This window comes from Prionailurus viverrinus, chromosome F1 (genome assembly GCF_022837055.1).
Source record: "Prionailurus viverrinus isolate Anna chromosome F1, UM_Priviv_1.0, whole genome shotgun sequence".
Classification (NCBI taxonomy): Eukaryota; Metazoa; Chordata; class Mammalia; order Carnivora; family Felidae; genus Prionailurus; species Prionailurus viverrinus.
Window position 1 is genome coordinate 33140408 of NC_062577.1, and position 70399 is coordinate 33210806.

The 70399-nt window shown below is 49.1% G+C and overlaps 3 protein-coding genes across 3 annotated transcripts in view; all 3 read left to right on the plus strand.

The window, feature by feature from the left end:
• Positions 1-1898: 1898 nt before the first annotated feature.
• On the plus strand, positions 1899-27933 carry FCAMR (Fc alpha and mu receptor). Its single transcript, XM_047839857.1, has 7 exons — positions 1899-1946; positions 16656-16716; positions 18176-18319; positions 21251-21589; positions 22721-23480; positions 24122-24240; positions 24850-27933. The coding sequence occupies exons 1-7, from the start codon at positions 1899-1901 to the stop codon at positions 25029-25031; spliced, it is 1653 nt and encodes a 550-aa protein (XP_047695813.1). The 3' UTR covers positions 25032-27933.
• Positions 27934-36684: 8751 nt separating this feature from the next.
• On the plus strand, positions 36685-55649 carry PIGR (polymeric immunoglobulin receptor). The gene is made up of 11 exons (XM_047840650.1): positions 36685-36793; positions 45337-45433; positions 46146-46490; positions 47860-48513; positions 49794-50126; positions 50692-51015; positions 51947-52121; positions 52469-52590; positions 53232-53363; positions 53487-53545; positions 54587-55649. The coding sequence occupies exons 2-11, from the start codon at positions 45391-45393 to the stop codon at positions 54680-54682; spliced, it is 2283 nt and encodes a 760-aa protein (XP_047696606.1). The 5' UTR covers positions 36685-36793; positions 45337-45390; the 3' UTR covers positions 54683-55649.
• A 5446-nt stretch (positions 55650-61095) lies between these two features.
• Positions 61096-70399, plus strand: part of FCMR (Fc mu receptor) — a 14936-nt gene continuing 5632 nt past the window's right edge. Inside the window, exons 1-4 of the mRNA XM_047840978.1 lie at positions 61096-61260; positions 68195-68530; positions 69280-69411; positions 70364-70399. The exon at positions 70364-70399 is cut by the window's right edge and continues 190 nt beyond it. Coding sequence (XP_047696934.1) covers positions 61224-61260; positions 68195-68530; positions 69280-69411; positions 70364-70399 — 541 coding nt within the window. The 5' untranslated portion in view covers positions 61096-61223. The remainder of the gene's footprint in view (positions 61261-68194; positions 68531-69279; positions 69412-70363) is intronic.

Genomic DNA, 70399 nt, shown 5'->3' on the forward strand with positions numbered 1-70399 from the left:
CCATGGTCCAGATCAAGCCAGTCGTGCCTTCACCATCAGGCAGGATAAGGCTGTCTTAGCAGAAGCTGTTGGGGCCCAGGAGATATCAGAGCAATCTCACTGCACCCAGAACGCATCCCGGGAAGGGATGATTCTTCCAAGCTGTTAGGAGTCTGAGCTTTAACTTGACTGCTTTACCCACAGGTCTGAAAATGAGACAGGTTAAGTTACCATTAGTCATCAGGTTACAGCATGTTGCCAGTGTCACCTCGTCCCTGCTCTCAATACAAGTTGGCATCCAGAACAGAATGCAATTGTAAAACAGAAATTTTACTTTTATATTTCTGAGTAATACAAACGTTTTGAAACTATGGTCACCACACACACACCGACACACACACACACACACAGACAGGAGCCCCTTTCTGGGCTTTTGTTTCTTTACTGATTTAAAATATAACCTTTAAACTTAGGACAGAACTTTAAATGTGTTTGGGGCACGTTGTGTCCATGAGCAACGTAGAAGGAGATCTCTTTTCTTTCTGCTTCTAGAGAGCCCCGCACGTCCCCTTCTTCTTTCACATTCTGTATGTCCCGGTTTGCCTGGGACAGTCCCCATTTACACCGCTGTCCCAACACAATAACTTTCACTTTCAGAAGTGTCCTTGTGTGAGCAATAATTTACCTGGCCACCCTAGACATAGAGTCCTTCGGCCACAAGGTGGCAGCATCGGCCCATGGTTGAAAAAGTACGGTAGCTTGTGGGCAGTTCTCGTATCTGCGGCAGAGAAAGTGGCCTTTGCCTTAACCCAGGACAGGCTAGAGATACACCAGACCATGGAATGGGAGCCCCTTGTAATTCAAGGGTTTGTAAGGTGGTCATCTTGTCCATCCCTTGCCACGAGGCAGGCCGTGCAACTGTGCCTGGCAGCCATGGGAGAAGCTGTCCTCAGGGCTGGGATGCTTCCAGCAGGTGGAATTAGACCTTGGTTCAAGCACTTCCTGTGTGATACCCAGGGGAGGGTCCTCTCCCCCAGCAGTTTCTGAGATCCTCATCTAGAAAGCCGCTAGTCCTTGTGCTAAAGGTGTAGACCCTTTGATATATTCAATAGGCTCATGAAGATGTTTGTTTTCCAGATGATACACTGAGTGTCAACCCTTTTCTTTTTGCTTCCTGTTATTGGGTTGAATTTTGTCTGCAAAAAAGATAGGTTGAAGCCCTAACTCCCAGTAATTCAGAATGGCCTTATTTGAAAATAGGGTACATTAAAGATGCAATTCGTTAAGATGAAGCCATATAAATAGGATGGCCCCTCCGCCCAACAGGGCTGGCGAAAAAAGGAAGGGGTATAGATTGGAGACGGGCTGCCACGGGTCAAGGAATTCCTGGGAATACCAGAAGCTAGGAAAGGTAAGGGAGAATTCTCTCTTAGAGGCTTTGGAGGGATCATGGCCCACCAACACCTTGATCTTGGACTTCTAGCCTCCAGAACTGTGAGAGAATATATTTCTGTTGTTTCTAGCCACCCAGTCTGTGGTGCTTTATTAACAGGAGCCCTAGGAAACTGATGCTCTCCCCTCTCACGCTTTTGCTGATCCCAAAGTAGTATCTACGGCTGCATAGCAATACTGCCATACGCTCAGTAGCCCGAAACGACACAAATTTATTATCTCATGGTTTCTTTGAGCTCAGAGTCCCAGCGTGGCTTGGCTGAGTTCTCTGCAAGGCTGCAGTCAAGGTGTTGGTCTTACTGAGAGCTCAACTGGGGAAGCATCCACTTTCGACTTCACATGATTATTGGCAGGATTCAGGTCCTTGTGGGTTGCTGGACTGAGAGCCTCAGTTTCTTGCTGGCTGTAGGCCAAAGGCTGCCCTCTGTTCCCTGCCACATGGCCTTCTCCACAGAGCAGCTCCCAACATGGCCGCCGAGCTCAGCAGAGCCAGCAAGGGAGAGTCTCCTTGCAAGGTGGGTGGTACAATCTTATGCATCTTCATCACAGAAGTGACCTCTCATCACTTTGCTGTGTTCTATGGGTTAAAATAAGTCACATCTCACCCCGCACTCGAGGGGAAGGCGTGAATACCATAAGGCAGAAGTCCTGGGGGCCATATTCCTTAAGGAGAGTGGACAACACATTCCTGGGTGGGGAGGTTTCCAGACTGAATTTTCAGGGGCTCAAGTTTCTATGGCTCTTCTGGTTCACTGCCCACCCCCCCCCCATACATGCGAAAAATAAAAAATTATTTTTTCCTCCCCTTTCTTAAATGGGGAGCAACTTCTCCCTGGGCTGTGGAGTAACTGCCTTCCCAACTTTCCCCCTCTCTCCCTGCTGCCAGTGGAACCATGACATAGAAGGAAGCCCCTAACTCCTGAGGCAGAAGCAGAGCATGAAAGCTGAGAACAGGCTGGTCCAAGAGAAGGATCAGTCCCACGTCATGGCAGGGACAGTACTCTGCCGATTGTCTACATCTCTACATTTTCCTCAATCTCCTTTGCAGTTAGGCGGAAGCCACATGAGTAGGTCAAGCCAAGTACATGTGGTGTGGCACTCTTGGGATGACAAAATTAAAGGCCAGTATGCTTTGTCCATCCCTCACTTCCCTGACCCAGCAAACGTGGAAGACCAAGTGCTAAGAGGGGAGTGTTGCAAGATGGAGGGAATTAGGTTCCTGAGAGGGGGTTGTCCTGGGGGGAGAGCCCCCTGTCAACCCGCATTGGATGTCACTTGAATGAGAAATAATGTTTGGGCTGCTTTATCAGCCCTCAGGCAAACGTTGCAAAGAGCAGCTTAGCCAAGCACATTTGAAACCTCCAGAACCTCCATTGGGATCGAGAGATCTGCTGGGGCCCCACGGACTGTGGATTCTGTTCTATGCCACTTATAAGCCATGTGACCTTAGTCGGGTTAGCCTCTGTGCTTCATTTCCAGACCTGTGAAATAGGGTCCTACCGGTATCTTCTCATATGGCTTTTGTGAAGAGTAAATGAGTAAAACACACAGAGCAGTGGAACAGTTCTGGCTCATTATCTGTGTTACTGGCTGGCATGCAGGTATGCACTCTGGACACCAAGGGGGTGCTCCCTTTAACCTTTTCTCCAAGCTGTCAGCACAGATCCCTGGAGGCTTCTCCTTGGCCCAGGTAAAGGACTGGGCCACCCACCTCCAAAACAAGTCCCCACTTAACATCCTCCCTTCTTTACCCAACTCTCTTCCTTGCAGGCATTCCTTTCCTTTCCTCAACACCAGAGGGCACTTCATGACGGGCACCACCCGGCACTCCAGCTTGGGTTCTCAGTCCAGTTGGCAGGAGCAGGGACCAGCAGGTGACTGAACTTGAACCTGAAACCTATCACTCTGAACAAGGAGATGGGCTTCTCACCCAGCAGAGCAGCCAACCAACCAGCTGGCACACTATCCAGACCTGTCCTGGACCACTTTCACAGAGCCCTGTTCTTTTCCTTCTGAATAGTTATCAACGTTTATAATCCTGTCCTTGTTTTGATGCTGATCAGGTTAATGTCCTTCTCTCCCACTGGACTGGAAGCTCCCTGAAGAGAGGCACATACCTGTTCGGTTCACTATCCATTTCAACACCTAGCATTGTGTCTGATGTATTTATTATTGATAAATACTTGGGGACTCATTAAAGTAGTCTCTCTGTCTCTTTTCGTGCCTCCCTCTGCCCACCTACCCCTGTACCCCTGGACATCAGCCTGACCTGGGCTACTCATCACCACCATCACAACCTTATCATCTTTGGTAATTGTCACAATTTCCTAAAATGCTTTCATTTTTTTTTATTCTTATGAGTTCACTGCATAACAACAACTGCTTTACAAGATATTCTGACAAACCAATTCACCTAGAAGGGAGAGACTTAGGAGGGGAGGGTTTGCACTTCCTTGAGGCTCCAAGGTTCTTATTTATACAGTGGAAGTAGTAATACTGAGTTGAGGAGCCATTGTAATGCTTAAAGGCGATCTTGTCAGGCAAGGGGGCCCGGCAGACACATTCAATAAAGGGTCAATGTTCGCATCAGTAATACGGTACGATTTTGACCCAAAGGAATGGGGACTATCTAGATGAGCAAACAGAAGACTTTAGTGGGCTAATTCAAAGGCTAATGAGAAAAGGAGTTGATTGAATCCTGTATTTTTCCTTCTAGAATGTACAAACAATACCAGTAGGTAGGTGTTACAAGTAATTAGATTTTTCTCAGCTAGAATTTCCTAACAATTTGAAGTGTTTGAAAATGGAATTGGCTTTGTGTGAGCAACCTGTCACCGGAGGAAATCAAACTGAGGTGCTATGCCTCCCTTTTAAAAATGTCTTTGAAGATATTGTGCATCAGGTAGAGATTTGAGTTAGGTCACTTTCCCTTACACTTCACAGTTCTATGGTAATTTATGATTCTATGAGATCCTTTCCTAACTCCCCCACTTTTTTGAGAGAATTATTTTTGGACTATATGTTTGTATTGATATTTGAGCTTTCACGTTCCGTCCGTAATTAGATAGTACATTCCTTGAGGACAGTATCTTGTGTCTGTGCCTTACCACCTTCTGCCTAATGTACCCAGCATTGTGCCAGATAGTCACTGGGTGCTCAGTAAGCACTCTTTGGGTGCTCCAAAGAGGAAGGGGGGGATCCAGATGGGTCTGGCTCTCAGAGAGAAAAGCTCCCATGCTAAAGTAGGTGGGCTACAGGATGCTATTTCCTTCTCTCCTTCAAGGTAAACCTCAGCTGCATAAGTTGAACAGTTAAGAAGGAGATAACCACAGGAATGTCGTGGATTCTATCGTCCCTTTTGAAATGCGAAATGAGGCTTCATCTCTTTAGGTATCTTTGTGGGGAAGTCATTTTTTAAAAAACCCCACATGAATGAAAGATTAAGGTTAGTGATCTCTGAAGATAATTTGCCTTCTCAAATTAAGTTATTTTTTTTCACTGTAGAGCTTAAAAGGTGATAGTGTGAACAAACGGGCTTTATTCAGAATTTAAATAGGAATGAGATCCCTCATCATTATGGAGCTTACCCCACTGAAATAAGCCTGGAGGCTAAATACATCTGCTTGTTTCAGTATAAGTCGCCCTTGAGAGCCCCTTTGTGATCAAGTCCTTAGGATTTCAGGCAGGTTGGGCAGGTCCCATAACAATCTCTCTGTAAAGGAAAGCTAAACTTGACCTTTCTATTTCATACGCATTAAAGAGGCTTAAATCCAAGGAGAATGGAGACATTTTTGGAGGAGATGGGGCTCCCGGAACTTGGGATGAGACATCTGGGTGGATGATTCCCCCAAATGTATAGCTCCCAGATTCTTCTAAACCCCCAGAGTCTGAAGAGTTAGCCCTTCCCCCCACCTCCTTATTAAGAGCCAGCACTCTTGTCTCTACTCCCACTCCATCTTGGTTGAAGACATTTCAAAGACTCTCTCCACCATCCCCTCTCCCAGTCACTAGCCTTATGGCTAGGGTTAAGTCACAACATAAGCCAGCCGGGATGTTCTGGACCTGGTAATGGAAGAAGGGCATTGAAAAACAAAATGCAACTGAGTAAATTGAAAGATCTAATTGGCTTTTTGAATGATCCATGAACCAGGCTGCATACCATCCTAGCAGAGAGAAAGGCGCTCTGAGGAGCTATGCAAAATGGAAGACTTTACAAGCAAGAGGCAGGGCAATGAAGTTATTCTAGCAAAGAGTGCACTGTGTCAGGCAAGGCCACCTTTCCTTGGGGGAAGGCAGGGGTCTATCAGGCAGGTTACCTCATGAGTGCCGACCGGGTAATTCTAGATTGACTGACTAAAGGTTGAATTCCCGGGAGAACCTGAAACTATGATCGTTAGGTATTAAGTGTTGGATTGTTGAAGTGAGGCTGAGCACATTTCAACAGTGACTCCATGTTAGACCCTTAGAAAGGGAATAGACCGCAAAGAAGCCACAAGTCCTGGTCAGCAGGTACGAGCAAGAGTCAGAGGAGTTCATATGGTACCGGATTTTGAAAATGCTGTATCACAAGGGCTGAAACACAAGATAGGATAGGGAAGATTATATTGATTTGGGAGCAAATCCAGAGATACAAGGTTTAACGCCTGGCAGGGCCTCCGGGAGGTATACGACTATGCTGTTCAAATGGCTGCTAGCAGTATGGAAAAAGTGATGTCCCACGCTAGATAAAGCTGAAATGCCAGAACTGCCCTAGCAGGCGGTGGAAGAAGAAATGAAGAGGCTCAGAAAAGCCAGTATGCTAGAGTGGATATACTGTAAGGCTGATTCTGTAGGCTGTCTACCGTGACAGATGATTCTGTTCCTTGGGAAGCCCAGGGCAATACATCATTCACAAATCTAAAAGCAATGAGCTAGTGAGAAGAACACCAGCATCACCAAAAAGCTCCATCAAGAGCTTTCTAGAAGCCAGGGATGAAGACAGGAGAAGTAGGCAGGAAATTCGGCTTGGTGATATCAACGGTGATGATGGGTCCAGAACCAAAAAGGCCGGATGGATGCAGTTATTATGATGAACAGCAGGGTTGGAGTGACAGCCACAGGGGCCTGACCCGCAGAGAGTGATGGGGATGATTAAAAGAACACAGTGTTCTTTGAGGCAAAATAGACACTCAGCCAACAAAGCTGTTTCTCAGCTTGTATGATTAGAAGAAGTGAAGGATGGATGACAAGGAGACTAAAGGCGGTGGCCCAAAGAGCATGTCATGATCTCTCGCCCATTTTCTGGACCTGAGCCAGTTTTCAGACTCAGACTCAGCCAGATTCTCCGGAGACAAAACCCTGCAACATCATAACAATCATGGTCAGTAATGATTGCATCAGTCCTTTCCAAAGAAACCCGCAGTCATTTATTTGGGGAATGTATACCAGGGAAAAGGGACTCTCAAAGGTGTGGAAGACTATATCGGTAATAAAGTAAGTAAGTAAGTAAGTAAGTTAGGTCCTGGCCAAGTGGTAATTTCTCCAGCCCCTGAATGGATAATTGGGGTTGGCATGCTTGTTACTTGGATCCCTGTGATGACGTTTTGGGGTGGTGGTGGCGTTCGGAGCTGACGACCAAGAAAAAATTCTTGAAGCCGTGTTTGGGGGAGGTAAAGTCAAGAGGAAGTTGCTTAAAGGGATTTTCAAATGCTAAAGGGGACTCACAGATTCCTGGAGGCCTAGCTATTGCCAAGCTAAGATTGTTTTTCCCTCTACTAAAGCATGAACATTAAGACAGTAGGGAGTTCCTAGAGATTAGGCTATTGATAAGATTACCTTTTTCTTATAATTTACTAAGATATTTCTATACTGATGGAGAGTTACTTCCTGCAGGACTGTGACCTCCAATAGTTGACTGTTTTCCGTCCTTTCCTTTGTTCTTGGACAGGCAGTATCCCACCTGGAGGTGGGGGGGGGGCGGTTGTTTTTAGCTTCGTCTTATGTTCCCTCATCAACTGGATCTTCAGCTTATGCAGAAAGAACTGTCATAATGGGGAAGGTCAAGCAGAAGGCTCTGAAATCGTCCCACTCCCTGCCAAGATGATAAATACAAGATGATAGCACATGGGGGCAGGTGTTGATATTAATACCACACTTAAAGATTTAAAGCTTCCGTGGGGCGCCTGGGTGGCTCAGTCGGTTAAACGGCCGACTTCGGCTCAGGTCACGATCTCGCGGTCCGTGAGTTCGAGCCCCGCGCCGGGCTCTGTGCTGACAGCTCAGAGCCTGGAGCCTGTTTCAGATTCTGTGTCTCCCTTTCTCTGACCCTCCCCTGTTCATGCTCTGTCTCTCTCTGTCTCAAAAATAAATACACCTTAAAAAAGAAAGAAAGAAAGAAAGATTTAAAGCTTCCCACGGTGTCTTACTCAGTTCAATAGCTGGCCTCTGCAGAAACCTAGTGGACCCTGAAGGATGACTCTAATCTGCACACCCAATCAAATTTTGGCCCCAATTCCAGCCTCGGTGTCTATTTATCTCTCACAACAGAATTGACATGGCCTCAGGCCCATAGTATGGAGCCTTGAGGTGGTGAATGCGTCCTTTGCTACTCCCTTTGCAGAACAAGAGAGACCATCTGCATTTACATGGGTAAATAGCATGCAAATTTACAATTTTGTCCCCAGGCTGTGTTAACTGCCCTGTCCTCTGTCATAACATAGTCCACAGGGATCTGGACCATCTGGGCATCCTGAAGCATGTCACATCGATCCATTATTTATTGATGATATTGTGCTAATCAGGCCATGTGAGCAGGAAGTGGCTAGCATGTTGGAGGCGTTGGTAAGACACAGATGCCTCAGAGAATGGGACATAAGCTTATGAAGATTTGGGGACTGTCACAACAATAATATTGTGCAACGATCAGGGTCCTGCCAGAAAATCTCATCCCAAGTAAAAGACAAGATATTACAGCTTGCACTTCCTGCCACAATGAAGGAAGCACATACCTGATGGGCATCTTTGGTTCTGGAGACGGCACATAGCACACCCGGAAATACCGCTCTAGCCCACGCACTAAGTGGCATAAAATGTTTTGTCAACCTTAAAAACAAAATGGCAGGTTATTTTACCAGCCCAATGAGTTTATTTAGGAATAGGAGAGAAATTGCAATTCAGGACAAGCAAACTATGGTGAACCACAGGCAAGTTGAAAGAGACAAAGGGAAGGTCAGCTTTTATTAGGTTTCAGGAGGAAACTGGGGAGGGTTATTTTAAACAAAAGTTCATTGGAGAAGAGCCAGTGTTGGAGGTTTTGGCGGGTTCTCATCGCTATACGGGGTGGTCAGCACATTGTTGCTGGGGGCAGGGAGGGATCTTCCTTCTTTTTCTTCAAAATAGGAGATAAATTCCTATGAGAAAAAATGCCCTCCCTTGTCCAAGTAATTTTCCCTTTCTTCTCTCTACTGGTGAAGCAGGCTGCAATATGGTACATGCGTGAAAGTGCCCCCTTCCAGAATTCCTGGCTCCATTTTACATGAGGATTTCACAGCTTCTCCCTTTGAGTGGGGCCTGGAGCAGAGAAGGGCTCCGTAGCACGTCCAGGCTGATGTGGAAGCAACCCTGCTTTTTAATATCAGAGGTACAGGTGTTGGGGAAAGATGCTGTGTGGGGCTTATGGCCAGTCCCAGTGGAGGGATCACAACTTGGTCACATAGTCCCCTGGGGTTCTTTTGCAAAGCCGTGCCGTCTGCAAGGGAGATCAATGTGTCTTTGGAAAAACAATTCTTGGCATGATACCGGGCCCTGGTAAAGATGTAGTACGTGAACCCAGGACCCCAGATGAGTGTGCATCTGGAGCTGCCCATCATGAGCTGAGAGCTATTATATCCACGAAGTCATGAGGTCAGTAGGCCAGCAGCAATTCATCATAACTGGGAGCGGTGACTCACTAAAGGCCTTAGGACACCAGCCAGCTGCCTAAGTGTGAAGCCCGGCCTCACTTCAGCTGCCACTGTTGCACCAGTGTCCCCCCCCCCACCCCCCCACCAATTCATGAAGGGCCATGTAGGAGCAGACCTGATGAACCGCATGGCAGAGGAAGGCAAAAACCCAAGCTTCATTTATGGATGAGCTGGTTCAATACGTGGGTTCAAGGGGAAAGTGAACAGTACGTATGTTACAAGGAGTGGCTTTGAAAACCACTTGGCAAGAAAAAGTCCTTCCGATAGGCAGAACTTTGGGCAGTGTACCTGACGTTTTACTTTGTATGGAAGGAAAAACGGCCTGATGTTAGGCCATAGACAGAGGCCTGGATAGACAAAGATTGAAAGATTGGTTGGAGGCATGTGGATGGGTATGGGAGCGGCATGAAGTGCAAAGCTCTTTGCATCATATGCTAATGCCCACCAGAGAGTGCCCACCACGGAAGAGACCCTGAATTACCAAGCAGACAGAATGACTTGGCCATCTGACATCAGCCAACTCCAGGCACTGGCCACCATGGTGCTGGTACCAGGGACACAGGAGGGACGTAGCCACAGTTAGAGGGATGGGGCTATGCCCTGGCTCCCACAAACTGCAGAGGCTCCTATGAACCGAGGCTGAGTTTAGCCCTGTTACCAATGACCATCCAACCCACCAGCAATAGAGAAACACCCTCCCACCCCCCATATAACACCATTCCTCGAGGAGACCAACTGCCTCCTTGGTGGCAAGGTAATTATTTGAAGCCCCTTCCATCTTGTAAGGGCTCATGATTCATTATCACGGACAATGTCTATTCCAAGTAGCATCGTAATGAAATAATCCCAATCAGTAAGAAATATATTTGTTTTGATCCCCAAACGCATCACTCCAGAAAGATTGTGCTAAAGGCTGTTGCTCATGATTTTCTGCAGCGATCTATGCCAACAGCCTGATGTGAGCTCCTGTTAAGGTCTTCGGCTATACTCCTGTGAACTGTGAAATGATCTCCTGGGATTCTTTCCTCTGTGCTTTTCCTAGTGGTCTGTCCATGAACTTAAAGCATCTCAGCACCCCCCAGACTGCCTTTGGGATGTCTTCCGTATTCGGAGGGCTGTGAATGTGGCTGGATTGCCATCTTTGCTAGCTGCCAAATGATGGTGGAGGTCGTAAAAGCCTCTTAAATGTCGTTATAAAATGATTGCTGGTGTTACACAAATACTTTCTTCTCTTATCCTTTGGAGGAGTGGCGAGTCTCATAGTTCACCTTCCTCTACGAATTTCTAAGTAAGTAAGTGATCAAGGACTTCTGGTTGTGCTAATAATCCAAGTGTTTTTAACAACATTTTCTTCAGCATCCAGTATTGTGACCAGAGCTTGAGTCGGGGAGGGGGAGAAGGGCTGTGTCTATTTCGCAAACAACTAGGACAGAAAAAGCTTGCATACGTAGGTAGAGCAAGCAGAAAGCTTTGCAGTCGTGTATAAGGAGGAATAAGCTTTGTCTGCCGGCTGTGTGGACGCCTACAGCGTCTCTATGTATCGCTCTTCCTTTACTCATTAGACAACATGTTTTGGAGAGGGAAGAGAATACAGATTGTGGTACAGCCCAACTGGCTTTCCTTGCCTTGGTTAGCTTTCTGTTTTCTGATTTTTAATCCGGTGTGTCTGTTTAGCAAATAAAATCCTTTATGAAAACTGGGATTGGGGAATTGGAGGGCAGGGAATGGGTAAAATTCTTCCCAGATCTGACATTTGGTCTTACTTAATTTTTTTTTTTTTTTTTTTTTTTCTGGAGTCTGGGACTGGGAATCAGAAGGTCACAGTGTCAGAAACCTATGTAAAGAGACTTCCTGTGGCTTTCTGTCAGGCAAAAGAATTCATTTACATTCTTAAGAGTAGCCAGTGCCGAGTTTTTTCTTCCATACTCCTTCAGACAGGGGGCCATCTTGGCTCTCGGTCAGTGCTCTGGAAAGTGGCCTAGTGCTTTACAACCAATTGAACTTGATTATGGCTTATGTCTTCAGTAATCAAAAAGTCTCCAAAGTGTTCAAAAGGAGACAAACTAGAAAAAGGTATCCTTAAGGATGTAAAATGACTGCATTGTTTATAAAACGATACGATTTGACTAACATTTATTGATTTTTTAAATAATTTTTTAAAGTCTATTTATTCATTATTTTAAAAAAAAATTTTTTTTTCAACGTTTATTTATTTTTGGGACAGAGAGAGACAGAGCATGAACGGGGGAGGGGCAGAGAGAGAGGGAGACACAGAATCGGAAACAGGCTCCAGGCTCTGAGCCATCAGCACAGAGCCCGACGAGGGGCTCGAACTCACGGACCGCGAGATCGTGACCTGGCTGAAGTTGGACGCTTAACCGACTGCGCCACCCAGGCGCCCCTATTCATTATTGAGAGAGAGAGAGAGAGAGAGAGAGAGAGAGCACAAGCTGGGGAGAGGCAAAGAGGGAGGGAGACACAGAATCCGAAGCAGGCTCCAGGCCCCGAGCTGTCAGCACAGAGCCCAAGGCGGAGCTCAAACCCACAGGCCGCGAGATCATGACCTGAGCTGAAGTCAGACACTCAACTGACTGAGCCACCCAGGTGCCCCGACATTTATTTAAAAATACAAAATCGATCCAAACATGTCCTGAGAAAAATTGACTTATTTTTAATCTTTCAAATGCCAAAATGATCAAATGGCCAAAAAGGGAAAAGAAAAAAAGAAAGAATAAAGAAAGAAAGTGGTAGGCCTCTGAATAGATGAAAACCTCCAAAAAGGACTTTTTTCGAGGGTTTGATTATCAAAAGACACCTGCTCTCTGTCGCTGTAAGCTAAGCGATTAATATTATCAGCTAACATTTACCGATATTTTACTACATGCCAGGAACGTTAAATTACATGGATTGTCACACTTAATCCACCAAATAATTTATGAGGTAGGTGCTATTAGCTCCTGTTCTCAGATTAGGAAAACAGGGGCTAAAACGGATAAGCAATCTTACCCATATCGCTTTCCTGGTAAAAAGTAGGGCTGGTATATTAACTTGGAAGGAGTCTGACTCCAAAGTCTATGTGATCAACCACGATGCTCCGGAAGGAGCTGGGAATGGAAAATCTGGCCAAGCATTAACCCTCTCTTTCCACCATTCAGTTCCGGGGATAAGCAGGGCCGCCATGCACAGTGCTTCGGGTTGTGCGCTACTTAAGCATGCCATGGCTAAGGGGATGCCCTTTCCCCTGTAGATGTATTCTAACTTACATGAGAGGCGATAGGTGTTGGTGAAGATGTGAAGCTTCTAACCAAGTCCCAGGGTAGCAGCACACATCTCCGTGCACACAGGATCTGGCACGAGACCACCTTGTCCCAGCCACACGCCAGACATCCCACGGTATTATTTTTTGTCCTCTCCTATTGCTCTCGGGGACACAGCTCCTACCCCCAAACTGTCTTCCAAACCTGGAAGGGTGAATGCATGAGCCAAACAAGCTGCCACCTCTAATTATTGCGCAACAAGATGTCAACTGCCTTGATTTTTCTAAAGGAGACGTGTGCTTTCTACCTGGCACAAGGGTGCTCTCTGGGGGCCCTGGTGAGGACCTTCTTTTAGAACCAACAGAGGTAGGCATTACATCCCTTACGAGGAAAAGAGCCCACCCATGACATATTTCCCAAAGCAAAATGTTGGGGTTATGTTTAAGCCTGTCGGCCGCCCTTCCTCCTTCGGGATGAGCCCCGTGTGTCAGTGCTCTCTTTCCGTGGAGGTCATCTCATTTCCTGGACGGTGCTTTGGCTGGAGCATGAATTAGCGACTGTCAGGCATGCAGTTGAGCAGGGAGTCCGTGACCCGAACTGGCTCTCCCTGGGAGCCTAAGGGGTCAGGCCAGCAGAAGGCACCAGCTGCCCAGCCAGACCATAGGGGAATTCCTCTCCTGAATTTTCTCCCCTCCCCGGATTGTCTCATCATCACCCTACAGGGGTCAGCTAAACTGGGGCATCCTGAAAAATCTGGGGCTCTGGACTGGAGGGGAAATGAGAAGTGGAAGAACGGAGATCCGTGTGTTTTCTTTGATGCCACTGTCACCACCCCTGGAAGAGTTCTTCAAGAGTAAGTGACAGGAAGGACCACAAGGAGCCAGGGCTGGCTCCCCCCTCTAGAAGAACTAGAAGCCGAGGCCCGATGTGCCCTGACTCGCTGCAGGTGTGCAGGGGCGAGGGGCACAACTACGTCTCGCACTTGAGGCTTCCGGGGCTATAGCCCCAGCTGCTTTCCAGCGCTCCGGTGCTGCCTTCTCAGTCTCAAGGTTAGAGGGAAGACGCTAGAAGGTGTCCAAACACCAGCATCTCAAAGAGACAGAGAAAAAGAAAAGTCCGGGTGGATTTTACTTCTGGGCTGAGATGGATAGAGAAGCCTCAGCTAAGCCTGGAGAAGGACAGGTGAGATGCGGCTTCCCCCCTCCGCCTACCCCCCCACCCCAGGCTGGGGTCCTGTCTCCCAGTGGGGGGTGGTGAATTTCTGCAGCAGTTCTCAAGCATGCATTCAGGGGCCCTCCCCACAGCAGGCCGGGCTCACTCCCAGGGGGCCAGGAAAGGTCTGTGGGGTCCAGGCTGCAACATCGCCCTCCCACCTCCCGGCTCTCCTGATCCCCTCGACTCTCCCTCCCACCAGAGTGCAAGACTCCTTTGAGGCCCTAAGTAATGTAGAACCAACAAATGTCAGAAAGAGAAGGAAACATGGAGGTCCACAAAGTTCTTCTGCTATAGTGGAGACAAGGATGAATTGTTCTAGGTCATTCCATCAGCCACAGGCAAAGCAAAAGCTCCTGAGTCCTGGTTCTGTGCACTTCTCTCTGTGCCACAGGGGCTCATTTCTTTCTTGTCAGCTGCCCCAGGGGTAGGGAATAGGAGAGGAGTGGGCCTGGTAGGGGTGGGGGGGGGGGTGGGGGAGTGGGTAGGGGGTGGCCAGTAGGGATCCGGGGAGTCGTAGAGCAGCCTGTGTTGAAGACGAGATAGATGTCCTTCCTGGCAGGACCAGGGGATGAGAGTGCCCCCCCACCATGTGGCCCTCACCCCCTAAGATGTTGTGCATTATAACAAAGGCCTGTAGCCCCAGGCTGCTGAGTTAGGGCCCTCTGTATCCTGGAGAAAGGCTTTCTGAAGGTCATTGGCAGGGTGGGGGACTTGGAGACATTTCCTCCCATATAGTCTTTTCAGCCTCGATCAAGGCTAATAGCACCCTGGAGGCCTTTTATCTCACACTCTGTGCTTCCTCATTGCCCCTCGGAGGCCAGGCGGCTTTTGCTCCTGCCTAGAGATTGCTGCCCCAGGGGACTCCAGAGGAAGCGGGTGGTGTGGTCTACAGACTTTGACCTCAACCTGTGCTGTGTCAGCACCTAGTGCGTTGGGAAAACCAGCCCTAGGAACCTGGGCTTGGTGGACATTAATCAAACAAACAGATTAGGCACAGGCACACCTGGAGAGCCTCTGGGGGAGGGCAGGCAGCCAGAAAGCTCTGGACGGCACAGAGGGCCTATGGCTGCCATGGCATTGCCCAAGATGGGGGCATGAGGCATGAGGTGGAGGAGGCATGAGAAGCCCGAGGGCTTTTCCAACCCCAGCCAGTCTCGGGGCTCTACCTGGATAGAGAAGCCAAGGCTTTGGCGGGGGGTGGGGGGGGGGGGTGGGGGGGGGTGGGGGGGGTGGTTGGGCAGAGCCGAGCTGGGGTGGACAGTTTGCAGCTCCAGGGCCAACCCATGGAGCCTCTCACCCTCGTGTCCTCTACTCTCCCTTCCCTTCCCTTCTTTTCTTCTCTGCCTCCTACTTCTTGCCTCCCCCATTCCTTTTTCTCCTCTTTCAGTCTATGTCCCAGCCTGGCCAGCGGCCTTGCATGGCTTTGTCTAGTTGGGCCAGAGGGGGTGGGTGAGCATGTCCTGCCCATGGCCCAGACCGCTGACTATCTGCTCCAATCCTCAACATTAGTGAGGCAGGGATTAGAGGAGGAAGGAGACAGTGATGGCTAACTTTAGTTTGCCTTTTTTTTTTTACAGGTCCCAAGAACTGTAGGCAGTAGACAGATTCAAAGCACAGATTTTTGATTAATCAAAAAGCATCCTTGAAAACCCTAGGAGGAATACAAATGAAGTATAATGTACAATCTCTGTCTTTATAATCAGCAGACAAGGGAAGACTGTTGAGTAGGGATCAGTATGGTGTCTGTGACGGGAGTGGTCAGTTCACAATAGCTGTGTGCTGTGCTCCTACACCGTCCTGCATCCTGTTCCAGAGCCTGGGGGCAGAGATGACACGCAAAGTCCCACCCCAGGCCGGCAGGAGAGACCAGAGCAGAGGGAGGACAGGGAGGGCTTTCTAGACGTTGTGGAGAAGAGACAGATGAGGACAGTCACGCAGACAATTGCTTTTTCCGACAGCTCATTTTTAATTTTTTTTTTTAAGGTTTATTTATCTTTGAGACAGAGAGAGACAGAGCATGAAGGGGGGAGGGTCAGAGAGAGAGGGAGACACGGAATCCAAAGCAGGCTCCAGTCTCTGAGCTGTCAGCACAGAGCCCAACGTGGGGCTCGAACCCACAGACCCTAAGATCATGACCTGAGCCCAAGTCGGAGGCTCAACCGACTGAGCCACCCAGGCGCCCCCCCCCCCCCCCATAGCTCATTTTTAACTCCTTGTTACTGACCGGAGGTACACGCCCAGTGAAACAGAAGGCTTCCCTTGAAGGAATCAATCCTCTTTCTGCAAAAAAGGGGGGAAGGGGGAGGTTGCTGCTCTGCATGGAGCACACTGCCAGCACTTCCGACACAATCGAGTTTCACTTGTGCAACAACCCCCTTACGCATTTGCTCATTTCCCTGGAGAGGAGACTGACACCCCCCCCCAACCCCCAGATTCCGGGCTAGGTGTAAGCTTCAAGTGTGTGGTCTTTCCACTCTCTGTGACTCCCCCAAATTCGGAGCTCCACGCTGGCAGGCGGGTGCGGGGGCTGGGATCCTACAGGGGGAATCCACCTCTTCTGAACCCAGAAACCCCAAGGGTAGGGGCGTTGTAGCCTTGGTGGTGGTGACCCAGGCCAAACACGCGTGCTTAGGAGTGAGAGATGGAGTCACGCTGGTCTCAGAGGGGGCAGTTCCCGCCCTGCTCTTGGTTGGATGTAGCCCATCCAGCCGCAGCGCTGAGCAAACTGAGGTCCTGGAGAGAGAAGGGGCTCGGCCCAGGTCTCCCTGCTCCGCACCCTCTCAGGCTTTGTCCACTGCAATGTTTTTTGCAGGTCACCAAGCAGAGGGCAGGATGGAAATTGCCCATCTTCCTCACGCTGTGCCTGTTGCAAGGTGAGTCCCAAACCCAGCCCAGACTCAGAGCTTGTGGGATGAGCCCCGTGCCTTCCAGGCTGCAGAGATTTCTGGCGGGCCCTCGGTGGCTTTCAGGGCTCCCACGGAAGTTTTGGGCATACCCCGGCTTTCTCTCCGGGGATCCAAGGCCCTGCAGTGGATCCAGGGAGTGGTCAGATCTAGGCCCAGGGGGAATGGGAGAGGCAAGAGAGAGGGCGTGTGCCTGTTTTGATCTTTTCTAGAAGATTCACTGTCTTGCTATGCCCACTATCTCTGCTCTCTTCCATTCACGTTGATGGCTGAAAGTCGGCTGCATTTGCAAGATAAGGGTTCCAGGGCTTGTGTATAAAAGACGACAGGCAGAGGGCTCATTCCCACTCATTCAAAAAACACTCAGTGCCAGGCCCAGTACTGAGGACTTAAAGGTGCAGATCTGTCCTACATGAAACAGTTTGGAGTTGACAAAGAAACGAGATGGGTCAATAAAATTTACATCTATGCATTTACTGATTTAGTCAACATACATTTATGGAGGGCTGACCGTATGCCCTGCGCTAAGGGCGGGTAGATGAAAGAATCTTGCCAATAGGTGCTGGCAGGCTGGTGTGGTGAGCCTGGCCAGGTATAGATCCGGCTCAGATGACAAATGGCCTTATGTGCTGTGGTCGGCATTTTATTTTATTTTAATGTTTATTTTTGAGAGAGAGAGAGAGAGATCACAAGTGGGGAAGGGGCAGAGAGAGAGAAAGACACAGACTCCGAAGCAGGCTCCAGGCTCTGAGCTTTCAGCACAGCCAAGGGCTCAAACTCACAAACCGCGAGATCGTGACCTGAGCCGAAGTCAGATGCTTAACGGACTGAGCCACCCAGGCGCCCCAAACAAATCAGAATTTTAATGAATCAAGGGTAGCTAATACAGGAGCAAGAACTCTGTACTATAATCAGACCATCTCTTTATTTTAATCTCCCCCCAGCCCCTTTAAAATTTTTCCGTAGAAACCAAAGCCCCCAGATGAAAACTCAGGCAGGCCCATGATTTTTCTGTTAACATATTAGTGTAGGTGAGAGTTCTGACTGAATTTCTTTCACTCTCGAATGCTAAATTTGAAGTTCTAAGTGTGCAGTTAAATATTTTGGTTGGCCCTTTAGTCTTCCTTCAACGATATGCCCCATCATCTACCCAAGGCCTACGGTCAGGAAGACGCTGCAGGGGGGACGCGGTGGCCGTCTTCTCTGTTCCTCTCTTCTGCCTCCTCCCCATGTTGGCAGTTGGGGCTCGTCACCCCAGCAGGGTCCCAGGAGCAAAAGGGAGGAGGGGCAATAGACAGGGAGCTCTTGCGTGCTGGGGTAGCCTGGAGCTCTCTGGCCTGGCAGGAGTTTAGAGCTGGCTCTTTCTTTTGTGGGTGCATTTGTGAACTTAGATGGTCCCCTGATGGCCCATCTCCTCCCTTCGCCCCAGGTTCTGCTTTGACCCCTCCACAGAGAAGACCCCATCTCAGATGCCTGCGGACCGTCTCTCTGCCCTCTGCACCCCGCCTCTGGGCCAAGGAAACACTCACTCCTTTCTCACCCCTCTGCGGGAGAGGGAAGACATCCATCGCAGGTGCAATGACTCTCCCTCTGTCCTGCCTCAAACCTCTTGTGCTCTCTCAGACAGAGTCCGTCTCCGGTCCATGGCTGCCCCACATCTGCACCCCCCCCCCCAACTTGCTCCTCTCTGGGAGAAGCCATAGCCACAGACGACTGCCGGGAAATGATGGGTGAATGAGTTCAGGGCATCTGTCTCCACTGAAGGGCAGAGAATCTGCATCAGGGGCCTCAGATGGCACCACGTTGATCTAAAGTGCTGGCTCTTTCTTTAATTTCCATAGGTGACTAATAAAAATTCCAAATGACACGGGGGCATCTGGATGGCTCAGTCCATTAAGCATCCTACTTCGGCTCAGGTCAAGATTTCATGGTTCATGGGTTTGAGTCCCGCATCAGGCTCTGTGCTGACAGCCCGGAGCCTGGAGCCTGCTTCGGATTCTGTCTCCCCCTCTCTCTGCCCCTCTCTCTGCTTGTGTTCTCTCTCGCTATCTCTCTCTCTCTCTCCCTCAAAAATAAAGAATAAAACATTAAAAAATAAAAAAAATCCAAATGACATATAATACATACCAAATACATTCCCAATTATACATAATATAACATATATAACTTAATTATGTATAACTAGGAGCTACTGATCAGTAATCTGCTGAGTTCTTAAGGGCAAGTTAAATTTGGTATTAATAAAAGAAAAAAAATGTTCATTGCAAGAGCTGATTACAGACTCTTTCTTTTAAAGTTTATTTTTGAGAGAGAGAGAGAGAGAGAGAGAGAGAGAATCCAAAGCAGGCTCTGCGCTGACAGCAGCGAGCCCAATGTGGGGCTTGAACTCACAAACCATGAGATCATGACCTGAGCTGAGCCACCCAGGAGGTCCTGGTTAAGGATTCTCAATCAGCTTTCTACAGGGAGGTCAGACTGCCCCGTCCTGCCGATTCGTGGAAGAGACATACCAAAGATTGTCTCGTGTGTGCCACAAGTAGATCACAAGAATTCCTGAAAGCTAGGGCACAAACACTTTATCAGGGCACTACCAATGTTGTCCTGAGATGGTCCTTGTTTGTAACTGAATATTCTTGACTCTCAATGATAAATTGCCACTTACCCTGATTAAGAGCGGCACAGTTGGTGATGCGTCATGTAATTACACCTACCGTGAATATTGATATAGTCGTGGCTTTTATGGCCCTGAGTCTTCTAGAATTAGACCTCCGGACATACGCAACAGGCAGGGCCAGCTCGACGAGCTAAGAGGGCTGGGTTTAATGCTCTGCTATTACCTGGTGAACAAGGGGTTAATAATTTTGCAACAAGGGGCTCCGCATTTTCATTTGGAGCTGGGCTTTGCAATTATGTAGCCACTACGGGCAACAGGATATTAAACTTGGGTATTAAACTGAACCTACTTGTCTTGCCGAGGCTCTAAAGACACTGACCGAATTGATACGCACCAGGTACCCACAGCCTAAAACAAGATATTCTGCTGCCTGGGCAGGAACACGCAGAGCGGTTATGAAGCCGGTTGTCCCTGCAATAGCCCGCCGTGTAGCCGTCTGAAGAATCGTGAGCCCCCAGCAGAGCTCACCGGGAGAGCCGCTTTGGAGAGAGATGTCCATGTGTTGCGCCCTCCTCCACTTGCCTGGGGAGACAGGAGGGATCGCTGCCCCCTCCTGTTCAGCCAAGTTCAGAGAAGAAATCTGTAGGAAGACACTCAGCGAGTTTTTCCTATGTCCAGCTTCTCCTGACAGCAGAACAAAGGCGTTTCCTGGAACCTGCCGAAAGGAGCTGGCCTGGGGACTCTTCCACGAAGGCCACCCAGAAAGGACTGTGACCCCAAAAGGAAGGGCAGGTGGCCAGCCGTCATAGGTTTAGTGGTGGGCGGGGGGGGGGGGGGAGGCCCAAAAGGCCAGTCGGAGAGACAGTTCTTGCCAGGAGGGAACTGCAGCCAGAGGCCATGGAAGGGTCTGGGAGGCAAAAGTCCCAGGAAGAGCTCTGGCCGCCCGTGTGCCCAGAGAGCATGGCGAACAGAGCACAACTCTCCGCCTCACCTTCCCCTCTGTTCCTCTGTACCCAGTCCCCGATGGGCCTAAACACCAGTTTTGAGTAGAGCAAAGAGACTGGAACGGCAGCCAGTCGTTGGACTGGACTGACCTTACCACCCTGGGCCAGGCTGGACTTTTTCCCCATCCGAGGGAGACCGTGAGAGTTACCACGAGTGAGGTTACGCCTGCGATTCATCAAGCAGCAGAGGCCGTGCGAAGAGACAGTGAGAGACACGACAAGCCTCGTTTCTGCTCGCCCCAGAGCGAGTTAATGTCATTCAGTAAACAGGCTACGGGCAGGTTCAACCACGATTTCCACCTGTTACCAAAGCGGGTGTGTTCGCAGGCCCGGTCAGCTGGGCGTTGATGGGGGCATGTGGTTGTTTACCCTCTGCCGGAAAATGCGGGGGGCGAACACATCCCCAGTCACCGGTCTGGGGATGTACCCACCCAGGGGACCGGGATACCGGTGTTTCAGGCACCCTCTCCGCTCGGGGGGAAAGCACACTAACCTGTTCTTACCGTCGAACTCTCTCTTGTGTATTCACTCCACCAACCAGACTGCAGCCCTCTTGTCAGATGTTGACCCAGGCCCCCCGGACGGACTCGTAGGAGAAAGTCTGGCGCATGATAGGAGCCAGCTAACAGTTGGAAAGAGTATTCCTGCATTTCTGTCTCTCACATGGGGCCCCGGATACAGCTGCATTCCGTATCTTGGGGTACTCCCGATCCAGGGGCTAAGCTCTGACATTTCTATGTTGATTCTTCCTCGCCTCACTTTCACGAGGGTGTTTTTCTGGCCTATTCCCTAATTCCGACAGAGTCTGGGGCTCGTACCTCTGCACCGTGACCTTTCGCGAATCTCCCTTCCCTCTGACCATTTTTTTCCCTCTCTCTGCCCGCAGACGCAAACGCACTGAAGGGCCCGAGGCTGGTGTCCGGGGAGCCGGGGGGAACTGTCACCATCCAGTGCCATTATGCCCCCTTGGCCATCAACGTATACGAGCGGAAGTACTGGTGCCGTCTCAGTCCCCTGACGTCGTTCTGCCACACCATTGTGTCCACCACCGGCTATGCTCATCTTGGCTACCGTGGCCGCGTGACGTTTGCAGACTTCCCGCAGAGAGGCTTGTTTGCGGTGAGGCTGTCCCAACTGTCCCCGGATGATGTGGGCCGCTACCGCTGTGGCATTGGGAAGAGAAACGACATGTTCTTCTTCAGCATGAATCTGACCGTCTCTGCAGGTACGGGCTGACGGCGGGTGGGTCAAGTCTGGTGAGGGGAATGCTGGGAAGGAGAAGGTGTGGGAGAAGACGGTCCGGTCCAAGAGGCCCTTAAACCTGAGGGGAGCGATGAGGAAAAGCTGGGGGTGGGGCAAGGGCTTTAAGAAGTAGGCTTTCAGGGGCGCCTGGGTGGCTCAGTCGGTTGAGCATACAACTCTTGGTTTCGGCCCAGGTCATGATCTCACAGTTGCGTGAGTTGAAGCCCCATGTCTGGCTCTGCACTGGCAGTGAAGAGCCTACTTGGGACTCTCTCTCTTTCTCTCTCTCTCTCGCCTCCTCTGCCCCTCCCCTGCTTGCTCTGTCTCTGTCTCTCTCAAAATAAATAAATAAACTAAAAAAAAAAAAAAGTAGGCTTTCATTTCAGAAAGAAATTACCTTCGAGAAGGTAGATATTAGGAAACACTTCCAAAATGAATGCATGCAGACTGCCTCACCCAAATCCCCCCACATTTTGTGGCATGTGTTTTTGGAGAGGACTCCAAGAAGTTGAATTGAATAATACGGCTTCTTAGGCGCATGGTGTCTCTTTGTTCAGACAAGCAGAGCAGGTAAGAGATGCGGGACAAAAGAGGCTCTTCCTGAGACCGAGCCCCTTAGCAGACATCTGACAGCTTCGAGATCCATGCTCTGTGTGGCAGGTTCCAGAGAAGTGACCCAGATCGGGCACCCAGAGCCTGGGGAAGGGCGCCCAGGCAGTGGAAGACCAGGAGAGAGGCAGCGCCAAGGATTGCATTTGTCTTGTTCAATGTCACTCTAACCATCTGCTGAGATTGGCTGCTCTATTTGAGGACCCGTATGTGGTGGGCTGTGGGAAAGAGGCCAGTATGGGCATGCAGGACAGCCCAGTAGAGACTGTGGGCATAAAAAAGAGAGAGAGAGAGAAAGGACCATAAAATGTCAACATTTGCAAAAAGATTAGAGATTCCACCCGGTTTTCCCCTATTTTTATTTTATCCAACATATTGACCCAAGACTGTGTTGCTTAATGAGGATGCATTCCTTGGGGCAAACACTTTAAGCCTGGGATCTTTTGCTAAATCCTGTAGGCAGCTGGGATAGCCTTCCTATGCGGTCTCCTTCCGCCATTGACAGGTCTTTCCAGTGCCGTCCCCCCACCCACTCTGGCTGCAGGTGAGCTCGTCGTGGCATCCCTTGGAACAGCAACACCGGCGGCCAACAGATGGACCCCAGCAACCTCCCGGATGACAGAAAGACAAGGAACAGGATTCCACAGAGTTGCTCTGACTCCAGGAACCAGGAAAACAACAGCTTCCGCTGAGGGCAGGCAGACCCCAGGAACAACTGGGGCAGCAGCTCTAGGGACAGGTAGTCGGGTAGAGAGTTCTGTCCGGACAACAGTCCCCATTCCAGAGAGTTCGGCTTCACCCATCGGAGATATGTCCAATACGACAGAAGGTGTTTGGGTGTGGGACACCAACGGCTCGGTAGGGGATTCGGGCAGGCCCAGCGAAGAAGGGAGGGAGATGACAACTACTGAGGCCGATAGGCCCCAAGAAGAAGCAGAGAGGGTCAGAACAGCTCTGGATGTAGTTGGGAAGGTCATAGGGACCATCAGGCCAACAACTCTGGTCTCAGAAAAACGGGTGCAGGAAATCTTGCAAGAAGCAACAGCCATTGCTAAGCCCCAAGCCCTGGGCTCTATTGAAAGAACTACCCCAGCTGCAGGCGTGTGGACCCTGGGGCCCTACAGCATACAGGTGGCGTCTGAGGAGGGAGCTACCGAAGGGGACCTAGACACGCCTGCTGGATACAGCGATCCCCAAGCAACACCGAGCCAGGCCCCGGCAGCTGGGCCCAGGAGGCCCCTGGGCAAGGGGTATTCCATGAAGAGGTAAACTCCCAGCCCCTCCTCTCTGCCCTACTCCAGGCATGCCCCTCCCTGGGCTGACCTCTGCGCACCCCCCCCCCCCCCCCCCCCCCGCTCACTTCTCTCCCTTTGTCACCTCAGGACAGCAAAGGGCAAGGCCCATAAACATCACAGACCCTCCCTTGTTCAAGGCTCCTTGCTAAGAAACCCTGAGTATTTTCATGTGGTTTTCAAGCAAAGATCAAAACAAAAGTGTAACAGAATATTTAGGTGGAACCTTTGGGACTTTTTTCTAAAAGATGAGGAACAAAAGCTCCAGACAGGGGAGGTACTTGCTGAAGCCACAGGGGAAGACCGTGAAACCATGGGGCAGAGCCCCATGCCCAGGGTGGATTCCCTGCCTCTCACTCAGTCCTCTGTCCCACGGTGACACAGAGTGGCCCCCACCTGCCTCACACTCGGTGCAGTAGGGACAAGACGGGGGCTCCCGTCCCAGCTCTGCTACGAACCCGCCGCGGGAATAAGGGGAGCCAACTTCCCTTGCCTCAGCTTCTCACCCGTAAAGCGAGGGGCGAGGGCCGAATGGCCTTCGGTCCCCTGTCCAGCTCCCGCCCGCCCGCCCTCCCCTGCACTCTTCTCATCCCCACCTGTTACTCCCACTCCAGGGCTTCTCCAGGAGAGAAAAACATCTCTCGGATCCTGACTCCTGTCTCTACGGTGCTCTTCCCCCTCACGCTTGTGGCTCTCGTCCTGTTGCAAAGGAGGCTCCGGATAAACGGGACCTGTGAGTTGAGCCGAGGAGGGAGTGCTTGTTCCCACCGGACACCCTCCGGACTGGGTGGGGTCCCGACTGGTAAAAGTGCTAAATTCTAGACAGAGCCATTTAACCGAGCCATTCATTGGCCTTGGTTTCTCAATGAAATGGGAAAATCAGTTATGCCTCAAAGGCACCCCCGGGCAGAAGGAGAAGCTCTTTCAGAGGATGGCAAGCCATAAGCTAACGGTGGGCATGGGAAATGCATGAGCCATGCCGGCAGCAGGCAACAGGAGCACAGGGACCAGGTGCGGGGAGCAGACCACATTTGCACCCTCTGCGTCATGGCCCAGCCAAAAGCCTCTTCCGGCTAGGTCTCCGTACTCCTCAAGGGAGTGTTCCGAGGTGTTTAGCTCTGATGAAGAGAGGGCGAGATGTTCCGGGAGCAAGTGGAAGAGGCTGAGGTGCTCACACCCAGGACCTCGAAGGCCTGGCCCAATCCTTTTCAATCCAAGGGCTCGGTTGCAATTCATCTGTGTCAGGAAGTTCCCAGAAGGTTGTAGGGGTTGGGGGGTGGGGTACTCAGGGAATCGCATTCAGTTCCCAGTTATCCTCACGGCATGCTCTGTGTCTGTGCAGCTCAGGAGACAGAAGGGACAGCAGGGGTCACCTTGATTCAGATGACACATTTCCTGGAACTGAGCCTCCAGCCAGACCAGCTGCCCCACGTAGAGAGGAAGATATTCCGGGATGAGTCTCCTCCTCAGGCCCGTCTGACTGTCCCCGAGAGGCACCCTGGCCCCCAAGGAGTGGAACAATAAGCTGTTCAGTCCCCATGGAAAGAGAGCCAGGACGAAACAGCATGACTTCAGCCTTTTTTCATCCTTCCTCCACCTATACAGAGGGAAGCAAATGGACTGGGGAAACAGAGGCTGGCCGTCCTTGGGCCTAGGAAAGTCAAGCATTTCCCACAGCCAAAGGTGGTATATGACTCAAAGGAGGCTGCAAGAAAGGATTTCTTAAACATTGGCGGAGGTCACCTAGGAGAGCGTGGAACTTCCATTTCCAGGAGTTTGAAAATAGAGGAGGCTTCCAATTGCTACGAATTCTTAGCCATCATTCCTACTCCTTGCTAGGCATCCCCTTTTCTCAGGTCTGTTAGCATTCAGCCTGCTGCACACATTTATTTAATCATATTCACGTACACGAGGCTTGCCTTCTCAAGAAGATTCTAAGCTCCTTTAGGGCAGTAATTGTGTTTGACTCACATCATTATGTCCCCAGAGAACTTCCAATTCAGTAGGGCGCCCAGTAAGTACTTGTGCTGAACGGCTGACCAGAGGGCATGGGCTCAGTGGCCTCCGAGGTATTCTGAGTCCCCCTTCACTCCCCTCCAGTCCCCCAGAGGACTCCATAGGCAGGTGTTTTCTCCATAGAAACGAAAAGGCACAACCCCCATTCCTCAAATCATCCCCCCACATTTGGGCCCATAGTCATCATGCTACAGACCTTTTGACCTAGGCAAAATTTTCTGGGATTTTCCTAAATTCATGGGCAAGGAGGGTATTTTTCAGTAGATTCTCACCTTTTTCATAAAGCTCCCCTTGTTCAACGGCTTCTGAATCCTTGAGATCAAGGACTGTTGATGAAGTTGGGAAATGACCATTTGGGGGAGGGAGGGGGGTGGATGGCAGAGAAGGTGGCCAGAAGGAATTTTATGTGGATTCTGCTTCTATAACCTTTTCATCCCATGCCTATTGGGGAACTTTCACTCCATCCTTGGTCCCACTGTCTTTCAGGCATTACATCGGCTCTTTTGTTTTGCCGAATCTTGTAACCAACTGTCTGAACTTCATGTTTGGGCAAAGCAGCCTTTGAGCAATGGAAGAGAAAGAAAAGGAAGGCTCCAATGTCAAGTTGAGAATTGTCAAGTGGACATTTCCAGAAGGATCAGCCCTGCCTCCTAGGCTGTCAGCAACACCAGAAACACTTTGTTAACACATCCTCACAGCTGGTGCTGAACCCGGACACTCTCCCCAGAAAACCGTGGAGATTTAGTCTTCAAGTTTGGAGAGAGAGACCCCAATGTTTTGGATACGTAGGGAAGTTGAAAACATCTGACCAAACAGAATCACAGAATTTCAGAGCTAAAAGGTCCTTAGAAGTTAACCACTCCAGGGTGAGGTAACTGAAGCCTTGCGGGGGAGAAGGAAGTTGTTTTTTTTTTTTTTTAATTTTTTTTTTTTTAACGGAAGTTGTTTAAACCCAGTTAGGAATAGAGGAAGGCTCAGAAAAGAGAGCTCATAACCTTGATTTAGTGCTTTCTCCACTTCGTCACTGCTAAACAATGTATCAAAGCAAAACTAGTTAAAAATAAATCAATGACACCACTATGGCCTTGCTCCACACCATTTTCATGAATGCTGAAAAACCTGTAAGAGATAGAGAGATAAGGCAGCCACATTAACCCATTCAACCAATAAGGAAGCGGGCCCTGGAGGGTATGTAATACAGCTAAGGTCGTTTGGCTTATTAGAGGTGGGGACAGACTGAGACCCTCCCCCCCCCCCCCCCCCCACCCTGGATCACTCAGTGCAGGATCACTCCACCTAACTGGTGTTTACCAGGGGCGTCCACAGAATGCTAGCTTCTCAAGATTGTTAAGAGGTATTCTGAGGGGGGGAACAAAAAAAGCTTCGGTAGATCAAACAAGTTTGGGAAATGCTGGTTAAAGAATAAACAAGTTTCTTTTGCGTAGGACTTTTTGGAGCCTCTAATCCACTAAGATGCATTGCAAATAGCCGTGGGGTGTGGGGACATGATGAGTGTTTTCCCAGTGTTTTGGACTATTGTGTGTTGGTGAAGCAATCTCACTGGACCAGGATCCTCAGATCACTTACTGCTTGGGGAAGTTGGCTGCACTAAGGCAGGGGTCAGCACCCCTTTTTCTGTAAAGGGCACGATAGGAAACACTTTAGACTCTGTAGGACACACAGCGTCTGTTGCAACTCCACAGTTCTGCTGTTGTAGCACTGAAACAATGACTCTGACGGTGTGCCAACAACATTTTATTTACAGAGATAGGTGGCAAGCTGCATCTGGCTCCGGAGCCACGATTTGCCAAGCCCTGAACTAGCACACAAGACTCCGATGTGAGGGATCAGACCCTCATTCTTCCTCAAAAGCTGCCCTTGCCACGCTGCTCAGGGACCTCTCCTTTCTCCGAATCCCTGTAACACTTTCTGCTTGGGGTTCAGCAGTCGGGGCACCCGGCCTGACTGCCCCATCTTGGGGAAAGAGGGGACCGGCTCGGCAAGGGTGTTGGCCGCGTGGCTGGAGTCGGGAGCGGCTTCTAGAAGTAGGACCAGGTGCATTAGGGAAAGCTGAGGTCCACCGGCAGGGGACGAGCTAGTACAAGTTCAAAGGGTCAGAGCAGAGCCAAGATTAGAGTCTCAGGGCCTACTGTTCGGAGCCGGGCAGAGATAAGATTTGAGGGAAATTCTCACCTGGAAGGAAATGGGGCAGCCCCATGTCTTTACAGCTCTTCTTTATGGGCTCCCTGATAAGCTGGTGTGACGCGGGAGTAAGACAGACAGAGCAGGCGGGCTCCACCACTCGGTATTGTTGTCCGTGACTTGTTTTTCCTCTTCCTTCCCCCGTTAGCACGATACATCACTGGGATGCGAGGCAGGGAAACATCCATCGCTAGGCTGGAATCAAGGAAGTCTCTCTTTTTTTTTGTTTGTTTTTTCTTCATGGAAATTTCTTTTTTTTTTTTTTTTTTAATTTTTTTTTTTTCAACGTTTATTTATTTTTGGGACAGAGAGAGACAGAGCATGAACGGGGGAGGGGCAGAGAGAGAGGGAGACACAGAATCGGAAACAGGCTCCAGGCTCTGAGCCATCAGCCCAGAGCCCGACGCGGGGCTCGAACTCACGGACCGCGAGATCGTGACCTGGCTGAAGTCGGACGCCTAACCGACTGTGCCACCCAGGCGCCCCTCTTCATGGAAATTTCTAATCCAAGATACAGGTGGTGAGGGAGCCTAAGGCAAGCTGACAGGCCGAAAACACTGCCCCCCCCACCGCCCCCGCTCCCCACCCAGGTGGGATTTGTGTGATATTTCCCAGGCACTCCTGACTGCCTAAAAACAAAGGAAAGGGAAAAAAACAAATGGTTAACTGATAGAGATCATAGTCCTGCTGGACCTAAGTCTCCATCACCCCTCCATAGTGATGTGGGAAACAAAGGCAGGAGGAGGCCTGGAGGTTATAATTTCCTTATAACCTGCAGCCCATTGGCAAATGCTTGAGGCCGGAAGAGTAAACTGTTTTTCTAGGAACTCCTAACTGTCTTAGTGCTAATGCTTTGCTAGAGGGACAAACAACCCTAGCCTGACGAGAACGAGGCCTCCAGTATCCTGTGAGCCTTCTTTAGCTTGTGAAAATCTCACTGGAAACTTCCCCTGGACTTTACCTCTCCCAAACGCATAGTATAGAAGCCAGTCTCTCCTCAGGGTCCCAGGGCAGCGCTTCCTGCCCACGGGTCCTGTCCCTGTGCTTCAATAAAATCACCTTTTCGCACCAAAGATGTCTTCAAGAATTCTTTCTTGGTCGTCGGCTCCGGACCCCACGCACCCCGCTATCGCCCCAAAAAACCTCATCACAGGCCAGCACTGACTTTCCTACGATCGAGCAGATTCTCCCCGTGAGGGCACAAGTCTTAACGCTGCTGCTCCTTCCCTAGTATCTCTGCACAGAAGGGGCTACCCTCAGCTTTCACCTCGCATCTGATACCACATTTCTGTAAGGCAGGTGTGATGATTCACATTTTACAGATGTGAAAGCCGAAGCCAGAGGAAGGAAGTCGTTACGCTCTTCGGGAAAGGGCAAGCCGGGAACTGGACACGAAGCAGTCTATCTCCAGGCTTAAATCCTTGATCGGTGCACCACGCTGCCTTGCTCGACACTTAGACTTATGGCCTGGCATCTGATCGGGTCCTTTCCTGTTTAATATTGCAGAACCTTCCTTGTTTTCCTCTGGGAGGCCCAGTGTATAGAAGTTTTTATAACCATTTCCAGTAATCTGTTTTCTTTGGTCACCCAGCTGGCTTACTCCTGTCCTGGCTAAGTGAAGTATAAAAGTTCAGGGAGCTGGAAATGAGCACTAAAAATTCGGCCGCTGCCCAGAGGTCCGTGCTGGCATTGTACAAACAGAGCTCAGATCTTCAATTAGCTGCGGGGATGTCCGTCCATCTCAGGTAACCCAGGGCAAATGCTCGACCCCCAGCCAACTTGTCGCCCTTCTCCTCTAGGACTCTGGGGGTTTCTTCCTCTCCTCCAGCAGCCAGTGTGGTCTCGGACAGACAGAATCAGCTTACTGACAGCATCAGTCAGACACAAAGAGGAAGGTATTTCCACGGAAAAACCTGTAAAGCACTTAAGGCAAGTAAACATGAGTTGTGTGGTTATTTTCCACTGGTACAGATATTCCAGGGCTAAGAGCCTGACAAGACGGGTGGAGATGGAGATTCTACTCAAAAGGAAACAGACCCTCTGGCGGGGTCCAGCCACCACCAAACTCTCCACTTCCCCCTAAAGGATGCGGCTTGGGTTACCGGCACCAGCCCTTCCTGGCCCCCCCTTCACTGTCAGCAGGAGGACGAGCCATCACCCCACTGCCCACTCTCCAAGGGGCCAACTGAAACCCAGAAGGGCAGCAGAGAGGCAGGAGAGATCACTGTGCCACACTTCCAGAGGCAGGTAGAAATCACGAACACCGAGGCTCCAGGCCAGTAGGCCACTCTGCCCCCTGGCCCCATTTTGTTGAGGATGTACATTCCCTGGTTAGCTTCTGGAGTCTTCTGTGTTCTGCCTTTTCCTATCTCTGGCTGAGTTCCCGAGTTTTGCTTGTTTGCTGCCTTGATCGAGGTCTCCCAGTTCAGCTCTGAGAGGAGAAGGTCAAACAAGGGCCACATCTTTCCCTAATTTCACTAATCCCTGGCTCCCTAACCTGAGTCTCTTAGCAGGGAGGAGGAGAGCCAGGACCGCCGTGGCCCAAGCATTTTCTGATTCCCCCCATGAGTGCAGATGTCGTGCTTTTCCCCAGACAAGAGTTCAGGGAAAGGGCACCAGGGAGTCTGCTTTTTTAGGGCCTGGCATGGGAAGTGCAGACTGGTTTGTGAATGCACTTGGCCTCAACTCTCCATTTTGCCAACACACCGCTCCACCCGCGCAGTGCAGCCCGCTAAAAATTAATTACGGTATACATCACCAGAAAGAAGCAGATTATACAGCCTCACGCAGTTGGGAATGCAGAGGCTCAGATGGGCATGGGCTGCCGGGGATCACAGGGGATATTTTTCCGGTGGCAGTCTGACAGGCAAACCTTGGGCTGAAGGCCAGGCCAGACCAGGAACAAGGAAACAATAAGTGTTCAGGAGGTTCGGGAGGACCCCAATGGCTTATGAGAGGGGCTGGGCCCTGTTACCTGACACTCTACCTGTTGACTTTGGATATCTACTCTAAAAATCTTCCTCCTTCCGCCTCTCCCTGACCAGGGTATGGAGGTGGGAGAAGGTGAGAGAGTGGTTTGGTACCTTCAGAAAAGGTTTGCTCCTTTGTTCCTGCCTCTCAGAACCAGAGAAGAAAAGTCTCTGGGGCCCTGGGATTGGCCGGCGGAAACTCAGAGAGCCTCTGGACCGAGGCCAACTTTCCAGCCTCGCTTCGCTATTCCTTGTTCCTCACAACAGGCTCCTCAGAGCGAGACGCAGCCGGTCTCGGGGGGCTCCCACCACAGCTCCTGCCCTCATTAGGGCACCACCCAAATGACGAAGACGCCCCAGCCCAGAAGCCCCTGAGGAAATGTTGTTTTCACTCTCTGATTGGGGGTGAACAGAACTAGGAAAACAGGTGAGGGACCAGACACCTGGGCAATGACAAGGCGAGGCAGGTAATGAGGGAGAAGGAGGTGGCCCAGTGAGTTCAGGGAGAAAATAGAGGAGCTCTGAGGCTCTCATGGGTCCATGTGGCCAGTAAGCCGCCCTCTCCAACACTCTCCGGTGACCAGAACTTCTTTCTCACCCTCCTTGCATCCACTACCCGGCCTGCCTCCTTAAGTTTGTTCTTGGCATTGGCACGATGCTGCCAGTCACAGGTGTCATGCTCCGCGCTTCTTAAGAAGGACGTGGGGAGCTCCTATGAAATCACCCTACAGCCAGGCAGATTTGGAGCGTTTCTAGCTTATTCCCCCCGCGACTTACTCCCTAACAGGGAGGCTCACCTGTGAAAAGGCTCAGGCCTCCAAACAAATTAAGGACTCAGAAACTCCCCCAAGGAGTCCCCCAAGGACTCAGAAACTCACTGGGTGAGCTCCCCCCACCTGAGCTCAGCCAACTGGACTATTGCAGTCCCTACTTTCTCGGTGGGATTCCAGGCAATGGCCACACTAGGGACCACCTTCCCAGCCAGCAGCACTCAGCTGGGCACCAAGGACAATAGTCCCCAACCCATGGCCTCTCTCCAGCCCAGGGCAGGGAGAGTACACGCTGTATCCCTGCCAAGGCAGGACAGCTAGGGTCAGGAAATACAGAGTGTTACCGCCTGATGGCGAGGGTAGGGCTGCTAGGACATAATGATCTCAAATAGTAACTATCCTTTCAAAAAATGGGAGAGAAGGGATTGATATTTAGTTTGGTAGATTTGCTGTCACAATTCTATTTTCTCCTGATCGACACTAAACTGACCATATTATTGGTTTACAGAGGAATGTTGGATTTCAGGGCTGGCTGACCCGGGAGTAAACATCGACTCCAGGCTGGGGTTAACCATTGACTCAGCCAAAGATCTGCAAAGGGGAGCAGAGAGCTGGCGGTAAACAGCAGCGATAGGCTGTTTCATCTGTCCGCTCTTATCTCACCGGTCTGGCAAAATCGGCATTCATAAGCACCATCCGCAGCAGCCAGGAGTGCAGAAGGGCAGGGGAAGTGTGGGGAGGGATGCAATGGCTTAGGCCTCCCCTTCTCTATGGGTGGCTTCCCAGGGTCTCGGAGCATCCACCCAAGGATGCAGGGTTGAAGCTGTGTACTTGGTCCTCTCCAATCTTCCCTGAATCAGTTGAAGATACAAATCGAAGTCCATTGCAGCCCGTGGAAACACGATTCAAAAGATCCATCTGGGGAGTGAAGGCTTTGGGAAGTGGAGGAAACTTCCCAATGCTGGAAGACCTTGGTTCTTGACCCACCTATGCCATTAGGTGTGAAGTCGGGCAAGTCATTCCCCTTCTCTGCCCTTGGGTGCTCGTTGATCAGTGGGGAATCTCTCTTTGTTCTGAAAGCCCATGCTGTCCCATTCATCTGAAGCTGAATCATAAGCACCTGTTAGAAGCCAGTCACTGCCCACATTATACTTGGTATTTGTCACAAACACACAGTGTAAGTATAATTAGCTCCATTTGATAAATGAGAAAACTGAGGTCCAGAGACCCTGAGTAACTTGTCAAGGGTCCCCTGGACCAACAGGTGGCAGGGCTTGGATGTGAACCCCAGGCATTCTGCGTTTGGAGCCTGTGAGCTTTCCCCAGAGCTTTACTGCCTCTCCATGCCGACTACCACCTGGCTGGTGTTGATCCTTGGCAGTGGTGTATGGGATAACTCCTCAATTAGACCATATGCCCTTAGGGAACAGAGATGCACTCTCCTGATGTTCCCAACCTCCCTGGACCTCACCCAAACTGGTCAGGGGCATAGTAGATGCTTGCAGTAAGGCCACAAAATGGCCCCCCAAAGACGTGTTCACCTGATCCCTGGAATCTGTAAATGTTACCTTATTGGGGCAAAGGGTCTTTGCAGATGTGATTCAGTCCAGATACTGGAGACGAAGAGATCATCCTGGATTACCCAAATGGACCCTACATGTGGATCACAAGTGTCCTTGTAAGAGAGAACAGAGAAATATTTGTGGGCACACACAGAAGGCAAAATGAGCACAAGGGCGAAAGGGGCATGATGCAGCTACAGACCAAAGAATGTCCAGGAACCCGGCAGCAACCAGAAGCCAGGAAAGGGAGGGGGGGGGAACAGATTCTCCCCTAGAGCCTCCAGAGGGAGCGTGGCTCTGTCCACTCCCGATTCAGACTTTTGGCCTCCAGAACTGAGAACACGTTGCGGTTGTGTTAAGCCACCACAGTTATGGCAGTGTGACAATAGCCACAGGAATCAAATGCAGTGCTCCCTCAAAACACAGAATCCTAGGACTACAAGTTTTGGAAGCCACACGGCCCAGCCCTCGCGTTTAACAGAAGGAACACCTGCAGCCCTAAAGGAGGAAGCGATTTGGCAAAGGTCACTCAGTAAGTTAGAAGCAGGGCCAGAAGCAGGACATGTACATGTGTTCTGAGACCAGACCAGTGTTCCTGCCGAGTCCCAGGGGCGTGAAAGTCAAATAAGAAGCTTTAGTTCTTCTTCTTAGTATATTTTTCTCTTATTAGTCTCTTAAGAGGGAGGGGGGAACTTTATTATTTTTTTTAATTTTTTTAAATATATGAAACTGATGGTCAAATTGGTTTCCGTAAAACACCCAGTGCTCATCGCAAAAGATGCCCTCTTCAATACCCATCACCCATCCCCCCCTCCCTCCCACCTCCCATCAGCCCTCAGTTTGTTCTCATTTTTTAAGAGTCTCTTATGCTTTGGCTCTCTTCCACTCTAACCTCTCTCTCTTTTCTTTTTGGGAGGGGGGAACTTTAAAGTAGATGCCATGATGTAAGTTTTGAAAGGTATGATTGTTGCTGTCATCATTGTTATTATTGAGTGATGGGCCGTCCCTCCGCCTTCGGGACCGGGAGGCAGGAGCTATGCTTTAGGGCCACTGAGTTCCCGATGGGGAAGCCACAGTGAGAGAGGGGAAGTTAGGTAGCTCCGAACACACCGCTAGCATGTGGCTGAGCCCAAAATAGGATGCAGGGTTTTGACTTTCTGGCTCTTCCCTGGGTTCTGCTTCTCGTTTTCCCTTTCCCCTAAGCTGGATCAGTAGGCCAGGTGGGCTGTGTGTGTGTGTGTGTGTGTGCGCCTGACACGATCTGCTAAGACGGTTTTGGGGACTTCTGGGAGCACACACCAGGACACAACCTAGGAAATTCTCCCCAGTATAGAATAAGGAAACTGGGTGGGAGATCTGGGGCCCCGGAGGCAGCCTGAGAAGCAACCGTTTTAGGGGTGTTTTTCCCTCCCTCCCTGCAAGCCTACATTTATCAAGTTTCCGTCCTAGTATTCAGTGGGCTTCCCTTAACCCCCATTCCAGCTCAAACAACTAGACCCAAGATATGCCCTGCTTTGGGGGAAGTGAGTTAATGAGAAACAAGAAAACAAAAGCCTACAAATATCTGATGATTGAATCAGAAAGGAGAGAGGCATAAGATGGCAAAGCTTTGGAAGGAGCTGTAATCTGGCAGAAGCAGGCTTGTCCTATCCCTGTCCCCACACTATCTCCATCTTCCCTCACATCCTCCCACTGATAGCGACCCTGGACCCGGGGAGGAGAAAGATTGCATAGCTATTGAGGTACCTGTGTGCCCTCCCACCCACTACCGGGGGCAGGGGGGTGCTTATTCACGGGTTGCAGCTGGGGAGAGGAGACGGACAGCGATGGAGATATCCAGAACAGGCTGGAGGTGCCAGAGCCCGGGGGAACTGCACCTTGCTTGTCCTGTATAGAACTTCGGTGGTCTGAAGTCTTGCCAGAATTCACTGCAACTCTGGCTACATGGGAGCAGTGGGGCACAGAAGGCTACAAGGCACTTAGGGGAGAATGAGGCTCTGCTTCACGGGATCTCCCAAAGGCCTCAGGAGGCTCATGATGAGCCCAACTCGCCCTGCGCCCACAGGAAAGGCAAGGAAGGGCCGAGAGGTCGCAGGGCTCCTACCCGAAGGAGCCCAGACGTAGGGACAAGGGGACCACAGAGTGGACCACAGATGTCTCAGGATGAGCGGGGATAAGGGCCACGGATCCTCAGTACCAGGTACATTTCAGAAGACAGGGCTCTTTCCTTCACAGCACGAGGCCAACGCACAACCACAACAAAGCAAGACCAAAATAATAGGGCCTTCCTTCTATTGCCTCGACAGTAACCTTGACATAAGCCGCCCCCTTGCCCATGCCCACTTAGCCCAGACTTCACACAAAACCAGAGAAGAGAAGGGAGACAAAAAGGAAAGTAAATCCAGAATGAGATTGAGTTTTAAATCGAGAGTGAAGTGACCGAGAGATCACTGAATCGAACCCAGTTTGCCTGGAAACGACTAGGTGATTTTTTTTTTTTTTCTTACATTAGTCAGATTGTAGGTTTGGGGTCAGAAATGAAGCTCCATGCTAGAAAATACCGTTTCTTTTGTGGCCATTCAACTCCTTGGTTGCCAGTTCATGTTCACTCGTGAGTAAGTGGTTAGCTAACATAAGACCCGGGGCTCTAACTGCCGTGTGTTTTTACCGGGACTCTATTTCTCTTTTTCTCCTTCCCCTTCTGGGGTTTGCTCTGCAGGACGCTGTAGGGAGAGCCTGGGTCAGTCCTGCACAGGTAGGATGGGGCACGATTCTATGGGGGGGGGTATGGTGAGGGGTGTTGGGGGGACATATGTGTGCATGTTGGGGACTGGGCGTCACTTGTGTGACACAGCACTGCATTTGGGGCACCCCAGGAATCCTAACCGGGTCATGTCTGGAAGACCACTAAGGACTAACTGAGATAGGGAAGGAGGTTTTCCTCTGCCACCAGCTCAGTCGATCAGCACCGACTTTGCTGTGGCTCAGAGCGTGGGTCCCAACAGGACTCCGTGGTCCGCCATTTTTAGGGGAGCCCAGAAGCAGCCAGTGTTTAATCCCTGTGGGGACTAGAATGGGAAGATCTGCAGCCCCCCCCCCCCCAGTTCCTGAGAGCACTGGGGCTGGTAGAAGGGGGCTCTCTGGAAGATGTATGTAAAGAGTGGACTTAATCCAGGCTAAGTATCCTAGAAAGTGGGGGGGTTTCCAGAGTGAGCAGAGATGAGAGGCCATGGACTGAGAGCCGTTCCTGCCACTTGTGCCCCATCAAATGCACTTCAACTTCATTCCACACCTGGACCGGGGGTATCTGGTTATACCCTCAATCTGCAGGTTTGGGATTACTATCCCTAGTTTTGAGATGGGAAGAAACATGAAGGGGCCTTGCCTAGGATCTTGCAGCTAGAAAAAGGCAGAATAGGCTCTTCACGCCTGATACTCTGTCTCGCATCCTGCAGCTGCAATAATGGAGGGTTCCCTGCTAACAGTCTCCCCAAGGTCAAGGGGAAGCAAGTGGAACCAGTCAGAAAAGCCAAAAGGGAAGGAGAGCAAGGGATCATTGAGAGTCACGTGCCCCTGGCCGGCCGCCATGCCTATGGGAGAGTGTCCCTTTAAGAGCCCAGGTGTGGGTCAAGCACTGCACACAGTTTCGGTTTTGGCAGCCGCATCCAGTGTCCTGCTGGCAACTTCTGGAGAGCCCCAGGTTGTGGACTGGCCAGCAGGCTGTGCCCCTGAAACTGAGTTGCCAGGAGAGAAGACAGTGGCTTAAAGTAAGTGTGCCTGTTCTGGGATCTGCAGCACGATGCCCTCTGGGAAGGGACTGGGACGGCGGCTCAGAAAACCCTCTACATTCCCAACGGCCAGCCCACAGAGAGTGCGGTGAGGGGGACACAGGGCGCAGCCCGCGCGGCTGAGCACGTGGCCGGGGAGCAGAGGTGCGCGGCCCCCAGAGATGAGGGAGGACGCACGTGTGTGGGGAACCCCCTCCCCATGTCTGTGAAACGGCAGCAGGTGGGCAGAAGGAATGTCTGTGGTCAGCATGTGTAGTTTTGCTCTAAAGCGTGCCTCCAGAACTCCCTACCAACTCCTCCACAGTCTAACACACGTAGTGTGTGACCTTGGGCAAGTCACGTGATTGCTCTCTGCGCCGCGGTTCCTAAATCTGTTAAGTGGGGATGCAAATAATCCCTATGCCTTGGGTGTGTGAGGTGCAAACGAGAAAATACGTGTGAAGTTGCTTTGTAACCTCCAGAGCAAAAATAACCAGAGCCTGGTGATTTTCAGTTTAGCTCCGTTACTCAGGGACTTAACGGAGCGCCAGGCGCTCCTGGGTAAGAGACCGCATGCAGAGTGCCAGGCACAGAGCGGGTACTCCTCTAGGCCCGGAGCTTTCCACATCCAGCTCCCTGGGGAGGGTACGCGCAGCTCCTTTTTCGGAGAGGCTCGGGGACCCTTTCCGGGTTCAACCTAGCTTTGTTCCAGGTGATTCCTGCCACACGGAGGCATGATGTGTGCCATCCTATCACCTTGCCCTCGCCATGGTGGGGCAAATGAGGTCCCCCCGGGGTAAGTGGGCAAGGTGGGCAGAGCCCCCTTCCAGGCACAGACGGCATTCTGCGTCCTGATGGTCTTGCTGGCCCTGCAGCCAGGAGGCCCCCCTCCCCCCCGTGCTCTCCCGCTGTCCATCCCGACCGCGTCCCCAGCCGGCCACCGAACCGTCGTGCGCAAGCTGCTGCACTGTGCGAGCTCCCTTCCCAGCACCCCCAGCTCCGCTTATGTAACTGCCCCCAGGACTGGGGCCGCCTGAGCTGCTGGTGCTGTTTTGCACCAGAGCCTCCGCCATCCCTCTGCCTCTTCACTGGGGGGCTTCTAGCTTCTTCCACCTCTGAAGAGGGGATGTGCCCATTCATGGGTTAGGGTAGAAGGCAGCGATCTGCCCACCGGAGCCAGCTCCGGAACCCTTCATCCATCCGTCCTTCTCCTTGGCCTTGGATGTGGAGATGTAGCAGAGAGAGCAATGAACCAGGAGTCAGGGGAGCCAGTAGCTCTGTAATCATTGCTTCTCTCTTAGCGCCTCTAGACCTCAGTGGCTGTATTTTATTGACAGCGCGAAGATAGCGGCTGGCACGTGGCAAATCCACTTTCCACGGGCTTTCGCAGCTTCCTCTCGTCCCCTTCTGAGACAAATCCGGGTGGTCGGGCCACGTAGGTATCACAATCCCCTTTATAGTCGAGGAAACGAAGACTCCCCGAGTTAATGTGAGTGGTGTAAAATCACCCAGCGAGTGTGAATGATAACATTTTGGTAACAGTCACTGTAACATGGTCATGGGGACATTTTGCCATCACCTAGAAAACAAAATACCCAACTTAAAAAAAAAAAGAGAGAAATATTATGCATGCAGGTGCTCAGCAGAGACCCTCTTCACATATGTCTTGCCCTCTCTCTGGGTTGGTGGGGGTTGGGATTCCAAAGTCACCTAGAAAAAAAATTTGGGGCAATGTGTCTGGTTATCGGAAACAAACATAACATGACTTACACATAGTAGATGCTAAATAAATAGCAGCCATTATTATTTTTCAGGAAGAAATTTCTCTGTTGGCACCCACCTCTGGGTTCAAGTGTCCCTTCCCAGGAACTGTCTTTCCCGTGAAAAGTGGAGAGGAGAGAACTGGACTAACTTCTTTACGAGTGGATTTCCTGCTCCCTCCTCTCCTGACTGCTCCCCTCAATGTCAAGACCCCCCTCGTGCAGCATAGTGACTTAGAGCTTATGCTTTTGGTCCAGAGAACCTGAATTTGAATCCCATGGCGGTTGCTTACCGACTTTGTAACCCTGGGCAAATCTCATACTTCTCTGTGCCTCAATTGTCTCATATGTGAAATGGGTTTGCCCGTTTTATTCTTCCTCCCTAGGGTGGCTGCAAAACGTTAAGTGAGGTTAACACATGTAAAGCGCTGGAGAATAACTCTATATGTGCTGGCTCTAATTATATCGCCTGCTTCTAACCTACTCTCTTCCTTCAGGCCATGCTGGTCCAATCTGGGTAGCTCACCCCCCGTCTTCAAAGGTTGCCCAGTGAAGAGGGTTCTATTCCCCTGTCACTCTAGGACGTGAAAAAGAGAAGACTGTGCTCATTTTATTTTTATTACTTTTTTTCTTTTAGAGAGGGAAAGAGAGAGAGCACACGTGCCAGTGCGGGTGGGGATGGGAGAGGGAGAGAGAGAAAGAGAGAGAGGGGGAGGGAGAGAGAATCTTAAGCAAGCTCCACACTGAGTGTGGTGCCCGAGTTTGATCCCATGACCCTGGGATAGTGACCTGAGCCGAAAGCAAGGGTCGGACACTGAACTGACTGAGTCATCCGGGCACACAGACTGTTTTGATTTTAGAGAGGAGTTGGGAAAGGAACTAACATATTTTGAGCCCGACACCATGCTAAGGACTTTACATATCTATGTTGTGGCCTTTAGTCCTTATAGCGATTCTCTATACTAGGTACAATTGTCTCCAGTTTACAAATGAGGACTTGAGGCTGAAAGAGTTTAAATCCCCTACCCCCAGACCACACAGACCCCGCGTGCAAGAGCTGATAACCAAGCTGCAGAGTCCATGATCTGTGCTGCTCTCCAAGCGCCCGGCAACCATGAAAGTCAGGTGCGCAGACCCGCACTCTCTTATCCTTAAACTGACTATTGCCTCCTACAGTTGAAGGGCGCTTTGTACTATAGAAAGCACTTCCATATGCATGTCCCGTTATCCCCTCCATCGTCCTCCACCCCACAGAAGCCTTTGTCTCTAGAAGAGTTGAGGGACGGTGATGTTCATTTGACAGATGAAGGAGTTGAGCCGGCATATTTTGCCCAAGTGGTAGAGCTCTTCTGGTAACCTGTGACAGAGCAGGACTCAGGACCTCTGGGTTCTCTTCCATCCTCCAGGCCCCTTTTCATGCAACTGTCCCTGGCGAGCCCAGAACCAAGAAGGCATTTGGCAAAGTGAAAGAAACCAACCCTGACTCTGCCCTTCCCACACAGGGGATGGGGATGTGACCATTTCCGATCCCATCGGGCTTTGCTGAGCAGCCAGGTCTTGCCAGACTCTGCGATGCAAGCCCCTCTGTGTGGGGGAGGCTGATCTCAGCTGGCCCCTGCCTTGCAGAGCTAGCTATCTGAGAAAGCCTGTGAGATAAGCATCTGTGCATCAAGGCAGAATGGGATGGAATCAATAATAGGGTTCTAAGTTTTTGCAAAAAGGGCATCTGGAAATCCATGAGGCTTATTCCCAGAGCTTCATGGAGCTGGTATTTCAAATGTTTAATTTCCGCTTAAATTTTGCTTTAATGACAGGGATGGGAATAGAAAGTCTTGGATCTTTCCAGCTCGTACATTCTTTGATTCCCTTGGCTGTTCTCTCCCCGTCTTCTTGCTCTCTAATGGGCAAGAAGGGAATTCTTATTGCTTCCCTGAACGTTTCTTTTGCTTGGAGACTGTCCCACAGTCCGGGGCTTACATAAACTACATAAACTCTCATAAACTCCCACTTGTCATTTCAAATCTGAGGCCCTTCCAAAGCACACAGACCGCTCTCCCTCCCTCAGTGATAACGCGGTTTCCGGGATCACTCTAGTATGTGCTCGGCTCCACCACTCAAGGGAGATTAAAGGGGTGGTCCCGAATGGACTCAGGCAGTGCCTCTCCTGGAGGCAGGGGAAGGGGCCACTCAATCCAGGCCAAGGAAAGCCTCATCCCCAGCCAGGCCAGCTGGTCCCCACTTCTCTGAGCTCCAAGCTTCTTGCTTCTCCAAGTTCACACTCATGGGAAGTTGTCAGAACCTGCCAGCTTGGTTTTATGTCCCCGTAGTGCGTGCTGTCTGTCATCTCTGAAGCCCCGGGGGCTGTTATGTACTCAACAGATGAAGAGCCCTGGGGCCCTCTGTTATGTACTAAACAGATGAAGAGCTCAGAGTGACTGAAGCATGTGGTTCACCAGCAGCCACGCTAGGACCTGGTCTGGGAGATCCGTCTCCCTCTGAATAGAAAAGGAAACTCTGAATTCGATGGGCAAAGGTTTGGACTCCAAGCCAGTGGAGCTGAAGTTCAGCCACTCTAACCGAAGGCGAGCCAGCTAGAGTAATTTTATAAGGAGACAAACTCTGTTCTCCGGCCCAGCTGAAAATCCTGCCCCAATCCACAACTGTGTGGGCATGTTATAAATATGTCAGAGGTAGTAACTGGGTAACATGAGAATGATTTAGAATATCCTAGCCTAGCTAGTAAAACCAAACAAAACCACTCCTCTTTAAGTGGTTTTCTCATCTTTAAGGATGAGAAAAAATGCCTTTATCGTGATATCCTAGCCTATGTAGATCCCCAAAGGACAGGTCCCTCTGTTCATCCAAGGAGTGATAATAGCGTAGTGATCCAATTCTGCTGTGGGTCTTGGGGCCAAGCATCTCTCTAACCTTTAGATCTCCCATTTGCAACACGACGATCTACCTCTTGAGCTGCTGTGATGATGAAGTCATATAAGAAAAGCAGTTAGCAGAGCATCTGGTGCATGGTAGGTGGCCAATAAATATTATGCTCTTTCCTTCCGCAACTGCTTTAAACCAACTCCAACCACCATGACTGGGGCATCCCTGAGACCTGATGCGCTTTGGGGGGAATGTCTGGTTTTGAGAGGAAGGGATCTCTAATGATTCTCAAAGCCCAGGACCCCTTCAGCTTCTAGCAGAGAAAGCGTGCTTCGAGTTTAGTTTTGGACAAAGACGATTTCCTGCTTCTCCCAGTGGGGGTGCCCTTGCACGCCCATGATCCACCCTGCAGCCAGACTGTGTGTTCCTCACCAAGGTTACTCTCGGCCAGGTTTGCCCTTCCAGCTGTGGATGCCCGATGCTCTCATCCCTGGCCCGAGGCTGTGCAAAGCGTAAAGGGTCCACTTGCATATCCTCTCTCCAGGAGGCCATTCGCAGCCATCCAAGCATGTGACAAATGAGAGGAAGCCTGGAACAGAAGTGGGGACCCCCACTTGGGAAAACCTGGCCTCTGCCTCTCTGTGACCCAGAGCAAATCGCTTTGATCAATCCAGAGGAGAAACTGCACCCCTCAACTCAGCCCATGGGAAGACCCCTTCCTGTCTCACAGACATATTAGGGAGATTGCTTATCTAGAGATGAGAAGAGGAACCAGAACCAAGGAAAATACTGCTGGCTTAGGCTCTTAAAGCATGTGGCATTTTGTCAGTGCACCCAAAGCCGGTGCAAATGGCAGGTGGTAATTTCCCTGGGACTCTGCAGCCAGCACATCCCAAGCCTTCCAGAGGAGACAGACTTCCCAGCCTTCTGCCACCTGGTGCCACCTGGGAGTCTCTCTCATGGTGACCTGTAGTGTCCACTCCGGGTTCCCCCAGTCAGCATCTCCTGAGCATTTGGCTAAGGACCTACCCCAGAAGTTAACCATTGGCCTGGTGTGGAAGGTCTGGGGCAATTAACTGGAATCAAGAGAACCTCAAGCTGTCACCTGACACCCCTGTCTGTCCCCTCCTTCCCTAACCCACTCTCCTTACTCTTCCAAAGAACTGGAGAAACAGAATACCTTTGTCTCCACAAGGAAATAAAAAGGTTCCTGGCTGGGAAATTCCCCCACGGAAAAGAAATAACCAAGATAAACAACTCTATTGCCTTTGGCTCAGGCTGGTGAAGGGAGTCTCGGGGAGCGGGAACAAGGGTGAAGGTGGCAAGGGGAGCCTGAGAGATCACTCCCTGGGCTCCTAACTGCTTAGAGCTTCCTTATCTTTATGGGTGCTCATTATAGCCCTGTGCTTGTTGACATGGTTTTCTCCCTTAATGCTCCCATTGTCAAACCACTCCAAAGGTTAAACCTGTTGAAATCCTTGGGAAAGTGGGACTCCTCTGTCCACCTCTTTCCTCCTCTGGGCCTCAGTTTGGGTCCTAAGACTGAACCCTGGGACCCTCAAACCGCACTCCCTGCCCCAACCCAGGGCTACATCCACAGATGTGGCAAGGTTTGCATGCACTGAACCCTCCAAGTGGCCTTATCTTGGATTCTCCAGCTTCATCTGTCCTGAACCACAAGGCAGGATAACGGAAGCCACAAGGTAGGATAACAGAAGCCAAGTCCCCGGGGAAATCTTGGGCCTATCACTCAGCATCGCAAGATCTTGATTCTCTTATCCATAAAATGGTTGTAATTATATCCATTCTGTTTTAGTTAAAGGGAAGTTATAAAGCCCCAGTAAAAAGATAAATGACAATGCTTTGATAAGCAATGGGGGCTCTACGAGTGACAGGAATGAGCACGAAGATAAGCCTGCTGCCGTGTTGAGGGCGCAACACGGCACATTGGGAAAAGTGAAGGGCTTGACTTTGGAGTCTGATGAGGTTGCGTTCAGATCTTGCCCACTCCCCACCCCTCACCCTGCCCACCCTCACACTTAACTCCTTAGGGAAAGCACTTAAATTGCAGCTTTCATTTCTTCCTGTGTAAAATGTGGAGAAGGACATCCATTTCAGAGGGAGATATTAAGTTTATTTTTATTTATTTATTTATTGCTTATTTTCATTCTTTAATTTTTTTAAGAGCAGCTCAGCATATTTTCACAAACTTCAGGAAACTTTTAGAGATATACTAAGTGTTTCTAAATAAACAATTTTATCTGTGTTTGGAGGATGTGGCAGACTTCGGTGTTGTGAAGTCAAATTCTATGATTTTCTTCTACCACTTAACATTTCTTTTTTGTTGCTGTTGTTGATACAAGATAACATTTTATTTTATTTTATTTTATTTTTTGTTTTTGTTTTTTCAATATATGAAATTTATTGTCAAATTGGTTTACATACAACACCCAGTGCTCATCCTAAAAGGTGCCCTCCTCTATACCCATCACCCACCCTCCCCTCCCTCCCACCCCCCATCAACCCTCAGTTTGTTCTCAGTTTTTAAGAGTCTCTTATGCTTTGGCTCTCTCCCACTCTAACCTCTTTTTTTTTTTTTCCTTCCCCTCCCCCATGGGTTTCTGTTAAGTTTCTCAGGATCCACATAAGAGTGAAAACATATGGTATCTGTCTTTCTCTGTATGGCTTATTTCACTTAGCATCACACTCTCCAGTTCCATCCACATTGCTACAAAAGGCCATATTTCATTTTTTCTCATTGCCACGTAGTACTCCATTGTGTATATAAACCACAATTTCTTTATCCATTCATCAGTTGATGGACATTTAGGCTCTTTCCATCATTTGGCTATTGTTGAGAGTGCTGCTATGAACATTGGGGTACAAGTGGCCCTATGCATCAGTACTCCTGTATCCCTTGGGTAAATTCCTAGCAGTGCTCTTGCTGGGTCATAGGGTAGGTCTATTTTTAATTTTCTGAGGAACCTCCACACTGCTTTCCAGAGCGGCTGCACCAATTTGCATTCTCACCAACAGTGCAAGAGGCTTCCCGTTTCTCCACATCCTCGCCAGCATCTATAGTCTCCTGATTTGTTCATTTTGGCCACTCTGACTGGCGTGAGGTGATATCTGAGTGTGGTTTTGATTTGTATTTCCCTGATAAGGAGCGACGTTGAGCATCTTTTCATGTGCCTGTTGGCCATCCGGATGTCTTCTTTAGAGAAGTGTCTATTCATGTTTTCTGCCCATTTCTTCACTGGGTTATTTGTTTTTCACGTGTGGAGTTTGGTGAGATCTTTATAGATTTTGGATACTAGCCCTTTGTCCGATATGTCATTTGCAAATGGGAGATATTAAGTTTAAATGAGATAATACACATACATTATTTAACACAGTGCCTGGAAAGAGATCATGGTAAGACACCACCATTGTTACATTTACAACTGTAATCCTTACCAGGCCTCCTTTATGGGTCTCAGTTTACATATATGAACACACCATAAAAGATTCCAGGGATGTAGGGAGCGCAACTGAAACAGAGAGATGGGGCCACTCGGTAGTAACCAATCATCCAGCAAGTTGTTCCTGAGACCTTATGGATCTTGCCCAGAACCATGCCTCCCAGACGGGGATATAGAAACAATGGCACCTGTGTCCCCATCCCCAAGGAGCAGGCAGCATAGTTGAGAAGACAAAAATCTACACACGACTATTAAGGAACAAAAAGTACTGGGGGATAATGGGACTTTGAGCCGTAATGGGGAAGGCGGAGCCATTCATTCCTTCAACAGAATTTATGTCAGTTACTGGAGCTACAAAACCAAACAGGTGTTACAGGAACTTTAAGGCCAACTTAGTCTTGGAAGACGCAAGAGCTTCATATTTTGTGCTATTGTCTTTCAGCTTCCCACGAAAGAAGTTGGCCTGGGTGGCACAGCCCCGTGAGAGCCACCAACGATGAAGCTCTTCTTCCTCACCTGCCTGCTGGTGGTTTTCCCAGGTGCGTCTGTCAGGCCCCAGCCCACCTCTCCAGGATCCATTTCCCTGGGAGCACTAAAATCAACCCTATCCGCAGGGATGCCACTCTCAAAATTTGCACTCCCTCGAGGAGGAAGTCTCACAGATGATACAGAAAGGTCATGTCTGAACATAGATGGATGACCAAGTGTTGGGGGTGGACAGGGACAGGAATGGCAATTCCTCGCTTCAAGGCCAGGAAGTCTGGTGAAAGGTCTTCACCAGGAGGGGGAAAAAAAAAAGATCTTGACCTTAAACCAGGCATCTCTAAGAGTTGTTATGGAGTTTGGGGGAAATGACTTAATCCTTCTTGGCTGTCAGTATCTTTGCTGGGGGAAAAAAAAAGGATCTGCCAAGTGTTTTTAGAAATATAAGAAAATAATAGATAATAAAGGCAATGGCATAGCATCCTACAAAGTGGTTTTTTTATGAAAAAGGCTATCATTAAATAAGTTTGCCATTCCATTGTCCTTACAGTGATTATTTTTAATGAGATACAGTTAGAATTTAATACTGATTAATCAATCTTTATACCCAATCACAACAATTATCCAGCTGTAGTACATAGCAAATAACCCGCCGAAGGTACATGCGTCAGGAGGAAAATTTCATCTCCTCGGGGTGAGCCATCAGGATCCTTTCAGCAGACTTTACCTCCTCGGGCCTCAGAAAACCTGTGTCTTCTCTCCCCACAGTGGTGTCTATGAAGAGTCCCATATTTGGTCCCCAGGAGGTGAGCAGTGTGGAAGGTGGCTCAGCATCCATCACATGCTACTATCCGGCCACCTCTGTCAATCGGCATACCCGGAAGTACTGGTGCCGGCAGGGAGCCAAGGGCCGCTGCACAACCCTCATCTCTTCAGAGGGCTACATCTCCAAGGATTACGAGGGCAGAGCCAAGCTCACCAACTTCCCCGAGAACAGCACATTTGTAGTCAACATTGGCCATCTCACCCGGAATGACTCTGGACGCTACAAGTGTGGTCTGGGCATTAGTAGCCGAGGCCTCAACTTTGATGTGAGCCTGGAGGTCGGCCAGGGTAAGAATCTAGGCTCCTTGGGCTCCTTTGGGAAAGTGAGAGGGGCTCATGTCGGGAGCAACTGGAGGGCTTCAGGAAGAATTTCCTCAGAGGGAAGCACGTCTGGCCTGGGATGGGAAGGCTGTGTGTCCTCCTTCCAGAGGCAAGGACTTTACATAATAGAACATGGAAATGAGACCTATAGGACCTACTTGGGGGTGATGGGGGGACTTTTTAGGTCTTCAAGGCCTATCACATTTTAGGGCTTTACTAAGACTATAGCTTAGAAGAGCATCAGGAGGAAGAGATCTGTCACCGGGTTTGTGGCAGGTGGAGCAAAGGGGTTTTGAACTGAGGGAGACAGAAAAGGCAGGGAGAGATTTGTAGAGATTCTTAAATTCCTGCCATTGTTGCACCCTTCAGATCAAGACCTTATGACACCAGAAGACTTCTTTCAAAATGCATTTCTTACCTGGGATCCATTAGTCCATCAACACCCTCAGCATAAATTAAATGATCAGTTCTTGCCCAGAGACCAGGGCTCTGAAGGAGTGGGCCACTGACCAAGCCTGTTCTAACTGAGAAAAGAGAAAAATAAGAAAGATCTTTCTGGCCAGGTTCAATGACCAAGGCGTATTAGATAATCAAGAAGAAATTAAGAGAGAAAGAGGTCTTAAGGGAGGAAAACTGGAGGGGTTCTCAAAGATATGTTTTGCTCCTTTGGGATGTGCCTATTATTATCTGTGGACTAAATGAAGAGTTCATTCAGCTGGTCATGTAGAGTCATAAAATGGGAGAATTTTAAGAGCTGAGGAGAGCTTGGAGTTGACTCTATACAGGATGTCCAGAACACTGGAGACCATGAGTATACATTTCAAATGGCAAAAACTCATTCCTTTACAAAGCAGCCCATTCCATGTTTGGACTGTTGTAAATTTTAGAAACTTCTATCACAACACACTGAAATCCATCACCCTCTACTTATATTCATTCTGTTTATTTCAGCACACGTTAATTTTGGCACCTATGTATAGGCAATGTGCTAGGCACTGCAGGGGAGTCAAACGTGTGTAAGGGATGTCTTTGCTCTCAAGGGACTTCCACGCTGTGGGGAACGTAATTAACTATATGCAAGATCAGATGTAAAAGAGATACAGCTATAAATGTCAAGAGAGCACAAAGGAGGAAGAGAGTAGTGTCAGTTTAGGGAAGGCTTCCCGGAGGAGACAGCAATGAGGCTCAGTCTTGGAAGACATATTCTGACAGTGTCCCTCCGGGGAGGAGAGCTCTGAAGGTGAGAGGCACACCCAGGGCCTCACTGGGAATGCTGACCGGCCCTATGTTTCAAGAGAGTGAAATCACAAATTGCCACCTGTCCATTGTCTTGCAGGTCCTGGGGTCGGAGATGACACTGAAGTCTACATAGCTGACTTGGGCAGAACAGTGACCATTAACTGCCCTTTCAAGTCCGAAAATTCTGAGAAAAGGAAGTCTGTGTGCAAGAAGACAGGCCAGTTCTGTGTCCTAGTCATTGACTCCAATGGGTATGTGAACCCCAACTATAGCAACAGAGCAAGCATCGATATTGATGGTACCAGTCAAGTAACGTTCAGTTTCGTTATCCAACGAATCCGGCTCGGCGATGCTGGGATATACGTCTGCCAGGCTGGGGATGATTCCAGTAATGATAAGCACAATGTTGACCTCCAAGTGCTGAAGCCTGAGCCTGAACTGCTTTATGGAGACCTGAGGGGCTCAGTGACTTTTGACTGTGCCCTGGGCTCTGAGGTGGCAAGTGTGTCCAAATTTCTGTGCCGAATGAGCAATGGGGAAGACTGCGACGTGGTCATCAACACCCTGGGGAAGAAGTCTAAGGATTTTGAGGGCAGGATCCTGCTCACTCCCAGGGACCAAGGCTTCTTCAGTGTGCATATCACCGGCCTGAGGAAAGAGGATGCAGGGTACTACCTGTGTGGAGCCCACTCTGATGGCCAACCTCATGAAGGCTCACCCACTCAGATATGGCAACTCTTTGTCAATGAAGGTGAGACCTGAGACTGGGAGGGGAAGAGTCATCCCAGCAGGAGGGCACCTGGCTCCCACCCTATGAGTCTATCCAGTATCGATTAGTCAGTTGACGATGTCTGCTCCCTGACAAACTCTGAACTGCATGTCCCCATGGACAGCTGGACAGGAGAGCTAGAAAACACGGCCTCTGCCTTGTGTTACCTACTACCTATTACTTGTGTAATGACTAATTAGGTTATTAAAGGCCTTTCAATGGCTGTCCCTGATTAACAGAAAGGAGAGTGAAGCACTTGACTGAGGCAAAACCTGTAGATCATTTGGGTCTCTGAGAGCCACAAAAAGGACTTAGCATGGAACCCTGGGCTTGCAGGGGCCACCTGTCCCTTCTCTTTGTCTTTTGAGCAGAATGGCACCTCATCCTTCACACTCAAATGGGAGAAAGTTTGGCTTCTCTTGGTCTCAGAGCTCTTCCAGGAAGGCAATGCCCCAGCCTCTAAATTTCCTCCTCAACATCTCATAGGGTTATTTTTTATTCTGCACCATCTGGCCTACTCAGCTGTACTTTGGCAATCCAGGAGGGTGGTGAAATAATTAAATCCCTGCTCCCTTTCACCTGGGAGCATCCCGTATAAAGTTACCCTCATGAGAAACAGCAAACCAGTACTTGCAGTTCAGTGTCCCTGCTCTTGTGACCTTTCCTTAAGGGGCTCACATTCTCTGCCCATCATTTTTATACCCAGCTCAGTCCTCATCACATTCTTCAGCATCTTCATAGCTCAGCATCCCCACTGAACCTCAGCTTTGGCTTATTGGAGAATGGCCATCCTTTTCTGAGATGGCCCTCAGGGTCCTAACCAATTAAACCTTCTGTGCTACATAGTTTATATTTTAAATCATACCATTCTAAATTTATTTTCTTAATTTGGAGAAAAACCATCTGACCATTTTTATGGTATGAGCTAATAAACTGACAAATAGTTACATAGGGAGAGATTTTGTAAGAAGCCCAAGGAGTTCAAGGACTGATGGCCTCTCCTTAAACTCCTTCTATTCTCTGCCCAGAATAAGGTGGGAAAAGAAAATGAGATGCCCAGGCTAGTGGTGAAGATCACTGGAGTCTGGTTGGATGGCTCCAGCTATAGGCTCTGTGACATTAGGACAGTTTTTCTCATTTTCTAAGGAGAGTGAGGTAAATAGTCTAAACCTCACTCCCCACTCTGGCTGAGACCATGGGGAAGAGACTGCCAAGACCATGTTGCTGATGTTCTGAAATTCCATCTCTGTCTGTACTTTCAGAGACCACGATGCCCCAGAGTCCCTCTGTGGTGAAAGGTGTGGTCGGAGGCTCCGTGGCAGTGCTTTGCCCCTACAACCCTAAGGAAACAGATAGCCTAAAGTACTGGTGTCGCTGGGAAGACACTCCAAATGGCCGCTGCCAGCAGCTGGTAGAGAGTGAGGGGCTGGTTAATGAACAGTATGAGGGCAGGCTCGCGCTATACAAAGAGCCAGGCAATGGCACCTATACAGTCCTACTCAACCAGCTCACCAATGAGGACGCTGGCTTCTACTGGTGTCTGACCAATGGCAATATTCGCTGGAGGTCCACAGTGGAGCTCAAGATTGTCGAAGGTAAGAGCTGAACTGGGGCAAAAGAGAGGGGAGGCATCCCCAGGATCATCCAGTCAACAGCGACATCACCCGGAACCACTCTTCTTTCTATCTCATCTCATGCTGATGGGACAGACCTCAGGAGAGAACCCCCCTGCCGAGATGTCATGTTTTCATAATTGTAACAACCACCCTTTCCTGAGAAAACCCCACACTCACCAGACCACCACACATAGAACCTTTTATTATCAAGAACGTTGGCTTCTTTCACAGTATATGTGGCATCAGCTGAAGTAGAGTGCAGCTCTTTGTATGGAGTCTAGAAGAGAAGAGAGGAACAAGGAAAGCAAACTGAAGTCAAGAGTTTGTGTTTTATGATAGACTAGATTAATGTATGGGGGTCATCAACAATAATCATTACATAGGTACATGATTGCATTCTTTATGTATTCAGTATCATGTATTTACTTATAATGCTATCCAGAGAGGACACGGGCTGTGGACAAATGTCCTCACCACAGTCACTTCCCTGCAGCATTACCAATGCCAACTTGTGTGCCTATTTCTCCCTCCCTCCCTGCTCCAGGAGAACCGAGCCTCAAGGCACCCAAGAACGTCACTGCTTGGGTGGGAGAGACTTTCAAGCTCCCCTGCCACTTCCCGTGCAAATACTACTCCTATGAGAAATACTGGTGCAAGTGGAGTAACAAAGGGTGCAAGACCCTGCCCACCCAAGATGATGGCCCCAGCCAGGCCTTTGTGAACTGTGACCAGAAGAGCCAGATAATTTCCCTGACCCTGAACCCAGTTGCCAAGGAGGATGAAGGCTGGTACTGGTGCGGGGTGAAGGAAGGCCACCGATACGGGGAGACCATGGCTGTCTATGTGGCAGTCGAGGAGAGGGTAAGGGGTAAGTCTCTGAGGGCGAGGCCTACGCCCCCCCCCCCCCCCGGGGACATCAGAGAAAGGCTCCTGCCTACAGGCTTCTCCAACAGGGGTGGCCTTTAGGTTTGGTTATAAGAGACTAGAGGCAAGGGGAGATTTAGCCTCTATATAGTCTCATTTAACCCTCTAAAAAGAGCATCTGAAATAAACATACTAACTAAAAATAAATAAATAAATATTAATAGGTTTGCCATATGACCTCAGCTTCAAGACAAGTCCCGTAGTTGTCCCTTCAGGCCATTTTGAAGCCCTTTCTATGGGAGAGACGTTCTATATGCAGAAATTTCAAAGTCACTACCACATGCAGTATGCTCTGCCAAAGCCTACTGTCGAAAGAGGACCAGATATCTTCATGTACAAGATCTGGTAAAGAAAATTAAGGCAATCCCTTCTAGAAAGTTTGCATCTTAAGTCTCTTTTTAAAATGTCACATAAAATGTTTTATTCCTAATGAGGGTGTGATTAGTCCCGCTAGAAATCCTACTGTGTCTGGGTACAGCTGGTCTGGTTCACTGAGGGACCCATTGCCAAGCTACCACCAGGGGGCAGCACTATTGCACCCAGTCCTGTGGTCCCTGGACCTTGGGCAGGGTTTCAAAGCTGAGAAAAACTTCCGTCTCCAAATGATAGGTTAGCCCTGAAACAGAGCCGGGTCTATGCCATGGATCCTTGTAGATGGACATGGATTTGGTGTGAACAGGACAGAGATCATCTGATAAGCTAGAGAGGACCATCACTCCTCTCTTTCTAGTGTCATCCTGGACTCCACTCTAACAGCCTTGAGATCTCACCCTGACCCTGTGATTGCTAATGAAGTCCCACTCCACAGATTCCCTAACTCCAGGGAGTGAAAACTGACAAAGAACAATCATTCAGTCCCACTCGTCTTTCTCTAGGGTCCCAAGATGTCAGCCAAGTGAGGGCTGCTCCTGGTGAAGAGGAAGTAGAGTCAAGTGTCAGGAAGACTGAGAACAAAGTGATTCAGGATCCCAGGCTTTCTGTGGAGGACAGACCAGTGAAGGATACTGGAGACCCCGCTGGTGAGAGCAGAGCATCCGCAGACACGGACAGGTGAGGACAAGGACCTCAGGTTGGGCCATGGGGACCATAGTGGAGAGCCTGTCTACCTGTCAATAGTGAAGAAGGCTTCACTGTTTTGGCTTGTGCTCAAGAGGGTCCTCTGCCCTTCTCATGTGGCTGGAGTGGCATCCACCATTCAGTTTAATTTCCCAGGCCTGGGACGCAGAGAAGGCCCAGTCTTTGCTTTTGCCATATCTGAGAAGTATCCTTAGAAGAGTAGAGCTAGGGGGCCACGTCAAGAGAAGGGACTGAAAGAAGGAGCTAGTGAGACTCAACCTGTCAGCACATCCTGGGACCCCAGGTCTCCCTTCCAGTGACTAACTCAGTCTTTCTTCCAGCTCTGTGGGACAAGGCAGGAGCTCCAAAGTTCTTATCTCTACCCTGCTGCCCCTGGGCCTGGTGCTGGCACTGGGGGCCGTGGTAGTGGGGGTGCTCAGAGCACGGCACAGGAAGAATGTTGGTGAGTGCCTGAGATCCTTTGCCCCCCATCTCCAACCCTGAGCCCTTGGACCTCCATGGGGTTTTATCTGCCCTTCGTGTGTGTGGGGCGGGGGGGGGGGGGGACTACTACAGTTCCTTCTCTTTCATAGGTTCCAAGAAAGGGTTCTGGGAAAGCATTATGGGGAAACATAAGCTCCTACCCAAAGTGTACATTAAAGTGCTGCTATCTCTGGAACATCATCTCTGATGGCTCGGGGTTCAAGTTTAGAGGCAGGATTGGCAGGAGGAGGAGCTCAGGAAGAACTACACTTCTACCCTAGTTTGAGAACTGACTGATTATATGACTTTGGGTGTCCCCATTTCATGCCTCAGTTTCCTTAGGGCTCAAGGCAAGGATAATACTAACCACCTCACTGGGCTGATGTGAGGACAGAATGAGACACTGTGCGTTGAAGGGTCAGGGGTTGTTGAGTCTTGATTATCTGTGAGAAGGGATGGAGAAGGAGACTGATCATTTCCGTTCTTTTCTGGGTCAGAGTCAGAGGTGAGCAACCTACCACACTGCCCCTTCCAGCTATCCTTTGGGGCTCCCTCAGAGGCAGCATGTCCTGCTCACATTTGTCCTCTGTCCCTACACCGACTCCTCTTTCTCCTGGACAGACCGGATTTCGGTTAGAAGCTACAGGACAGACATTAGCATGTCGGACTTCGAGAACTCCAGGGAATTTGGTGCCAATGACAACATGGGAGCCTCTCAAGTCACTCAGGAAACATCTCTTGGAGGAAAAGATGGTACGTCCCTCACTCAAGGGAATGCCCAACCCCTGGGAGAGCAAGAATTATACCTGACTCTGCCTCTGGGGTGGGAATATGAGGCTAGTGAAGGCTAATCCCCCCACCTTGCTCTTCACATAGAGTTCAGCGCCACCACTGGGAATACCATGGAGACGGAAGAACCCAAGAAACCAAAAAGGGTAAGAGTGAGGAGGGAGATGGCGGCCCCACTTGTGTGACAAGGAAGTGCAGCATGAGGGTCTGTAGTCATATCTCAGGAGAAACTACCTCAGAGTTGGGGCTGATGTCAGAATAGGAAGATAGTGTCAACTTTTTGAGAGCAAGATGTATCCTACTGGTCGTGGTGTTAATGTGGCTGAGGTGCAGGAGATGAGCTGCATTTATAGCCTGTGAATATGCAGCGGGGAGGGAGACTGGGGGTTCAGAAGGAAGTGCGCAGAAACTTCAGCCACAGAATAAGAAAGGTCAAATGTCAAATGCCAGTGCCTAGGTGAATTGTCTTCCTGAGCTGTGGAACCTGTGGACTTCAGGCCACGCACCCTCCCCTGAGAGTTTGCTTTCAGGACCAGCCTTTTGCCTGAGTCTAAAAGACATTTGCTGGCAGCAGGCAATTTGATAGTCACTAGAAACCCTTCCCCACTCCAACCACATGCCATATGACTTGAAATCCTACCAGAGGTGACTTCTGACTCTGGGTCACATATTACCCTCCTCCCACTCGCTGTGCCTCCTTAACCCCAGCGTGTAAATGCTTGCTACCGTATCTACTCTCCCTTGAAGCAGCAGAGACCCTGAATCTGGAACAATTAGGGGAATAAGCTAGTCCTGAAGACGGGCTTCCCCTCCAGCCCTGTGTCGTTGCAAAGCTCCATCTTTAAGATAGTGGTCCTGGGGCTGATATCAGCCTAGACCACCTTGCCCCTGTACTGTGTGGGCAGAGCTTCCGGGGACAGGCCCAGGCAACAGGGGTGGTTCCACTCCATGTGTCGGAAGGCGGTAGTGAGACAGAGGGAGATATTTTTAGAAACTGCAACTTTCCGTTTCTCAAAATTCATCATTGGTGAGCATGGGGAGCTAGATTAAGAGCAGCAGGTCAACACAGTCTGGGGTTGCTTAAGCCAGGATTATGTACTCAATATATTTAGTGCCTACCCTCCCTCCGACCCCCACCCGCTGAGCCAACACCCCAAACACTGACTCCTGTCCTGTTGCCCCCTTAGTCCTCCAAGGAAGAAGCTGATATGGCCTACACTGCCTTCTTGCTCCAGACCAACAACATGGCTGCCGACGTCCAGGGGGCACCCAGTGAAGCCTAGGCACCAGCTGTGCCCTCCCACCATCCATGACAATCACCTTCAGAATCATGTTGATCCCCAGGGCCCTCAGCTCCAGGGTGCCTCACTGCGTGCCCCCTCACTGCATGGGATTCTCAAAGGGATTCTCCTCCTTACTCCACCCCTCCTTCTCTCCATCTCCCCCTCTCTTTCATCTTTTCTTCTTTCCTTCATTGAAAATATATAGTTGGATATTCACCAGAACCAAGGCAGCCTTCTAGACACTGGGACAGAAAGGCCGTCACCCCGGCCAGCAGCATTTTTGTAAACATCACGGAATCCTTGGAAACTGCAGCTCCTCTTGGTGCAGTTATACTCACCAAGACCTGAAATCCTCATCAGGTCTACTCACCTCTGCCCATAGTGGGAGAGAAATCATAAACTGTCTGGAGTCCTGGGGCCTTAGGGATCATGTAACGTGGGTTTACATACAAGGAATTACAAACACACATGCAAACCTTTCACACATGAGAGGTAAAGAGGTTTGCTCAAGGGCACCATGTAGCATAAACTAGTGTCAAAACCAGGTTTGGTACCTCTACCTGTCCTCTTGACCAGGAATCTCTCTACAAGGACCCTTGCACTCCTGATGGAGGCAGAGTTCTAGAATAAGGAGGAGGAGGAGGAAGAGAAAAACGTAATGGAGACTAGTCTTCCGCAAGCCCCACCTCGGGGAAGAGGACTCTGTCTTTTTCTGTCACTCAAATGGACCTAACGGGATAAAAGAGTAGTCAAATACGCGTAAAGCCACTTATTCGAAGAGCTCTGAACCAAAGGAAGGAAAGAGGGTGTTTGATGATGCTGGGGAGGGGCTGATCTCCAAAGAACTAAGGTTTAAGGTCTTTTTCCCTCTGAGCTCTGTACTTCAACCAGCACCTACCAGCTGAAACTTGCTTCCAAATCAAAAATGTGATTTAATTAATAATTAAAGACCATGATTGCCACCAAGGAGGCTCAGGCTGCATTTGTCCCCATACCTTCTATTTCCCAGGTAACCCTTTCAGGGTGTTTTGCTTTGGTAACCACTTTCAGGCACTCTAGGCTGTGTGCCTAAACCAAAGTTCCCCCCACCTCCAACGCTAGACTGAAGGGGGCTATGAGACTGCCTATAAGTGGGACCAAGATGATCAATAAAAGAATTGTTTGGGGTCTACACCAATCGTCAAGAACCTGAAACTCTGTGTTACAGAACTTAATTAAGACTATTTATAATGGAATAAACTGAAAGCAAGTATAACTGTGCTTCTCTTAGGCATTAAGAAAAAATCTTGGTTAAGTATCCATGGAATTCTTGACTTTGGATCTTATATCTTCCTGGGGTATCCTTCCAGATAGAGAGGCTATTAATCAAAACTCAAGTAACCAAATGAGTAAACTCCTTCCACAGAAATTTCAGCTAGAAGCTAGTTAAATGGTAACTTAGCTTTTAGAATAATTGACCCAAAGTCTCTTGGGGGACAGTGATTAGATAAAGGACCCCCTTGTCTGCCAAGGCCATTCCTAGGTTCTGGCACTGAACCTAATCATATCCTATCAACCCCTCACACCACACCAGACTCTTCCTCAGGGCCTCTGTGTATCAGAGTTCTCTCTGGGAGAAAGTTCTTCCCAGGCTTCTATCCTGCCTGATGTGGGGAAGAGAATTTGCTTCCACCTGGGCCTTGATCATACTGTTTCTGATGCTTTGTGCTTCCAAGCCTGCCATTGACCAGACTCAGATTTCAGTCCTCCTTAGTCTCCCCTCCTGCTCTACCAACCGCAATGTCCAGGCCTGATTCCTGGACCCTGACCTGGATCAGAGTCTTGGGCTGCACGCTGGCCCAGAGAGATGGTCATCAGGAATATTTATTTCTCTCTGTTCTCTGTAATGGGGATGCATATTTAGCTTCTTCTGGAATGACAGCAAATCATTCCAGGAGAACCAAAACTACAAGGTGCATCAGAACCTATGTTTTCCCCCAGGAAGCTACTCTCTGACCAAAGCATCTTTGCTGGGGCAGTAAGATTTAGATGCAGCTTCTATATTAATGCCAATAACCTGCAAGCCAATCTGGAGCCCAGGCAGCCTATCCCATCCCCTAGAATCAAAGACCAAGAAATGCCACTAAAGTCGTAGACGATCCTGTATTATTCTTAACTGATGTTATAAACTGGTGGTCAAGTATAATAATGTACTGCCCAAAGCCCACCTGAAATCCTTCCATGAATAAGGAAGCTGGTCTGTGGCTGAAATGGGATATCTAATAACTTAAAAGGTCAGCAATTTGGGGGAGGGTTTTAGTTTCCTAGCCTGCTATAACAAACCAGCATAAACTGGGTGACTTCAAATAACAATAACTAAGTCTTTCACCGTTCTGGAGGTTTGAAGTCTGAAACCAAGATGTCCGCAGGGTTGGTTTGTTCAGGAGGCTGAGAGGGGGAAGCTGCTCGGGCCTCTCTCCTCACGTCTGGCAGCCGTCCGCAATCCTGGGTGTTCCCTGGCTCACAGCTGCATCACTCCCGTCTCTGCCCCATCCTCACATGGCCTTTTCTTGATGTGTCTGTCTGTGTCTTCACACGGCCTTTGTACAAGGACCCCTGCCATTGGATTTAGCTTCCCCCCATCCTGTTTGGCCTCATCTTAGTGAATTACACCCACAGAGTTCCCATTTCTAAATGAGGTCATATTTTAAGGTTCCAGGTAGACATAAATTTCAGAGGGACACTATTCAGCCCAGGCCTTGGGAGTAACAATCGACCCTGGGGTTAATGATAAACCAAATAGCAATGGTCAGTGCCGAGCAATGACTCAGAGGACTACTTAACTGTTTCTGATGATTAAAAAAAAAAAAAAAATCTTCCTCAAGTTCTTGAATTATTTTGATTTTTTTCCCTTTAAAAAATCCATTAGGTAATAATGATTACACATTACTAAGGCCCAGTAGTGGCCGAGAATCTGCTTACAGCAGTTGATTTTGGTTTGTAAAACTATATATATACATATATACATACACATACACACACATATATACATACACATACATATACACATACACATACATATAGATATAGATATACATATACATATACATATACATATACATATACATATACATATACATACATATCGTTTGTCTAAGACTTTCCCAAGAGTCAGGACAGAACATTTGTCCTAAGAGCAGTAAATGAATCTGGTCCCCAAAGCAGAGAAACAAGTACAGTCCCCTCCTCACCGACCCCACAAGCTTCTCTGAAATAATGAACTCTACTAGGGAGTCTATATAAGAAACATAATAAGAGATCGTCTTAGAAAGACCACATATCTAAGGAGCCACCAAAAAAAGAGATATAAAACAGACCAATGGCTCCCAGCTAGCTAGGGTGCTGAAATAGGAAGGGAAAGAAGATGGTCAAGCTCTTAGATTCCAGGAGTTCTGAGAGCTTGGTAAGCCTCTCCTAAGGCTGATAAAGAAATGGGCAGCTGACCCACCCTCACTGGAGTCAAAAGTCTTTGATTAAATGTGTGGAGGTGAATATTCTAAACTCCAGATTTTTGCTGATAAATCGCATTAAAATTCATCAAAAATTCTACATATTTGGGTTCTAACCTTAGAATATCAATAGAAGTGTGGCCATATTTAGGTAAGAAGTCTTACCATTTCTTATAGCAGAAGGCCATGAATAGGCTCACAGTAAAGGTTAACCTTCCCAAAGCCTTGTTCCTGTGGAGTGGCTCAGTCTGGGTCAGGCAAGCCTCTCGCCCAAGTTCTTGGAAAATGGGAACCACAGGGTGCCTGAGCCGGGTACCTCTACCTGAGTGGGCTCCTTGGTGAATCTAGCAGGTGAGGGGATGCTCATGATCTGTCTTTGGGGAGAGTGGGTCCCGGGGAGGGCCACTTAGGATCTCAACCCTCAGTCTGGAAAGGCCCAGGATATGGCTGTTTCGGAGGTCAAACAGCCTCCAGGAGGTCAAAGGAGGGTGATGTTACAACCAAGCACAATCCATAATGACAACTTTCACCTTAACGGAGACAGCTAATCTCCACTGAACTCACACTATATTCCAGGCATCGTATCAAGCCCTTTGTGATGCTTACCTCAAGCAATCTTCACGACAACCTTATGAGAAATATTTTTCTTATCCCATCTGTAACATAGGGAGGATAATAAAAACCCAAGTCATTATGGGGACTAAATGAATTCACCTGAAGGACTTAGGACAGTTCCCAGTGTATCTGGCATTATTTATTATATCCACTTCCCTGTCATCAGACTCTGAATTTTTTCCCATTGCGTTCATCCCTTCTGGTCAAGCGTTAGCCCCAGAGGATGTTAGGCCATTGAGTCCCCTGCCTGTCAGTGGGCTTCAGCTTTTCATATCTTTTCCCAAGTGGGAACACCAGGGCAACACAGCCGCCCTGTGAGTCAGAAAAGAGCAATAAAATTTGGTTGGTGAAAAAAGAGGGAGAAGAGAATGAAGACAGTAAACTCCTCCACTTAGCCAGGGTTCAGCCTTCCCTTGGGGACCCAGCCTACCCTGAGACCTTGGGGTAGAGACTGGAGGTAGAGACTGGATCGCCCAGGTCTGGGAGTTTTGATTCCTCAGATTTCAAGCGTTCACTTCCGACCCAGGAGTTCTGAGACCCCCCAATTCCCGCTCGTAACAACCCCAGTGTGATGTTACTAAGGGTTTCATCTGGGCCACCCACGATGTGAAAATATCTCATTCCACACATTCCCAGCACTGCAGCCACAGCACATCCAGCCCACGTCTCCATAGATGCACGTGTGCACGCACACAGCATGTTCACACTCACAAGCCACACACACACACCTACCCATCTTACTCCCACATTCTTACACCCACAGTCACACACCCACCCACCACAGTCATTTATTCTCTCTCTCGCCAAGGCAGTCCCAGGTCTTGAGCCCAGCAGATGGCAGAGCCCAGCTGTGGGACAGCTGTGAGGAATTGGGACGAGCCCTCCAAGTAGGAAGGGTGGAGGCTGACCAGAACCGAGGCCTCTGGCAGTCACTCACTCTAACCAGAGGCCTGAGGCTGCCCCCTGACACTTTGGCCCAGTTGGTGGTTGGAGGAAATCAGAACTGCAGCGGCCCTGAGCTGATGGAAACCCAGATAGGGGTGGGCAGGACAGGCTGCCTGCCCCCCCCACACACTTCCTCTGCACCTGCCCTGAGCCTCGCGTTTGACTTCTACTGCGGATGTTGTCGTTTTGTGTTTTGGAGAGCATGTGACCAGTCTGGTAAGAAAGGGGGTGGAAATGGCCTCAGTCCTCGGTGCCCCCGAGAGGCTGCAGCCCCTGGAAATGAGGATGCTGGCCAGGTGCTTACAATGTAACCATCGGGAATGAAGCCCTGGGGATCCTCTGATCAAGTAACCACTCCATGCTGCACCTCCACATTTAAAAGCCCTTCAAGCCCTTCCATGGCCATGGTTTCTGCTGGGCCTCATGAAAGCCCTGTGATGTAGGCAGGGCAGGGACCACCCGTATTTATTAATGAGGAAACTGAGGCCCGAAGCTAGGAAGCACCAAACCAGGACCAGAAGCCATGTCTTCGGACGGGAACCCAGAGCTCTTTCTGTGATACCTTGTGATTGATGGCCTCAGCATATCTCCCGTCTCCATCAGTCACTGGCCCTTTCCCATAGACCCTCGGGGGGCTTGGAGCCTAGCTCTGCCAGGCTGCTGTGACTTCAGACACTGTCACGTGATTGTCTGGCATGCCTCTGTGGCCACTGGAAGGTTGTCTGGACCCCTGCCAGAGGGCAGCACCTTCAGGGGCAGAGCTGGGATAGATGAAGGGTGGTTGATCTGAGGTTCTGGGAAAACTGTGGTTAAGACTCCAGGAACAGTAACCTACAGGAGGGAATGCCAGGCTCATTAAGTCCCACCTTCCTTTTCTAGATAAGGAGATCTAGGCTCAGAGAAAGGGAGTGAATTCCTCAAAACCAATGGTTAGTATTCCCACATGGTAGGTGCACAAAATTATTTGCCAAGTAAATTCAAGGGCTACAACCAGTATCTTCTGACTTCAGGACTAAGTTTCTACCCATACAGTCCTCCTCAGATGGAGAAAATTGGTGACAAGTCTCTTTTATCCTGAATACAGGGATAAGGCAAGTGACTCTGTCTCAGAAGTCAATGAATATTCATAATGCATGGGAGGCCCTTCCAAGCAAACATGCCCAAGGCTAAGAAACATCATGCCTGAGAGCTTCTAATAGCTTTTTGGAGCTACCTACCTAGAGGCCCTTTGAACCCTGGTGACCCATTCGTGCTCAACATAACATATTTTCTCAATTCCTAACTTCCGCTGTGGTTTGCTGGTATTTTCTTTTTTAGTCTAAAACTAGTTAGCAAACAAAACAAGTTGTCATTTCCTCATTTTCAAGTCTTGCTCCTCGTGGGGGCCAGAAATCTCTTTCAAGCTCCAGATTGTAAAGGGTTCCTGGGTGAGCAGTGGGTCCCTGTCCCCATCTCCAGGGGCTTTTGGATGGGACGTTGCTCTGGAAGGAGCCATGGACCTCTGGCTTTGGTCACTTTGCTTCCTGCCAGGTAAGTGCCCTGGGAAAACACCTTGGATGTTTTATAAGGTTGAATTGTCCACAGGTAGGGGAGTTGCTGGCCATCTCTAGCCCTGATGTTCCTGGATGGATTTATTTGCAGATAAGTACTCAGGGCAGGATAAGGATAGAGACCATGTGAAGTTCTGGACGTCCTCCCCACTCTCTGTGAGTGCCCCGCTCTCCACTCCAGACACATCTCCTGTGAGGCTCAGGTGTTGACCCACTAGTGTTGAAGGCATTACCTCTCCTAGGCATATTAGTTTGATAATATGGGATCATAAAGCAAGTGCCTCCGAATTTCTTTCTTCTTACCTCCACATTCTCTTTCTTTGGATCTCTTTCACTGCTGATTTTCAACTTTCAGCTTTAAACGAGGACTCCTTCATCAGTTCAGTAACCCTAATCCATTCCTCAAGTTTAATATCTTCAGCCCTGTCTTCTGAATCCCAATAGCTGCCTTCTGGGAACCCCCACTTTAGTCTCCCACCAAGAGCTGAAATGCAACATACCTAGCACCATAATTCAAGTTCCTTTTTGGCCACATCCAAACAAGCTATTCTATCCATCTTAACTATCTCTGATATCAGGTGCAAATGCCAGAATGATTTTTTTTTACCACCTCTTACCACTTATTCCCACCCCGACTTTGACCCAATTAATGGCCAGTTCATGTAATTTCTGGATTAGCATGACCGGGATAAGCAGCCTCTACTAGAGAGGTAACAGAGGGAATGGAAAGGAACAGAACTCAAAGTCATCTCATAACTATCCCACTTCCTCAAAACTGACCCACTGGTGAATCCAGATTACTCTCTCTAATGCTTGACTCTAATCATAGGATCGCCCTTCCTAGAAACCTTCAATGGCTCCCACTGCCTACAAACTCCTACCTTGTGCTCCCCTTTTACCCTCTGAGATTACCACACTCCCCTGCGCTTCCCTAACCTCCAGCCAAAGAGGACTCCTCCTTAAACATGTGCTGGACATTCCTGTCACCATGTTCTTACTCAAGCCATTCCTTCTGCTGATAACATCCTTCCTCTCATCTCCACCTTTTATGAGCCCTTCAGAATTCACTTCAACCTCCACCTCCTTGTACCCTTTCCAGAGCCCTGTGTTCTGAATCCCAAGAGCTGACCTCATTCTGCCTTATATTGTGACTTGGCATGTATTCACTTTATTTTGTTGATTAATTGGTGAGCTCCTTGAAGGTCAAAATGATTTTTTATTTATATTTGCTTTATTTCTAATGGCTTGAATATGGAAGAAAGTCAAATATTTGTTGAGTCAAAGATTGAAACACCCTAAAAGTCCAAGGAAATGCAGTTTTAATGAAATGTCAGACTCTGTGAGAGGACTTATGTCAACACAGTGGATGGTTAACTAAACTTAGGCTTGAGAAGAAAGAGTGGTTCAGTGGGGGTAGAAGATCTCTAAGAGTTAAGGGTACTTGAACTGCAGCACTGTAGTCTGTCCTGAGCAATACCACCATTCTAGCTGGGCCATAGGGGTCCCTGCTCTGGATCTAGTCCATCTCCCTTTGTGCCCATCCTCAGAGAGTGAGGAGTTCACAGGCCCAAGGGGATTGTCCTCCTCAAGCCCACACTCATATCCCCTCTTCTAGACCTCGAGCTCCTTGTCCAGATGACTCTGGGCCCGCTTTCAATGACCATATAAGCCTCCATACTGGGTCTTCTATCCTAAAATTCTATCTTATTCTATAAAAGACTGTTTGGAATGAGATGGGTGGAACTAATACATGAAACCTGGATTATCTGCTATACATATACTAGGACCCTTGTGGTGTTGGCAGGAGTTGGTATGAGAAAAGATGGGGAGATAGGACAGATGCTAGGAGTAGGAAACTTGGAGACATTCTTCCCACATAGAAGTGTTTTATTTATTTTTATTTTTATTAAAAATTTTTTAATGTTTATTTATTTTTGAGAGACAGAAAGACAGAGCATGAGGGGGAGCCGGGCAGAGAGAGAGGAAGACACAGAATCCAAAGCAGGCTCCAGGTTCTGAGCTGTCAGCAGAGAGCCTGACACGGGGATGAAACTCATGAACCATGAGATCATGACCTGGGCTAAAGTCGGACGCTTAACCTACTAAGCCACCCAGGTGCCCCCAACACAGAAATATTTCTGAGTGGACATCTAAGGTGTGTGAATTTGTCAAGATGGGTCATAGGACATACTTTACTCATCGGTTTATTATCTTGATTTATGATTTTAAAATATTTAGACATATGATATTGGGGTCTTTATTTGTATTTCTGCCCCATGTTGTACAAATATTGGAATAGTCCTTGTTCCAAGAGCCCAGTGCATGGGGCACAAACCATAGACCACATGGCCCTACGGGAAGTTCCACAATAAAGCAAAAAAGTATTACATGATGTAGGCTTTTTCACCTTGACCCATAAAAGTAATAATACATATGCATGATGTTGTGACCCAGTACATACACACACACACACACACACACACACACACTCCTAAAATTTATTCTTGATTATTTAATATAATATGGGAATGAGTTTTGGGTTTCAGCAGTTGGGTGGATGCCGGTACTCTCTTCTGAAATAGGAAGAGCTTAGACAGAACAGGTTTTGGAAGAGAAATCAAGAATTCTTTTTTTGTTCGTCTATTTGTTTTGCCATGGTAAGTTTGAAATACATCTTAGATATTCAAGTAGAGTCCAAGTGGCGATATCAGAAAGGTGATTCTAGAGTTTAGAGGTAAAAAAGACAAGACTAGAGATGAATGTTCTGGAAAAAACTACATACAGTTGGCATTACAAGCCATGGGAGTAAATGAACTAATGTGGGGAGAGGAAGGGAAGACTGAGAAGAGACCAGGCATAAGTACCAGGCCTAGGGCAACCCAATACTGAGAGGTGGATAGAGAAGGAGAGGAAAGTAAGGAGATTGAAAAGGAGCAGTCATTGTGAGTGTGGTGCTAGGGAAGCCACGAAAAGTAAGCATTTCAAGGTGGGAGGGCTCAATTCCCTTACATGCTGCCAAGAGGGCAAGTAAATGAAGACAAAGACATCGAATGTGGAAGCTAGGAAATTTTTGCTGACCTTGACTAGCAGTTCTAGTGGAATGTTGGAGACACAATTCTGACAGGCATAGGTGGAAGAAAAAGCGGGAGGTATGAAAGTGGATTCTGTGACCTTGATGACTCATTTGAGAAAGAGAACAGAAGAGGGGTGGCATCTGAAGGGGAGGCAAAAGGTGGATGGAGGAGTTTTTCAATATGGCCAATATCAGAGCAAGTGTGTAAGCCATGGCAATGATAGCAGAGAAGAAACCAAATGACACGTCGAGGAGAGAGGGATCAGTGTGGAAGAGAAGTTCTAAAGAAGGTGAGCAGGTTGGACTCAGGACACAGGAAGAAGAACTGGCTTTGGGGAGGAGGGGGACACTCTATTCATTGCGACAGGACAAAAAGCAGACAGTCTGCCTGGACACACATGTTGGTGTATGTGGGAGTAGGAAGTTGAGTAGAACGTTTCTCATCTTTTAGAAAAGTTCACACTCCATCTGGTAAACATAAAAGTCTCAGGGGCGCCTGGATGGCTCAGTCAGTTAAACGTCTGTCCCTTGGTTTGGGCTCAGGTCATGATCTCACGGTTCATGAGTTTGAGCCCCTCATTGGCCTCTATGCTGACAGTGTGGATCCTGCTTGGGATTCTCTCTCTGCCCCTCCCTCATGCTCTCTCCCTCAAAAATAAATAAACACTAAAAAAAAGTTGCAGGCCAGCTTCCTTCTTCCAGAAAGAATTCTGCTGTGACTTGAGTTGCGAGGGTTCTCATCAGCCGGAAAACCACTGCTCAACAGAATCCGAAGTCCATCTTCAAGGCACCACCCCAGCCAAGGCCTTTGGAGCATTTACCATAATTTCCATCATGGAAATGATGTGTTTTTCTCCCATGTTCCAAACATATATATTTATATCTAACTATATATCGAGAGTGACCTTTTAAATCACCTATACCCCTGTCCTCTACCATCGCCACTGAAAATCAAGTCACCAAGTTAGAGATTAATGTCACTTACTAAGTAGCCTCTTTAAAACACAAATATTAAAGGGGTTGGGTCCCTTAGACACCTACTTCCACCCCTCCTTTTATTCCCCAGAATCATATGGAAATATAGTTATGTAGTTCAGCATTGCAAAAATTCAAGGACACCTGGGGAGCTTATTTTAAAATGCAGATTCATAGGCCCCACCCTAGACAGATGTAATCACCGTGCCAAAGCGTAAGATCACGTCACCAGCATCCTACTAAATTCCTCCAATATGCCTCATATGCACACTGGGCATAAATTCGAAACCAGGAAATTACATCTATCTTTTCTCTCTTTGGGAAATCTGCTTTTCTAAACCCTGGTTGCGGGTTAGAAGCTACTGTGAACTCCAAGGAGAGCTGGGGTCTTGTCCTTTCATCTCACCAACTAGTGCTTCCTTGGGACCAGAGCTCAGTGTACCCAGCAGCCTTTCTTGTGCTTCGTCTGTCCAGGGTTTACACAATAAGGATGCCTTGCTTTGTCTCTTCTGGCTGCTTTAATAAAACATCATAGACAGTGTGGCTTAAACAATAGAGTTCATTTCTCACAGTTCTGGAAACTAGAAGCCCAAGATCAAGGTGCTGACAAATACTGTCCTTGGTAAGGGTCCTCTTCCTGGCTTACAGACAGCCACCATCTCCCTGGGCCCTTACATGGCTTCTTCTTGTGTACATGGAGAGAAGAGGGACACTAATCCCATTATGAGGGCTCTACTAACCTCATCTAACCCTAATTACTTCCCAAAGGACTCATCTCCTACTACCATCACGTTGAAGGTTAGGGCTTCAACACGCGAATACTAGGGGAACACAAACATGCAGCCCACTGCAGGGGATCTGGGTAAGCCAAGGGTTTACCAGAATTTCATTCCTGAGCAGAGTGAGGTCACTTGAGGTGTTTGCATAGATGATGACCTCTCTTTACTCTATCTTGCTCCTGCCCATATTGTAGCATCTTGCTCTTGGGAAAGCAGCATTCATGCCCCTTTCTGGCTGGGTTGGTCCAAAAATACATGCTCACTCTGAGATGCTGGGCTTTACACACAGGTGTGGGCTGTCTGGACACACAGGGTAATTCCCCCACCCCCTTGATTGGGTCTTTGTCTTTTGAATGGGTCACCCTTCCATTGCCACGTTCCAGTCATGAGGCTGCCTCACACACCTAGGTTTCCAGCAGATTTGAAACAGCATTGGATTATTTGTGTGAAAGTTTCCATGTTAGATGTTACATGTTCTGGCTGGACCCTCCTCTTATCCCTACCATGTTAACACCAGTTACACTCTTAGACTTGAACACACTCCTGTAAACTTTCCCCCTTCCAGCCCCTATCCCCCATTCTCATACTCCCATGGTTGTTTCTACCTCTTCACTGGTGTCCGCACTCTCTGCTCTCCCCGGAATGTCCTCTTCAGCTCTCTCTGCTTGTCCAGAAACCACAAGCCCTGCTTCTTTCTTTGACTTTCCTTATCTTACTAAACTCCTTGGAGCTATTCTTAATGTGTGGTCAGGGGATGAATTTCAAGAAGTCTGTCAACTTCTCTCCATGAACATGCCATGTTCTCTCTCATATCCCAGCCTCTTTGAGCACTGTGCTCATTGCCTGGAAGAGTCTTTTCTTCCTCTACCCAAGTCCCCTGGCCCCACTCCCAACACATACTTCACCCTCTGCCCCTCTTTTCCAGAAATATGCAGACACTTATTGGGACCCATTTAGTTGATAATTAATCATATTTGGACTTACCCTCTTTTTCCATCTGACTCAACTGTGTTAGATCTGCCTTCTCTCAGCCAAAGCATAAACTTTTATTGTATTGTATTGTATTGTATTGTATTGTATTCTGTTCTATTCTATTCCTCCCTGCTCCCACCCTCCCCAACACACATACAATGTGTATACACCTGTGCACACGTGCACACACACACACACACACACACACCCTCTTGCATTCCATCTGCGTTCCCTCATTCAGTGAAGACCATCATTCTCTCAGTTGCCCTCCACACTCAGTCTTTCAGGTCACAACTTAGACTTCACTTCTTCCAGAAACCCTTCCTCAAACTACACCATCCCTTGGCAGCAGCCTGGATCCAGTTTCTCTGCTCACTGCTTCCAAGCCTCCCTGTATATCTCGGTTGTGGGGTGTATCGCATGACTCTGTAGTGAGTGTCCATTTGTACCACCCACTAAATGATTCATTCTGTGCAGGGAGGGATGCCAGCCATCTTCTTGCCACATAAAAGGCATTCAACAAATGCTTTAAAAAAATGATTTAACAAACAAAACTGAGGGTGAGCAGTCGTTTTGGCTGAATGGATCTGAGCAAAACAAAACTAGACAGGAAAGCTGTTGCAGCAAAATCGCACTGTGCCTCCCAACACCGCCCTGAAATCAGTTGGGTACTAAGTGCTGATTGGGGTTGCTATGGCATATCATCTCTCCTCGGCGTGGGACAGACGTTTTGAGTAGTTTTGACTTCTTAGAGGTTTGGTAACTGAGATCTTAGGGGTTTGGGTTCGAATGAGGGTGAGGGTTATGTTAAGGTTTGGGCTGAGAGAGGTCCAGCTGGGAGTTAGGCTTGGGCAAAGGGCTAGGGAAGAACATGGAGCCAGACTGAGGAGGTACATAGGGTTAGGGATAGGAGGAGGTTGAGGATGAGGCTAGGGCTAGAGATCAGGAGAAGGTCGAGGCTAAGGTGATCTGAGGCTTGGGCTGATGACGGGGATAAGGCTAAAGCTAGAGAGATGAGTGTGAGACTGGGCCGGGGCCTGGGTTGGAAATAGGGCTGGAGTTGGGGATGTGGTTGGAAATGGGGCTTCCTGTACATTAACTCCCTCTCCCTGCAGTGGCTGGGGCTCTGAGGAACCTCCCAGAAGTAAAGCTGGAGGGAATTCTGGGTAGCTCCATTACCATTGAGTGCCCGCTTCCTCAAAAGCATGTGAGGTTGTATCTGTGCCGGGAAGTGGCTGAATCTGGAGTATGTTCCACCGTCGTGTCCAGCAAGAATTTCGTCAAGGAAGAATACAAGCACCGAGTCACCCTGAAGCCATATCCAGATCAGAATGTGTTCCTAGTGGAGGTGACAGAGCTGACCAAGAGTGACAGCGGAGTCTATGCCTGTGGGACAGGCATGAACACAGACCGGGGCAAGACCCAGCAGGTCACCCTGAGTGTCCACAGTGGTAGGTGCCCCCCCATGGAGGCTCAGTGCACCTAGCAAATGTCACCACCTGGGAAGGCTGGGAGAACCACTGAACTACAGAAGTCCTACAGACTGTCATGCTATTACCATGCTAGCCAGTCCAAAGATAATTGGGATTTGCATAGTTGAAACCTCATACAGTGAATTAACTTCACAGTCCCCCAAATTTCCGACCCAAACCATTTGAAAGGAACAAATAAACGCTCTCCTTGTGTTGTATTCTATCCGCACTCCCCAAGGTCTGAGGGGAATGAGGGTTTAAGGTAGAGGAGAGGCTCTGAGATGGGAGGAAATTGGAAGCAAAAGGATATAACTGCCTTACACAGCTGTCCCATGAGACATAGCAGGGATAACTATCAAGGAAAGACAGTCATTTTTCAAGTCACATTTGTAGGTCAAACTTAGTATTTTATGATCTGATCCTTTCCATATGTCTCCCAAATCCCACCTTTCTCCATTCCTCTACTGACTTCTTAACTCCTATGCAACCACTAATTCAACAGCCACTCTAAAATCCCAGTGGCCACTGAGCAAGGGTGGAAGAGCATTTCTTTCAGGGAAGTCTCCAGCCCATTCTTTTTCTGCTCTTCCTGGTGGACTCTGGCCTCGTCCTCCCACTGCCATCCACCCTGGCTGAGTCAGCTTCAACTCATACCAACATCCCTTCCTGGGGTCTCAGTCTCTTCCGAGAGCCGCCCCCCAGTGTATTTATTCCCTTTGCCTCGATAGAGTATGACCCATTCTGGGAAGACGAGCTGATGCCTGAGCCTCCAAGATGGTTTCATAAATTTTTACATAGACCGATGCCCCCTTGGTTCCAGATGCCTGCACATGCCGATTCTCTTGAATTCATACCTAAAGGTCAGTTCACCAAAGCTGAGGTAGGAGAGGTGGGGGCGATGATGTGGGGGCATTGTGACAGTGGAGGGGGGAATATGTGTTCAGTTCATGGAATGGTTGGCAAAGCACAGCTGAGTCTCAGATGTGTATTTCCTTGTCGTGGGAGACGGTACTTCCCGGAGATTAGCATCCTATGTCCTTCAAGCCCATCCCAAAGCCTGGTCACTTGGCACGAATTGCAGAACTTACACATCACCACCAGGTGGCACCACAAGTAATGCTCCATTCACAAAACCCAGCTCTTTTATGAATGACTTGGGGAACCAAGACTGGGCAGATCTTTTCCAGCCAGAGATGGTCATGCCTCCTGTTCCCCACAGGGTTGTCTTCATTTTCTGGCATACAGTGATTTTAACAACTCTCTTTTGCAATAAAAAGTCGGATGATTATACTAATGGTACTTTTACATTTCCATACATTTTCCTTGTTTTAAATGCATCTTTAACATGCAATTATCTACATCATATCTTCACATCTATCTTGTGAGGTAGATACATCAATTGAACATTGTGACACTACAGGACTTTTCTGTGTGCCAAGAGAGATCGTTTAACTGAGCATATCTTATACCCAAGGTTGTGGGATGGAAGAGACCAGGCAAGCACACAACTACAGCATAAAGCAGAGTGGGGATGGAACTGCAAACAGGCCTTTTCCCAGGATCAGAGGAGAGCAAGCTCTTCTGCCTGGAAAGTCAGGGAAGGCTTCCTGGAGGAAATGACATTTGAAGCAAATATACATAGAAGTTACTAGGTGGAGAGGCCATGCTAAGAAGGCATTTCAGGCCATGAGGACTGCAATAGAGGGAGTCTAGGGGAAAGGAGAGTATGTTCAAGAAAGACAGGGTGACCCCATCCTACTGGTGACTAGAATGTATATATGGAAGGTCACTCTTTTCCGCCATCTCCTGCAGCTACCCCACCAGCTCAAAGGACTGAGGCTCCTCCAG

Bases quoted from the DNA above. Each gene is read 5' to 3' on its own strand.
- FCAMR (XM_047839857.1), top strand. From the start codon at position 1,899: ATGGCCGCCGAGCTCAGCAGAGCCAGCAAGGGAGAGTCTCCTTGCAAG. The intron at 18,320-21,250 runs GTGCAATGACTC...CTCTGCCCGCAG, and splicing joins AGGGAAGACATCCATCGCAG to ACGCAAACGCACTGAAGGGC. The intron at 21,590-22,720 runs GTACGGGCTGAC...CGCCATTGACAG, and splicing joins GAATCTGACCGTCTCTGCAG to GTCTTTCCAGTGCCGTCCCC.
- PIGR (XM_047840650.1), top strand. From the start codon at position 45,391: ATGAAGCTCTTCTTCCTCACCTGCCTGCTGGTGGTTTTCCCAG. The intron at 52,122-52,468 runs GTGAGGACAAGG...TCTTTCTTCCAG, and splicing joins GCATCCGCAGACACGGACAG to CTCTGTGGGACAAGGCAGGA. The intron at 52,591-53,231 runs GTGAGTGCCTGA...TCTCCTGGACAG, and splicing joins ACGGCACAGGAAGAATGTTG to ACCGGATTTCGGTTAGAAGC.